General features: G+C 44.5%; 1 protein-coding gene and 1 long non-coding RNA gene across 4 annotated transcripts; one reads left to right on the top strand and one right to left on the bottom strand.

The window, feature by feature from the left end:
* Positions 1-20447: 20447 nt before the first annotated feature.
* LOC146174195 (uncharacterized) lies at positions 20448-40292 on the bottom strand. The gene is made up of 5 exons (XM_084584484.1): positions 40107-40292; positions 39755-39915; positions 32016-32098; positions 24577-24672; positions 20448-20722 (listed from the first exon to the last, which is right to left on the bottom strand). The coding sequence occupies exons 1-5, from the start codon at positions 40236-40238 to the stop codon at positions 20505-20507; spliced, it is 690 nt and encodes a 229-aa protein (XP_084440610.1). The 5' UTR covers positions 40239-40292; the 3' UTR covers positions 20448-20504.
* A 612-nt stretch (positions 40293-40904) lies between these two features.
* Positions 40905-66677, top strand: LOC146174194 (uncharacterized). Of its 3 annotated transcripts, XR_014702096.1 has the most exons (5): positions 55839-55960; positions 57061-57197; positions 57394-57553; positions 59919-60014; positions 66407-66677. It is a non-coding gene; the product is annotated as an uncharacterized LOC146174194 (long non-coding RNA). The 3 variants fall into 3 exon arrangements; XR_014702098.1 differs by lacking the exons at positions 55839-55960; positions 57061-57197 and adding an exon at positions 40905-41015; XR_014702097.1 differs by lacking the exon at positions 57061-57197 and having other exon boundaries at positions 55829-55960.
* The last annotated feature ends 5412 nt before the right edge of the window (positions 66678-72089 follow it).

Here is a 72089-nt window from a genome sequence, read left to right as displayed (position 1 = left end):
TGAGAATTGGGCATTTACGCACGTTGCAACAAGGACGTTTTTGGGGTACTCGAGGGCAAATGCAATACATATTCCTTTTCGATAAGGTGAAAGTAAGGCCCGAGTCAGGGCTGGCCAAGAAATACCGTAGTGGTGCCCAAATTACCATTGGCAGGGCTTAACACTCCTAAACTCCTCCATCCTGTATAATAGGATACCAATTCATATGTAACTAATATTATACGTGCCAGGAATTGCCTCTTCTAGATGTTTCACGTACCAGTTGCCTAGAAAGAGAACCAGCAAATACAGACGCAGGACAAGAGTAAAGAAGGCACACACCACAACGCTGGGCTTACAACTTTGTTGTAAGTCCAGCCTTGCGGTGCGTGCCTTCTTTGTGCTTGTCCTGCGTCTGTATTCGCTGGTACCCTTTCTATGCAATATGAACCACCTAGCCAGCACTTACGCTTCCGAACTACGTAACAGTTTTACGCATATTTATGTCATCACAAAGCACTATATCTTCTTGACCTTGGCACATTTATCAATAATGCAGTACTGCCAACAATTATGCAGCAGTAACGGCTCCTCATTGCGAGTATGGAATGGACTTTCTCAGGATTTTCGCTAGGTTGCCGCTTCGTGCGGCGGGGGCTAGCCTGCCACCGAATTTTTATCTGTTGTAGGCCGTCATTGCACCCACCACCGCTTCGGTGGTGGACGATGGTTGTTGTTGCGGCGCGCGTCTTTCTTTTCCTCTTCCTTTTCTTTCTTCTCTGTTTTCTCTTCTGTCTGCACGAGGCAGCGGGGGTGGCTCAGCTACAGAGCCAGTAGCAGGCCCGTGCATTTTCTTTTCCTTCTTCCTACAACCACAACAACAACAATATTATTCGACACATAGCGCCAAATTAAAATTTTCAGACCAACGATTAGGGGCAAATGTGGGATAGCCCATATTATTATATTGTTGAGAATAAACTCTTATGCTCCTCAGGACAGAATACCAGGTAAAGCAATAGTGGTCAATATTTCGCACTTGAAGGGTTATTGGACTTGGGCATTCTGAAAGTGCAAATTTCCACTCTGGAGGGCAACATGTGGGCCAGCCCAAATCAGGGTGGCCTCCGTAGAGCCTGCGCCGGAATTGAGGTTAACCAATATGAGCATAAAACGTTGTTAAATGACCGGCAGCCGCCAATAGAAAATTAGGGCCCATTAGTGATCTTGGTCTGGTCCCCACATTTGGCTATATGGGACAAATGTTGGCAGCCCCACTTGCGCTCCTCGAATGGGCACGAATTGAGACCAATAAAATCGTATGGAGGCTGCCCAGGCAGAGGCCTGGAACCCGCATGGGCTGCCCACATTGGCCCAGCACGGGCCCATACTTACTTGTCTTCTTTATGCTACTTGGGCACAGAAAAATGTAATAGTTTATCCGAATACGTTGTTCCAGAATCTAACCCGTCAAGTTTATGCAGCTATTAACTGATCATTGAACATACAATTGCTAAGACTCCTTACGCTCCTACCCCACCATCTGATTTGCTCAAGTTGTGCATCACGTTCTGCCTACAGTGTTTCCCCATTTTTTATCCACTTATAATCACTCTGCTCCTTTTTTACATATATGTCCTTTTTATTTGCTGCCGTTTGGGTTCACCATAATTTCGTTTGCACTGTCTAATAACCGCTCATTTACTGCCATGTTTATGTAGTTATTTTCACTTGCGTATGCCTATATATGACTATTAAGCGTTTAAGAGATGAATGTTGATGAAAAGATGATGATTATGGAACGTATAGAGGCTGCATTTCTGTGCTAATAGACAAATGTAGCAATCAATGTGGCCAAAAGAGGGAGAAAGACCTTAAGACTAAAAAAGTGTCGCGAATTCCACGCCAAGTTTATTGCCCGCGCGTGTCAGAAACTATCTGGCTCGGACCACAGTTGAAATTTCAAAGCCTTGTACAAAGCCCGTCATTTTCAGTTTCCCTCTGTGCACTAAGAGCGTCCCTCTGCGCAAGGCACAGCAGCCGCGGCGTAGGCCTGGTGCGAAACCCAAGTGCATATTCCAAAGTGTTCCTCACGCCCAGATAAATCATAACATGCCTCCCGGCGGTAGCACATGAACATGATTGCTTTGTTAAGGTTACGTGTGTGCACAAATCTGTTTCAGCTCACTCTTAAAAACTAACACAGCACTTCCTATAAAAGAAGTTCGCTTAGCTCCGGCAATTAGCTCCAATCACGATTAATACTCGTTAAGTGCTCTTACCAGGCTCCTGGAAGAATCCCGTTGCTCGACTCACCACAGATCGCGATGTAGGGGTTCCAGTCTTAGGGAAGGCGAAGTTTTACTCGGCAGTCGCTGGACTGTCAGAGTACCCATTAAACAATTTCGTGCTTATTTTTTTCAGTCTCGTTGTGGTTTGCACTGTTAGAGCTCTCACTACTAATAAAAGATACCCCATGAGTTATCGCATGTGTGACCTAGAACAAAAATGTCAGTTAAATGACCAGGGAGATTTGATGTAGCTGAAGTCGAGAGCAAAACCATGAATATAGTTCAATAACCATTTTGAGCGAGAGCTCGGATCTCGAAGGCGGTCTTTCCTCTTAGAAACGAGGAAACTTACCCTGGGAAAGATGATATACATGTGGAAGCAAGCGAAATAAAGACTACATTGTTATGAACGCAGTGAATAAAACGGGCGAGAATGAGTCTCCAACCATCACTGAGATCTGCGAGGTCAACGCGCACGCTCAAAGTTAGGTGGGAGAAAAATGAAATCTCCTAAAAAACATCAGAAATAACTCTACAACGTCATGTTTCCCATCTTGCAACCAGCATAAGAAGGACTCTAAACGCCCCCAATTCCTCGGTAACATGTCGATAACATCTCCTGTCACTCTTTAATGGCTACGCCAAACGCTCAGGAGGTGTATATTTATTTTTTACGAGTGGCGCTTTCATTAATAATGGTCTGGGCTTCAGACCATCATAGACCATCAACTAGCACCGGTAATCCCGGTTTGAACTTGTTAAGGCATCTGAGGTCGCACTGTTATTTGTTCTCCAAATATCAATCCGCAAATAACGCATGTGATTTTATGCTTGCTGCACAAACACACTTCATTGTCCAACAAATCGACTTGTAATGACAGCGTTAATTACGCGGGTTCTATTTAATATATAGGAGCTGAAGAAATCGTAGCATGCTTACATAGAAATTAGCAGAAATAATATTTTTTTTTTTGTTGTGGAAACACAGTTTCTTCTTGAAATTGAAAAATAGATGTTAGCAAGTTTCCACCCAATGATTTAGAAGCTGTCGGAAAATTGTGTTTCTTCCTCTACACCTACAAATTGTATGAACTCTTTGTTCAGAGTAAGGGAAGTAAAAATGATGAAGTTCAAAACTTTGATTTTTACTCTAGGTGAACCATCCTGTGGTGTGTAGACACTCAAAAGCAAGTTGTTGGATAGTACTGAAAGCTGCACAATGAAATTCTACACTCTATGCGAACGCACCGACGACGCTGCTATCTATATACCTTCATGGTCAGCGTGTGCCAGAAGATGGGGGTACAATGAATATCCATAAAATATCAATTTTGGCCTGCTTGCTCGCCTCTTCTGATGCAGGTTTGTTGTGCTCAAACAAGCGTTTGTTGCCTAAATAATTCCCAGGACTAAATTACACGAAATTCTCCATAGCTGCTGTAAAATAGCTATAGAAAATGCGAAGCAGACCATTTGTTGTGCACTGCAATGTGTTCAAAGTTTGGTTTGGTTTGTGGGTTTTAACGTCCCAAAGCGACTCAGGCTATGAGAGATGCTGTAGTGGAGGACTTCGGAAATTTCGACCACATGGGGTTCCTTAATGTGGCATTGTGTTCAAAGGCTCTTCTTTGAGTGCTCACTGTTTTTCTTTATACTGAGAAGCCGGTAACAAAACACATCCCGATCGGAAGCATTATCTACTAGGAGCAATTTCACAGCAGGCAACACTGTTGCCATTCGTTATAACTGCATTTCTGTATTTCACTAATAGCATTTTGGCAACGCCATGTATCACACGCCCTTTTTCGCCAGCCAACGGATCTCATTTTTTACATTATAACATCAGCAGTTCCCGCTGCCCACACAGAGGCAGACACTTGTATTTGTTTCACAGCCACAAATGTCTGTGGCACACATATAAAGACGATTTAATGGACTTCAGGGGGTCTATTACTGTGTTAGAAGCTCCACAGTACGGAAAGGAGATTCTCACACTCAGTGGTAGTGGAGAGGTTGTCCCATATCATTCACCACAGCAGCTTATTTTGTCCTACTTCGCTGCTTAAATGTCAATAATAAAAGGTACCGCCTCTGCCAAAATTGTGCAGCCTGGGGGGTCTTTTTCTGAGCCATGTAGTGCCGCTCATTTAGCATTAGTGGAGGTGCTTCTAATTGGAGAGGGTAGGACAAAATGTCTTCTACCATCGAGAGATTTGGAACACTGGAAATGCATTACGAGCTACATGAAGTGGCTCAGGAGCAGATCCCCTAGGCTCTACACTTTTGACAAAGACTACATGACGTCATAACCTGTACCCCCTACTTAGCGTCAACAGCATGAAGCAGTTGATATCGAATTGTTCAATCTTGTCCGAATGCAATGGCCGTGGACATAGGAAACACACACTCCGGCCAACGCCGCAAACAGCTCCAATCACTTCCTCCAGAAGCAAGCACTTCGTGTGATTTTTCGCCCTCGCGGTGAGCTTCAATTAGATCGGATCCCAGGCATCAAACTACGAAATGCTATCCAGGAACAGTTGAAGATTCTGCTTCCCTCAGACGCCTTCCTCGGGGTCCACTCTACCAGCCACACATTCATGGTAGCTACCTCGCAGACTGAACTTGCTCGGTGTCTCTCTCAGATCACTTACCTCAATATTGATGGCAAACAACATCCATGTGCGGCGTACACAGCCCCCCTCCTGGAGCCACCATGGCGTCATCTCACAAACTTACTGCCAAGAAACGCCAGCGGAAGTCTACCACCACATCGTGCAAGGCAACTCCAAATGCAAGATGTTGGCAGCTAGGCGGATGGAGAAGACTAGCTCTATACTCATTACATTTGACGAAGATCCCGTCCCTTATTCCGCCAACTACATGAGCAAAATACACGGCTGCGCGTCTTACAGAGGAAGCCTGGACACCTGCACTAACTCCAGGCAACCTGGACACAGATATGTCTGCCATCAGTCGAAGGTCAACGTATACCCGCGATGGGGAACATATCATCCTGTCCAAGACCCCCTGCATTCCCAAATGCATCTTGTGTGAAGACCCACATTTCACGGTCACCGGCTCATGCAAGGCACGTAAACTTGCTACATCCCGCAAACCAGCTCAAGAAAACAAAGTATGCAACCCATCGACTCTCAGTTCATAGGACTTGCCCACACTACCTCCCCCGCAAGGCCTTCGCTTTCCGTCACAAACCTGGGCCCATGCAGCTGCTGAATCCAACGCGTGCCCTTCGCCACCATCCGCCCACTTTTTTACAGTTCCGCCACGCCAAGACAACCTCAGCGCAGGAAACATCCTGCTACGCCAACAGAGTAAGCAGTTGAAAGCCCAGATAAGTGCCACCTGTGGTGTAACCTCTCCTTTCCAACCCACGATCTCAACACTGCCCACCACATCTAACGCACGAAATTACCCCGCTTCACTCATTAATGCTCTTAGCCCATCTGTTTCTTCTGATTCTGCTTGCATGGAAACCGAAATAGATTCACCACATTGTCACTGTTCGGTTAAAACAGGTCGCCCAAACTCACCCTTAACTGAAGCTGACCTGCAAATTGTTGTTGAAAAATTCGAGGTTACCACAACAGAGAGGATAGAAAGAAAAATAATCGAACGGTTTGAGACCAAGATATTAGAACCTTAGAAGCTGTCTTATTCCAACGCATGGATGGCATGCTAACACATGTAGCCAATGAATTCAGCAGGCGCCTGGACGCCACAGAAGAACAAACAACGCGACGCTTTAAGAATCTAGAAGAGCGTATTACCACCCTTGACAGTGACCAGCAAAAACGTAGAAAGACAAATCTCCAGAGCATCACAACCCACCTCCCACTCTTCTGCACAAGAACACCCGATTCCCACCCAAGACATACTTCATATTCTCACTGTACAGGATAATCACCCCATATTGCAGGTTCTATTATGCCTATAATTCATGATGGCGAAGCCTCCTTCAATTATAACTGTATGAAAATGAAACTTCCGGGGGTTTGGTCAAAAACGCAAAGTACTTCAGCAGCTTCTTCATTGCGCAACAGGTCTTGATGTCCTGGCTCTGCAGAAACCCATCATTCCTAGAATCCTTCCAGGTTATGTCCCATTACTTCCTCATTCAGCCACGCTGTCCAAAGTTGCCTTTCTAATTAGGCGCTCACTCCCTACTCTAACTTATACGTTAGCCATACCAGACCTCGACCATCCTCTCCTGGAATTGGTCCCTCAGCATATACAGCCAAGAGCCTTTTCATTCTAGATGTATTCAGTTCAGTCGTTCAGTCGTGTCCGACTCTTCGTGACCCTATGGACCATGTCACGCCACGCTTTCCGGTCTCTCACTATAATCCTAACATCACATAACTTCATCTGCAGTGCCTCGAGGATGCCATCTAACCATCGCGTTCGCTGCCTACTCCTTCTCCGGTGACCCTCAACCTTTCCCAAAATCAGATCTTTCTCCAGCGACTCCTCTCTTCTCAACAGATGACCAAAGTAGCTGAGCTTTAACTTTAGAATTTGAACCTGCAATGCGGACACAGAGTTTATGGTCGACACTATTCACTGATTTGATCTTCTGGTAGTCCAAGGAACTCTCAAGAGTCTTCGCCAGCACCACAATTCAAACGCGTCAATTCTTCGGCGGTCAGCCTTTTTCACAGTCCAACTCTCGCATCCATACATCACAACTGGAAAGACCATAGCACCAGTTATACGGATCTTGGTTGGTAGACTAATGTCTCTGCTCTTTACTAGGCAGTCTAGATGTATGTAGTCCCCCAAAACATCGACATACGAACTTCCATCATGTCTTCACGCTGGGCAAAAGAACTGCGAACAAGTGTCCTCTCCTGATTGTGGGGTACTTTAACGCACCGCGTACAGCATGGGGATACTCATTTGATTCCCTAAAGGCTGCAGAGTATGGCTAGCAGCGCAGCAAGCAGCGCGCTCTCTCTCTCTCATCACTGACCACACCAGATCTTACCTTCACTTACCGGTTCCCAGCAGCTGCTTGGTGCAATACCAAAAGGTGCTTAGGCAGTGATCACTGCATCCTTGACATCCTTCTTAACACTCACCTACCTCACCGTCCACCTAGGGGATCCACTCTCACCAAATGGGATTCCCTTCGGAAATGCAAATCTACCAGGACAGTTGCTCCAATCACCGACATCACTGCTTGGAGTACATAATTACAGAAGGATGTCCAGACAGTCACACGGAAACATCCTATTGACTGCCCCAGTGACACTGTTGATGCTCGCCTCCTACATCTTTGAGAAGCAAAAGCCAGCCTTGAAAGATGCTGGCAATGACATAATGGATCAGGACCCTCCGCGGCAGACTGGGCCGACTGAACAAAGACATACAAACACACGCAGCCACGCTTTCGAGGCAAAACTTGAAATCCCTATGCGACCATCTTGATGGTAGCATGAGGCAGCCTCAAACATGAAACCTCTTCTGACATCTCATAGACCCATCTCAATCTATGACACCAAAGAGACATAACCTCACAAAACTAATTCAAAATTCCCCCACACCACCACCACAGCTACTTGAGGACCTCAAAGATACATTCTTGAAACCTGGCCAACCAATGTCCCATCCGGAATATTAAAGGCTCCCTAATGACCTTCTAAGTCTGCCTATCCCTGAAGCAGAAGTAATAGCAGAACTTCAGAACCTAAATACCTCCTCAGCTCCCAGGTTAGACGGTATAAGCAATAAAACTCTGTGCTACTTAGATACCCCCTCCATAACCACCTTAACCAATTTCTTTAATGATACTGGCCCCAAGGCACTTTGCCGGCCCAGTAGAAGGAGGCAAAACTGATGTTTATACCAAAACCAGTCAAACCGCTTCTCCCCACCAATCTTCGACCTATTTCTCTCACTTATTGGGCAGGAAAATTAGTGGAGCATGTCATTCATACACGACTAAGCAGCTTTCTGGAGTAACGGGAGCTTCTGCCCAACTTCATGTTTGGTTTCCGTGCAGGTCTGGCCACTCAAGATGTTTTCCTACAGCTAAAGCATCAGAATCGTTGATTCAAAAACTCGCGATACACCATTCTTGGAGTCGACCTCACCAAATCATTTGATAATGTAACACACTCTACCATTCTTAATCTACAAACGCTGCAAGTAGGCAGCCGCCTATATTACTACATAAAAGCCTTCCTCAGCAACCGAACAGCACTCTCAACTGGGCCCTCATACGCTTCCAAACATCAAGCCCAGTGCTTTTCACTAACATTCTTCAAGATTGCTTTTATTCATCTCCCAAAACAACTTTCTGAGATTTCAAACATTCATTTCGCCTTTTATGCGGATGACATTGCTGTCTGGGAATCTCGAGGCAGTGACGCCACCTCCCTCCAAACAAACCCTCAACACTCTGACACCTATGTGAAGGAGAGAGGCTTATCATGCTCACCGTCTAAATCTCAACTCTTCCTTTACCGACCCAAATCAACAAATCTTGATAGCCCACCTATCACTCTGACACTCGGTACACATCCGAGTCCCGTAGTAACTGAAACCAGAGTAATAGGAATGACTCTCTACTCCCATGGAGCACATGGAAATGTAATCAAAGGAGTCCAGACTCATGCTCATCAAAATACTCTGCTTATCCATCGTGTAGCACATCGGAAGACAGGTCTTCAGAAAAGAAATACACTTCGCCTCACACAAGTATACGTTACCAGCAGAGTCGCATACAATCTTCCATACTTACCACTCATTAGCAATTAACGCGATCGAGTGAATGCTTTACTCCACGCTTGCACAAAAACAGCCCTGCACCTTCCTCCCAGCACCTCAACTTTGCGCGTACTCAAACTTGGGGCCCATAGTACACGTAAAGAACTGCGTGAGGCCACGCTGACAGCAAAGACCAGCGTACACCAGCAGGTCGCGCATTGCTCTCTTCTCTACACATATCCCCAATAGTACTGTCATCTAAAGGCACCCCATTACCTCCTGCAATTCGCTCCAAACTTTGGTACCCCTTTTCTAAAAACATAAACCCAAAACGGGACGGGAAAAGGAGAACAGCCAGGGCGCAAGCCTTACAATGACAATATGGAGAAGACCTCAGTGTAGCAAATGTAGATGCGGCCACGTATGCAAACACCCATCTTAAGGTACTAGCAGTTAGTAACCATCATACAAAACTTCTCTCTGCTTGCTCAATTCTCACCGATTCTACAACAGAGGCGGAGGAGGCAGTCATTGCGCCAGCCATGACATCCACACCCGCTGCAAAAAGAATTTCGCATTCTAGAACAGCCATCCTAAGCTTTGTCAATGCTTTAGTGTCCCCCCAAACCCACCGCCGTTTGCGCTTTTGGCAACCCCGACATTCTGTCACCCTTATTTGGACACCCGCGTGCGCGGGCCTTCCTGGTAATGGGGAAACCTTGGGCCCTCCCTGGCCCGAGGTCTCACTTTCGAGGCTGGGGAGGAACAGCCTTTATAAAATGCCGGGGAATGCCTGCTGTCCTCTTGTGACATGCGTACCTACCAGAATCTCACAATAACACAAGCTGCCAATTGGCGCAAGCTACAAACGCGCACAGCCCCATACCACATCCATCTCCCCACCCGCTTTCCTGACCAGTTTTCTTCTTCCTGCGAGCTCTGTAGCAAACCTGGCGCCATTCTACACAAACTACTCACCTAACCCCCATTACCTCATCCTCTTCCACCAGAGGTGGCCCTAGATTACAGGGAGAAGCTACTCATCAGTGTCTCCTGTAAGGACCAGCGCAAGATCATGACATGTGCTCTCGCTCGGATAGCCCTCCAAGGGCTTTCTTTCCCTTTGAAAGAGTGCCCTCCGTACATGGAGGGTATTCAAATGCCACGTAGGGCAACGCCCCCACCCTCTGTAATATTGGCCGTAAATGTTTCTACCACCACCTCGCTATCACTGCCGGAAGCAATGACCGAAACAAGCGCTAGAAGGGCGCCGGCGCCCGATATATATAGTATCTGTGATTGCCGGTACCTCCTTTTGTAGTGTGGATGTGAGTGCGCTGGTGGCACAACCCGAAAAAAACGCGTCTCGGCTCATAGGCAGCCATGGACATCAGTGACGATAATGCTGTCCATAGCGCGTCGTACCAATGCCAGTTAAATCGGGCTACAAAAAAGTTGCACCCAGCAAAGCCGTGCTGTGAAGCTTTCAATGAATACCACATTCGTGCTAAACCTATTCTGTTTCTTAAATCTAATGTTGTTTGCATAAGGAATGTCTGTGAGCACAGCAATCTAGTACGCCAACATTTTAACTTTGAGAAGTACATTGTTTGTCGTTTCTATATACTCATTAAGAAAGAGTGTCCTTGTTGAATTTAAATTGTGGAATTCAGAAGTGCACATGTAACGTTGCAAAAAGTGTAAATGAACCCTGTAAATACATTACTACATTTATGATGCCCGCTATTAACGAGCTCAAGAAAGGTGGCATGCGCAGACCTTGAGTGTTGAGAAATCCTGTTATTGCAAGAACATACTGTTGCAACGACCGATGGGCGCGAATGGCCAATAGAGAGCTCGTATGAACGCGCAAAGCTTTGAGGTACTTTGTACATATAAGGTCAAGAACTAAAAATTACGAGACCGTTTGGCGACTAAATTCGTGAAAGGCGAGAGCCTGACTGTCGCATTCTGCTACGAGTTTCTAGCGAATGTGGCGGTGAATGATGCTTCGAGTAAAGAGGGTGACTGCTGTTTCACATTACTTCCTTCGTTTATGGCATGGTGCATGCGTACGCGAATTGTGACAGGTACAGCGCCTTTTCTATCCTGCAAATCAATTTCAAACGTCGCTGATGCCTGCTCTACTAACGCCTCCTAGACATCTGGGCCTGCTTCTGTTTGCTGTGTGGTTCGTTGTTGTGGCTGTAAGAAGGAAAAGAAAATACACGGGCCTGCTACTGGCTCCTTAGCTGAGCCGCCTGATTTATTTATAGGAAAGGAAAGGCTCGGTAACTGTCTCACTTGTTTTCTGTGGACACCGCAACCGCGCCGTAAGGGAAGGGAGGAAGGTGGGAGTGAAAGTAGGAGGAGAGAAAGTGGAGCCGTAGTGGAGGGCTACGGAGTAATTTCGACCACCTGGGGATCTTTAACGTGCGCTGACATCGCACAGCCCCTCCGCTGCCTCACGCGGACAGAAGAGAGAGAGAGAGTAGAGAATAAAATGAAGAGGGGGAGAAAGGCGCGCACTGCAACAGCCGTCGTTCACCACCTAAGCGGTGGCGGGTGCAATGACGGCCTACAACAGATAAAAAATTATGTGGCTGGCTAGCCCCCACCGCAAGCGGCGTTTACCTATCGTCCAAGCCTCGTAGGACCAGGAACAGCCACCCTTCAGCACCTCGGCGTTCGAGGAGGCGGAAAATGATCGACGCCCAGTAAAATAAATATGGACTTTTTATTTATGTATTTAGGCATACTGTATTCTTTGCTAGGCTCTTAAAGGAGTGGACTAATGGGACCATTATATAAAATTCACATCAGAAACACAAAAAATGCAAAGAATGCGCAGTGCAACACTATAATGAACATTCAATTTGTCGCATATGAAGCACTGAAAAGAACCGTGAAGAGACACAATAAAAGAACAAGTTAGGCAATACGTACCGATAAGATAAAGTCTTAAACTGAGCACTCGCAGTGAGTAAATAACGATATTTTAGGAACTATTTTTTGTTTACATTATTTGCTTTTCAATAAATGACTCGACGTTTTTAGGAAAATTTCAAGGCAGATATCGTCCATAAATTCATGTGGCAGCCTTTTCCATTCTTCAATAGCTGAAAAAAAAATAAAATTTTGTATCCGTAGCATCGAGCTGGGATGGGTCTGATGCCTTCTCATGATTTAACCTCTTCGAACTATGATATGGCGCCTTGGTGTACTGATCTGTATCAATTTTGATTTCACCGTTTTAAAGAAGGTATAGAAATTTTATAGAAGCTACACGTCGCCGGAAAGAAAGGGTAGGAATACCCGCTTTCGTTCGCATGAATGATAGACTGTCTTGGCGTGAGCAGCTGGAGAAAATAAAACGAAGGGCCTAATTTTAATTTTTTTTCCAGTTTTCGGCTGAGGTATGATTGATGAAAGCTACAAATGATGCTACTGTACTCAAGGATGGGTCTTATGAGAGTATTATAAGCTGTTATCTTTACATGAGAAGGAGCTGCTGACAGTTTTTTGCGAAGAAATTGGAGTTGTATGAATTTTTGTTTTCACATGGTGTTATTTATACGACTGTCCCAGCTTAGTTTATGGGTAAATGTGATGCCTAAATATTTTACCGTATCAACCCTCGTTATGTTCACCATCATCATCATCATCAGCCTGATTATACCCACTGCAGAGCGAAGGCCTCTCCCATATTTCTCCACTTAACCCGGTTCTGTGCTAGCTGCATCCACTTGACCCCTGCGAACTTCTTAATCTCATCCGCCCACCTAACTTTCTGCCGCCCCCTGCTACGCTTTCCTTCCCTTGGAATCAAGTTTGTTACCCTCAGCGACATTCGGTTATCCTCTCTTCGCACTACATGTCCTGCCCATGACCATTTTTTCTTCTTAATTTCTACTAGAATGTCGGTAACTTGAGTTATTTTTCTGACCCACTCTGCACGCTTTCTATCTCTTAATGTTACCCCTACCATTTTTCGTTCCATAGCCCTCTGGGTTGTCCTCAACTTAAGTAGAACTCTCTTGGTTAGCCTCCACGTTTCAGCCCCATAGGTCAGTACAGACAAGATGCAACTGTTGTATACTTTCCTCTTGAGCGATACCGGTAAGCTGCTAGTCACAATCTGCGAGTGCTTGCCAAATGCGCTCCATCCCAATCGTATTCTTCTTGTTATTTCCTTTTCGTGGTCCGGATCTGCGGTTACTACCTGTCCTAAGTAGACATATTCGCCTACTACTTCCAGTATTTCGCTACCTAATGTAAACTGCTGTTCCTTCCCGAGGCTGTTGAACATTACCTCAGTCTTCTGCATATTGATTTTCAAGCCTACCTTTCTACTTTTCCTGTCTAGGTCATCAATCATTATTTGCAGTTCATACCCCGAGTTGCTTAGCAAGGCAATGTCATCAGCAAATCGCAGATTACTGAGGTATTCTCCATCTACCCTTATCCCTAACTGCTCCCATTCCAAGTCTCTGAATACTTCCTCTAAACAAGCTGTGAATAGTACTGGGGAGATTGTGTCTCCTTGCCTAACACCTTTCTTTATGGGAATTTTGTTACTTTCTTTATGCAGAACTATGGTTGCTGTGCAGCCCCTATATATATCTTCCAGCACTTTCACGTAAGGCTCGTCTACCCCCTGATTTCGCAATGCCTGCATCACCGCCAAGGTTTCAACTGAGTCAAATGCTTTTTCGTAATGAATGAATGCTATGTATAAGGGCTGGTTATATTCCGAGCATTTTTCTATCACCTGATTGATGATATGGATATGATCGATAGTAGAGTACCGTTTCCGAAACCCTGCTTGATCCCTTGCTTGATTGCAGTCTAAGGTTGTCCTGATTCTATTAGCGATTACCTTAGTAAATACCTTATACGTAACAGACAGTAAGCTAATTGGTCTGTAATTTTTAAGGTCCTTAGAGTCCCCTTTCTTGTGAATGAGGATAATTTTTGCATTCTTCCATGGTTCCGGTACCGTCAAAGACATCAGGCACTGCGTATACAGGGTGGCCAGTTTTTCTAGCACGATATCCCCCCCGTCCTTCAGCAAATCTGTAGTTATCTGATCCTCTCCAGCTGATTTCCCCCTTTTAATAGTTTCTAGTGCTTTCTTGACCTCGTCCTTCGTCACTGGTGGAACGTCTGACTGTTTTTCCCTACCGCCAATCTCATTACGGTCCTGACTACTTTGGCTACTGTAGAGATCTGTATAGAACTCCTCGGCTACTTTGACTATCTTTTCCACATTAGTGATGACGTTGCCCGCCTTGTCCCTTGTCGCATACATCTGGTTTTTGCCTATGCCCAATTTCTTCTTTACCGCTTTAAGGCTTCCCCCGTTCTTTACGGCATGCTCAATTTTCTCCATGTTATACTTCCTTATATCGGCCACCTTGCGCTTATTGATTAGCTTTGATATCTCGGCCAATTCGATCTGGTCTGTTGGATTGGAAGCTTTCATACTCTGGCGTTTCTTAATCAAATCTTTCGTCTCCTTAGACAGCTTGCCGGCATCCTCTCTAATTATCCTACCGCCTACTTCTACCGCGCACTCAGTAATGATATCTCTGAGATTATTGTTCCTTCCCTCTAGGGTAATGTCGCCATCCTCAGTTAGAACTGAAAACCTATTCTGTAGCGATATCCTGAACTCTTCTGCCCTCCCCCTTACCGCTAATTCGTTGATGAGTTTCTTTCTTACTAATCTGTTGCGTTCCTTCTTCAGATTTAGGCTAATTCGGGACCTCACCATCCTGTGGTCACTGCATCGCACTTTCCGGATTACCTCTACATCTTGCGTGTTATGTTACATCCTGATAAACTGTAAGAATATACAAGAGGCGTTCTTTTAAGTGTAATTGTGATGGAAGAAGTTTTGTCGATATTAATTTCCATTCCCCATAGTTTACACCATTTGACAATAATATTTGCAGAAGAATATAAATTTAATTGGTTATCCCTTGTACGTACCGTAGTGTAGAAAACGCTGTCGTCAGCGGAGTGCCTTATCGGTACTCCAGGTTTGGCGCAAGCATAAATATCGTTAATATACATCAGGAATAGGATCGGTCCCAAGACGGGTCCTTGTGGTTGCGAGAGCATTTATTAGCTACAAGAGGTATGTTCGGATCAGCTCATATGGGACCGGTCCTTACAAGCACTAGGTGAAGGGCCCTAGTTTGGGACCTCAGAGGCGGTTGCCGCAACCCGGGCGCGCCAGACTACGGCTTGTTGAGCCTGTAATTCATAGCAGCCGAGCAAGATCGCCTCCCAGTCCTCCGGGATTGGGTTGGGGATTGGGGGAATAGCCGGGTTGGAGGGGCAGGCCAACACCATGTGATAGATATCAGAAGACACCGCTCCACATTGTGGGCAGCTGCCACTAAAGGAGGGGTCAAAATGTTTTAGGGCTGCCGGGCACAGCAATGTATTGGTGAAAAGGCGGAGAAGCAGCCGATCATCCGCCTTTTTGAGGCCTTTACATGGGCTGGGGTAAAGGCGATGGGACTTTTGATAGAACATCATGATATCTTTGCAGCTGTAGGCTGGATTAAAATTGGGTTCCTGATCGGGTGGGGAGGAGAAAACAGCCCGGTGAGAGAGCGCGCGGGCGGCTGCATCTGCTGTCTCGTTTCCTGCCAAACCTATGATGAGCAGAAGCCCAAATAAAGTAACGGCGTGCGGGGTCCGTATTCCGTATGCAATTTGAGTAGATCTGATAGGCTAGGAAGGGAGTCCAGCCTTGTCTGATGTTCCGACAGGCTCCTCCCAAGTCGGTCATTGTGCATTTTATATCTGAGTGTGAGACCGCGAGAGCAATCGCCACCTCTTCTGCGTTTGGGCTCTGAAGGTGAGACCGTTAACCGTTTTACTGTTGTGAACTACAGCGGTCGTGTACCATCCGCCGTAGCGAGGGCCGGCGGCATCCACGTAGTATACATCTGTTTTATTACCATAATGTCGGGCTAGGGCTCGTGCCAGGCAGCGACGAATATGATCTTCGTGAGACACATTGGCTGGAAGAGGTCGCACACGGGGCCCGTCTCCACAGTTCTGGGATGCGAAACCTGTCTTCCATGAGAGTGATGTGTTCGATACGGAGTCGAGTAAGAAGGCGGCGACCGATACAGAAGTGTACTGGTTTGTAAGGTGCGCCTCCCGGAGCTCCCGGAAAGTATTCACCACCACAAAGGCAATAACACGGATGTTTGAAGTAGTGATGGGGAAGTCCAAGACATGCTGAATAATTTTGCGACGGATGACCTCTAGGGCATCCTCCTCTTGTTTCCGTAGGTGGAAATAACATGTCGTATAGAGAATCCGACTGGTCACGAAGGCGTTTACCTGCCGCAAGGCATCCTTACTACGTAATCCCCCTATTTGTTGGAAACCCGCCGGACCATCCGGCCCACCTGGTCCCCCACCTTACGGAGTTTGGCCAATGTAGTGGCTGGCCGTCTTTGTTTGTGGATGCCGAGTGCGAGTACCCGCATCTCGTCAACTTCGTGTATGGAACCGCTGTCTAAAGAAAGAGTGATTTGAGTTGTGCACTTTGGCGAGGTGCGGAGGTGCACAAATTCCGATTTTCGTGGGAAACACTGAAGGCCACAGCGGGGGGTGTAGCTGTCTACTATCGTCGCCGCTGTTTGCAGGCTGGTTTCAATGTCCCCTATGCTGCCATGCGTGGTCCACAGCTTGATGTCATCGGCATACAAGGCGTGCTGCACACCAGTGACACCATCGAGCTGGGCAGGCAGGTGAATCATAGCCAAATAGAAGAGCAGCGGGGAAAGTTACGCGCTTAGGGGGCTCTCCGCGTGCCGAGTAGGTAAGGCCCATGCTCATTATCTTGGATGCGAATGTAGGATTGACGATCCGTGAGAAGTTGTTTTATGTATTGGAATTTGTTGAGGCCACAGTTGCTCTGGGTTTGGTTAGTGAGCATGATCTCGTCTGTTGCGTTATCAAACGCCCCTTTGAGTTCTAAGGCGAGTACTACGCGGTCTTTATGGGGGCATTCAATTGGGTCAAGGACTTCCCAATTGAATGGCGGGAGAACATCTTGAGCGGATCTGTGCGGGCGGAATTCGAACAAGGTGCCCGCGAATACATGTTTTTCTTCAAGATATTCAGGTAGCCGGTCCCGCACCATCGTCTCCATTAGTTTGCCCACACAGGAGGTGAGAGAGATGGGGCGGAGGTTATCTTCGTGAATTGGTTTGCCTGATTTAGGAATAAAAGTTACCCGAGCCGTTTTCCAGTCGCATGGCAGGGGGGTGTCCCCGCACCGAATTGCATTGATGTAGTCGAGGAGGGACTGGTATGCCGATTCGGGCAGGTTCGTCAAAGGCTTGATGGGGACCTTATCCCTTCCCGGGGCAGTGCCCAGTTTCATTTTGGTAAGAGCCGCCGGCAGATCATGGTGCTGGAAAAGTGGATCCAGCTCTGCCTTCTCTCCTCCTGCATGAGAGTATGCTGATCCACAGGGGTCTTAGGCTTTACACAGATACTAGTCCCGGCGTTTCGATGCCAGTTCAGTCGTGTTGCCTGATCAAGCATGCATAGCTCTCTGCAAATGTTTCTGTGTTTCGGTTCGTGTTTGGGTTGGGTCGATGAGGGCTCGAAAGAGGCGCCGTGTGTTGCGGATGGACATTTTTCGCGTGGGCGTGTTGCATATATCCATTATAACATATTAAAAGAAGAAGGTACCGGTTATGAGATAATAGCGTTCCTACAGGAAATATACCCGGATAACACAGTAGAAATTACATGGGAAGGGATAAGAAGTTCGGAAGATGTCAAAGTATGCAAAGGATTAAGACAAGGCTGTCCTCTATCACCGCTGCTATTCATGCTTTATATGATACAACTCGAACGGAGGATATAAGACAGTAACCTAGGTTTTAACCTGTCATATAGATTAGGTGGAAAGACGGTAGAGCAGCGCCTCCCCGGTTTGATGTATGCAGACGATATTGTGCTGCTAGCTGAGAGTCTCGAAGAATTGCAAACTCTAGTTAGGTATTGCGGAGACGACGGCGACGCTCTAGGCTTCAGTTTTAGCGCCGTTAAGTCGGGTCTGATGATTTTCAACGGCTCAACTGTTCAGGGTCTTAAAATACAAGGCCATAAAATACCCAGAGTATCAGAATACAAATATCTGGGGGTATGGGTAAACGGAGGATTGGCATACATTGGAATGCATGAGCAATCACTTAAGGCCAAAGGACGAAGGAATGCCGGGATAATGAAGCATAGGGCATTGTGGGGATACAAGAGGTATGAGGTTTTGAGGGGTATTTGGAAAGGAATTATGGTGCCCGGACTTACTTTCGGATATGTGGTTTTGTGCCTAAAATCAGGGGTACAGTCGACATTAGAAATAAATCAGAGAGCCGTAGGGCAATTAGCACTAGGTTCCCACGGCAAAACCACAAATGAGGCGGTACAGGGAGATATAGGCTGGTCATCTTTCGAAGTACGGGAAGCTCAGAATAAAATATTATATGAGGAACACCTGAGGAAATTGGACAGAAACAGATGGGCAGATAAAGTATTTAAATACCTGCACTTAGAAAGCGTTGACTCACAATGGAGGAAAAGAACTAGGAAACTAACTAGTAAGTATGCTAGTCACAAGGACGGAGAAATGAAGAGCATTAAGTAACAGGTGAAAAACACAGAAGCTAAAAATTGGATAAATTCGATGGAGAGGAAACTGAGTGTGGAATTATACCGAAAGTGAAAAATGCAGATCAGGAAGGAAGCTTTCTGTGATAACTCAAGAGGCGGTGTCCTACTTTTTGAAGCTAGATCAAAGTGCCTTAGAACACGCAGCTACAAAAAGAAATTTAACAATGAAGATGACGCATGTGCTGTATGTGGTAACTCCAGTGAAACAATTGACCATATTATACTTGAATGTAATGGTATCCACCTGGAAGTTGATGCAGGTGGAGTAACTGCTCCTGAAGCTCTGGGGTTTGAGATACCAGTGGCCGGGTGAAAAAACCGGCGGTGGAAAGTAGCAAAAAACGACTGGAAGATTGGTGGCTTAAAAGCAGAGAAGTGACATAATGTTAGTAATGTAGAAACAAAACATTTAAGAAATAGAATGATGGTTTAGTTAACTAATCTAAATCAATAATTAAGATATAGGGAGAAAAATGAGCATGATAGCTACTGTTACCACTCCGTTTCAAAGGGAACGCTCCTATATTCCATCCATCGATACATACACTAGAAAGCGAGTTCATATATACACCAACCGGGTCGAGTAATGATGACCTTGCTTACTCAACGGTGACTCAGCCTGATGCTGTCGAGTCCATGTATACAGGGCTATTGTACTTGTACTTTTAGGTAAACTCTCAGTTCCTCTCAGTTCATGCATTGAACATTAAAGTTGAGATATATTGGTGCTTTTTGCATATTGTGCTGTTTTGTTTTGCAAACAAAACTATTTCTGTGCTTCCTGTTATCGTTCTGTTTAATGTCATATCCAAAGCTTCATTATTACGTTTATCTTGAACTGGCGAATGAAATTCTCATATTTAATGTGCTAGACGCCACATTTGATCCTGAACGTAGCATCTTTGATTCGATGGAGGCGAAACCCTATTCGACGGGGTTCTTTCTACCTGAATGTACGTTAGAAATTCAAACATGGTCGAAGTTCCTTCCAGCCATGTAGCTCTGCGCGACGCCCACAAGGAGTTGGTTTGCGGCTTTGAAACTCATATATTATACCAGAGAGCTGTAGCATCACCAGCCGGAGCATATGACTGGATTAATACAGAAACAAATCGATAAAGGAGCAAAATAAAGAGACATCGCTGAATTATTGGTGTTTTTTGCTTCATGTTTTTTTTTGCAGCTGACAAAGGTAGCCATGCTACGAAAAACGTATCAACGTGTGTGAACTTGTCATGCGTCTTAGCAACAGTGGTACGTCTCTGCAAATAACGCTATAATTGGGGCTCGACAGAGCAAACCTCTGAAGCAATTCAGTGGGCTCTCACTGCAGCGAATCACAAAATGCGGCTGCGGAGTATATTGTGCGGGTACTAGAGTAGAAAGCGCATTGCCGTCATATTGCAGTGGCTACGGCGCTGAACTACTAGGTCCAAAGATGCGCGGATTGAATTCCTATCGCAGAGGACCTTTCTCTGTGGAGGCGAAAACCACGGAAACCAAACACATAAACCAAGCCATTTTATTAGAAAGTAGGGCAGGGTAATTATTAAGGGATGAAACTAAATTGGTTTTTTGCCTTGCGCACAAGTTTTTTAGTGACAAGTTTTATTTCTCTCTTCTGCAGTTGGGGGCATTAGTAGGGTGATATGACGACATTAACTGTAGTGATGAAGACAAATATGTTGAGTTGCCACTTCTATTGAACATTGAAAAAAGAGGCAGATAGAATGCTTCTATTGAACATTTATTTTCGTGTATCATCAGCAGCTGTTGCTTTTTCTTCTATAATGCGCTAGCCAGAGAAAATAGGCCTTGTTCTACAGCATCTGGTGAACCGTTCGCAGCAGCTAATGCCGTTTCAAATGAAAGATATGGAAGGTCCTTGCAATATTCCTGGTATAAAACCACGCTTTCACCGGGGCAGTTTCGTTCATAGATGTCATCGCAGTCGGCTGGTACGAAGCCATCAATTGTGTTTTCAGGCATCAGCAGCTGGCAGGCTGAAACATCAGTGAAAACGAAACAGCAAAAAAATTGACATGGGTGTATATGCTACAAAAACACCAGATTAACTTTTACTATAACATTTAGCTATTCACAAAATATCTTTTCGCCAGCGAATTTTTTTATTTCTTGTATAATTACAAAACTTTCAGAAACTGACGCATTCTGCTATGTATAGCTTTTGTGTCTTGTGCTTCGAACTTTTGAAGCAGTTAAGTTATGTAGAAATTACTTGCCGATCAAACATTTCATTTGTACCTTCTAGAAAGAAAGAATCAATAAAATATTCCTTAATTTCTTCTCTGTGTAGGCCAGTAGTGGTGACATTTGCACTATGTTTGGCGTAACTTATGGGTGTGGCAACGTTGAAGCCACAGGGAAGGGGTTTACTTTGCAATTAAGAGGGCTTGCCGAATGAGAGCAATATGAAATCCGAAATGAACGTGTCGCGTTGACTATTTGGATGGCGGTTACCACCCAAGTTCAACTGAACCTCGCAGTGACAACACACCACCACGTTTCTCAACATTAGCACAACACTGAATTGCTGCAAACCGTTCACGTAATGAACAATGTCCGAGTGAGAGCATTCATGTTTAGCATAGAACCGCAGCGCAACAAATGTTTCAGAGCTCATTTCTAATTTTCAGCTGCATGGTTTATATAAATGTATACGCCTTTGACGTATACAGAAAGACACCTACGACGAAAACATAAGCGATCAACATTGATGGAGAGGCCTACAACAACAAGGACAGAGACACACCATACGCACGCATGGCGTTGGTAGTGTTATTTTTTAAAAATTCCCTAAAGGCTCTGGTGGCAGGAACATAAAATGAGGATAACTTAAAAATCGAACAATACATTGTCTTTAAACATGGTTTTTAACAAATCGCCTTAAAAAGATACGAAGAGATTGAAGTACACTACACTGCACTCACTGAAGGATACAAAGGGTGAATAAAAAGCACATGATACCTAACAGGTCCAAAGTAAAAAAAGTATACTAAGATAAACTCAGACAGCTAAGTTGCGCTGAACTGTGAAATTGAAGTAAAACAGTTTCAGTAGCTCTGTCACTCGGTGAGTAGCTGCAGGCTTCTATAGATAATAGATAAGATGAGGTTTGATATTTTGCAGATAGGATCAGTCCGGGACAAGATATGATGAGCAAAGGTGATGCGATTATATGCATATGAGAAACAAGCGCAATATAAAGTATATCAGAATATAAACCATACTGGAAGACGCTGCTTCGGTAATAATGATTTCTGAGGAATGCTTGTTAAATAAGTCGCCCATTGCCTTTAGAGCTACCAAACGTGCACAAATAAATTTCATTACTAGTATCTTGTACCTCTTGCTAGGCTTGACAACAGAGTTTCACGGAAATGGTTCTTAGCAACTCTGGCAATGTTTGGTAAAAAGTTGATTTTTATCTTTCCAATGGCGATTCCGGTGGTAACAAATAGCTATATGTACGTTTCCTAGATTCTATATGATTTATTTTTTTTTTTTTTTTTGCTCTGTGGCTCACATTTACTTTTGTTAAGACATTTCTTGACACCTTTCGTAAACTAGGGAGCAGGGGTGCTTTCATACCGTCGCAATTTTGTAATCCAGTCGTGCTGTATTTTTTTTTTAAGTTTTCATGAAATTACTGCCAGTTTCTTTCATCGTGAAAGTTTCAAATGTCATTTAGAAACTCTCACAGTCTCAGTATGGGGTTCATCATTTTTAGTCATATTCTGGTAGTTTTGTATGTGCTTGACAACAAGGTATATGAATAGTGAACTGTAAAAGAATGTGGGACCGTTTATTTCTTTCACTACGGAAGTGTCGGGAAGAGGGGGAGATTAGAAAATACCATACCTAAAACATGATCACTTTTGTTTTACTCCTGTACCAGAAGGGTTAGGGGAATAAGCAATTGTATTGAGTAGACGCGACCATTCGATGCAATTTGATTTATATGTGACAGATTGTTTTATTCACTTATTAGGAAGATAATCGGAGTCCCCTTGCATTACGTTAATTATAAGCAAGAAGTAGCGGAGGTGACACGAGCAGTTAGTGTGCCTCAAAATTGAAACGTGCAGCTCAAGCAGAGGACCAGCAGCAGCGGCGGCAAGCTCCAGAGGAGCACCGCTAAGGTCGAAGCGAATGGCGTCGATAAGGCAAAACCGGATGGAATGCAGCCGAAGCAGAATGTCCCCAATTTCGCCAAGCACGAGCTGAACTGCACAGCATCCAACATGAAGACCGAACATTATGCTCACGACAATCAAAAGCCCAGTGAGACAACCGGGAGAATGCAGCTGTACGGGGTGACAGGGCATATATAATAACAGGTATGCCAAAGGGAACGCAGACTTGCCGGCTGCTACAGTGCTATGATGCTGTTGTATTTAAGAATCCTGCAGGGTATTACTGAATCTTCCGGAATCGTGCAACATAGCCGAGTTTATTGCCGCCTTTTGCGACCGTAGCTTGCATGCGATGCCTTCCTTTGAGCCTGTTATCTAGTGCAGTGGAAAAAAAGCACAATGTGCGTTCCGTAGCAGGCCTAGGCCCTCTTAGGTTATGCTTTGTTACCGTCCTGTCCTACCTAGAACCTGTGTTCTAGAATCGGACCGCGAAGTGAGATAAGTGGAGTTGCGGACATGAGCATACTGAAAGACTTGGACGGAGACGAAGAAATATGAAACAAGCACTCACTATCAAAAGTTGATAGTGAGCACTTGGTCTATCTTAGTATCCGTCCTCGTCCTTGAGCTGCTGATAGTGAGCACCTAGTCTGTCTTTCTTAGTCTCCGTCTTCGCACCTGGGGCACTCAAACAACATGGATCCGTATCATTGCGTCTAGTTTTCTACACTTCTACCTGTATTATTCCCTCGATACAGTTCTAACATATTGAAAAATTCTAAAGTACATATGTTGATTTTACGCTATAGGCAAGCTTAGAGGCTAATGTCGAGCTGTTACTGTGTAGAGCTCAATATAGCGGCTGAGTGCAAGCAGCTTGAAGAAGGGGCGAATTTTCAATTTCTGCAAAGGCCTTCCATTTACTACTGCACCGCACTTGCAAACGTGAGCGCTTCTCGATCCATAATCTCATCTTAATCTAAGCAAACACGCGCATTTAGATAGCTCTTAATAATTCCGATTTGATTCGCATAATGAGGGCAACCTCTATAAGGGTGCCTTGATAGCACACATACAATTGATACACAAGCATCGAAATGTTGAAATTGGTCAACAGTAGACTACTTTTTAACAAGCGTAATATAATATGCGGACTGACCTGCGACTAAAAGCCTCCGTACGTGCAAAAATATTTACCATTGCTGAAGTTCGGTTCCGTTGAGATTAGGCTGCACAACATGTGCGTTTAGGTGCACTAAGTCATAATATATTTAGATTTTGGCAAAGAACTGATATTTTAAGGTTAAAGAGTTTCCAAGCTCATGTAAAAAAATTCTATGCGTGAGATATCTCATATTCTGTGAGATTTCGCGAGATTATTTTTTTGTCTAGCGTTCTTGCCTCTACAACCTACATATGAACGCACGGCATGGAACGCCACGAGACAGAGCGATGGTGTACCGTCCAAATTCACTTTGGCCGTAAAAACTGTGAAAGGTACTGCTGCTTTCCTTTCTTGTAGACCAAATATAATTATATGTAGCAGTGCAACGAACGCCGATTAGACCGAAACGATGAAAGGCAAATGATAGGTGAAGAGGGGCAGGCTTTTACCATTGCCCGCGCAACGATATCTGAGAGACACTGTAAATATTTATATTTCGCCACAGCAGCTGATATTTTTGAAACAGTATACTTACCCGCTGGCTGGCTTGATGAGTGACGATTTTCGATCATAATAAAGCATGTTTTATCGGCGTTCACGTGTAGCAGTTTTCGAACCTCAGATTTGAGACCTAAAAAAATTCAAAGCATGTGATACTAAAAGATCATTCCCCACATTCGTCTATATCGTTTAAAATTGATCACATCATATATATTGGATGCCTAACACACAACATGGCAACTTTTACTGAGCCTGCAGCTGTTACGTTTCCGTGAATCTAAAACTTCATGCTTTGTTTCGACCGACATGTTTGTCTATATTCTACAAGCGTTGGTTTGGCCTGCAGTTACTTTGTCTTGGGCGATGATAGATTTGTTGATGTTAAACAAGTGGCAGCTAATATGAGTGAAAGTCCACCATCGTGACAGATTGTGAAGGATAATGCAACAGGAAATTAGGTAGTGAACTTCATGTGGTATCGCGAAGTATTATCAAAGCTGCGGAACTACCTAGCCTCAGCCACGCTCTCTCCGCTCACCCTTGCCACTGTGATAAGGTGGCTTATTAAAGCGCGCTGCGCCAGCCACCGCAGCGCATTTCTTTCGCTTCCGTTATGACGGAATAAAGCCGTTCCTGTCTGAGCTATGCTGCCTCAGTTGTCTTGCCTAAAACACGACATAATGGCGACGAGGATGGCGAATCTGGGCCGGTGTTACGCCCACTGAAGACTTTCGGCACAAGACCAAGAACTGTAGCATCTACAGCAACGGGAACGCATTCGCCATGACTACTTTCGGGCAAGTTGAGCATTTTGATGATTCTACGACTGATTGGCTTTCGTATGAAGAGCGGTTAGAAGCATATTTGCGTGCTAACAAGGTTCCGGAAAACTTAAAAGTAGACGTGTTCCTGAGTTTGATCGGACCGCAAACTTACGCACTTCTCAAGTCACTGACTATTCCGGATAAGCCCTCGTCTAAGCCCCATGCAACGCTCATGACGCTACTTCGCAATCACTTGTCTCCGAAGCCGTCGGTCATCGGCGAAAGAGCAAAATTTCACCGCCGGTCACAGAAAGAAACTGAAACCATATCAGAGTTCATGGCCGAGATAAGACACCTTGCTCAGACATGCGATTTCGGCGAGTTCTTGGATCAGTCACTGCGCGACCGATTTGTCGCCGGGTTGCAGCGCGTCGACATCCAACGGCATTTATTTGCCGAAGATAATGCCCTAACTTTCCAAAAAGCTGTCGAGCGTACCTTGTGTTTCGAAGCAGCAGTGCGAAATGCGACAGAAGCGCACGTAGTGCACGAAAGGAATGCCGATATACACGAAATGCCTAGCTCAAGGCCAACTCCCGAAGCAAAGACGGTAGCATGCTATCGATGCGGTTCGCCCAAGCACGGAGCAGCATCTTGTCCGCATTCGCAAGCAACTTGTTATAAGTGCCAAAAGAAGGGACACATTCAACGAGTTTGCACAAGTCGTCAGCGACGTGTGAGAACGCTCAATGTAAGCTCATTCAACAGGCAAACAAAACTTGCTCTGAATGACGTTACTTTAGACACGTGCAGTGCCTTTTATGGTGACAGTCAAAGTTAACAGTGTACCGTTACAGATGGAGCTGGACACCGGAGCTGCTGTCTCGATAATTTCACGCAACCACTGCAGGAGGCTTTTTCCAGATTTGCACCCGCAACGAACCAGTCTTCGACTACGCACGTACACGGGTGAAGTAATCAAGCCCATTGGAGTGCTTGAAGTCAACGTGGAAACGAACGGCCAAAAGCAGCGCCTACCGCTCTACGTGGTGCCACAAGACGGACACTCACTTCTGGGACGGGCGTGGCTACAAAAGATTCGGTTTGACTGGAGCCGTATCTGGGAGCTGAATGCCGTTAGGAGTTTGCCTTGTGCGACCGAAGAGTCGTCGGAGAAACTTCAGGACTTGCTACGAAAGTACACGCAACTGTTCAGCGAAGACTTGGGCAAGATAAATGGTGAGAAAGCTACTCTTTATTTCAAAGACAATCAAGAGCCTAGATTTTTGAAGGCAAGGACTGTGCCATTCGCATTACGTCCGGCAGTAGAACGGGAACTTGTGAAGCTAGAAAAGCTTGGCGTTATTTCACCAGTGGCTAGCAGCAAGTTTGCTACGCCGGTTGTGCCGGTCATTAAAGCTGATGGCTCGATAAGACTGTGCGGTGACTACAAGGTCACCCTGAATCCGATTCTACACACTGAGCATTATCCGCTTCCAAGAGCAGACGAGCTTTTTGCAATCCTTGCCGGAGGAAAGAAGTTCTCGAAACTTGACCTCAACAGAGCATACCAGCAGGTAGAAATGGACGAACGGTCGAAAGAATACTTGACGCTAAATACACACAAAGGGTTGTACGTCGTCAACCGCCTACCTTTTGGCATAACATCAGCTCCTGCAATCTTTCAAAGGATAATGAATAACATGCTCAAAGGACTCGAAGGTGTTGCATGTTACATTAATGATATCCTCGTAACGGAAAAGACTAATGAAGAGCACCTTCGTAGCCTCGAAGCTGCTCTGAAACGCTTGTCAGAAAGAGGCGTTAAGGTGAAGACGCCTAAATGTCAGTTCTTTAAGGACCAGCTTCAGTACCTCGGTCACATTGTAAGCGCTGATGGCGTGCGTCCAGCCGATGACAAAGTGGCAGCTATTTCAAAGGCACCGAGGCCAAATGACAAGCATCAGCTGCGGTCCCTGCTTGGCCTAGTTAACTACTATGGAAAGTTCATTCCGAACCTATCCAGTGTAATCGCACCGCTCAACAGGCTTTTACTCAGTGATGTGCCCTGGGTGTGGAGCAGGGAATGCGAGGACGCCTTCGTTGAAGTTAAGAAGTTGCTGTCCATGCCACCCGTGCTTACCCACTACGAGCCTGGATTGCCACTACAGCTGTCTTGCGACGCATCAGCGTACGGCATCGGAGCCGTGCTCTCCCACGTCCTACCAAATGGTATGTGCAAGCCAATAGCATACGCATCAAGAACATTGACTAAGGCAGAGGCTAGCTACAGCCAAATTGAGAAAGAGGCACTCGCCCTAATTTTCGGTGTGAAAAAGTTTCACTACTACCTCTATGGCCGTTCATTCATCCTCGTAAGCGATCATAAGCCATTGCACACCATTCTCGGGCCCAAAACAGGCATTCCTACGATAGCTGCAGCGAGATTGCAGCGTTGGGCCGTTTTGTTATCTGCCTACAACTACACTCTCAAGTACAAGTCGTCAGCAGAAAACGCAGACTCGGATTGCCTTTCGCGGCTGCCGTTGCATGGCAATGATGAAGCACCGGAAGATAAATTCTACGTTCTGCGTTTTGACTCGCTTCCAGTAAACTGCCGTGGCATAGCACGCGAGACCAGTCGTGACCCTGTACTCAAAGCAGTCATGCAGTACGGTTTGGGCGGCTGGCCGAATCGCGCTCCGAATGACTTACTGAAGCAGTTTTTCTACAGACGTTTGGAGCTGTCTTTGCAGCAAGGATGCCTGGTCGTCATTCCTGAGCGCTTCCAGTCGTTCATGCTTGAGGAGCTGCACCAGGGGCACCTTGGAATCGTCAGAACGAATGAGTTGGCGAGAAGTTACGTGTGGTGGCCAACAATTGAGAGACATCGAACAGAAAGTGAGTGCATGTCAGTCGTGCTAGTCGCAGCGCAACATGCCGTGCCCTGCTCCGCTTCATCCATGGGCGTGGCCTAGCCGGCCCTGGGAACGGTTTCACGTCGACTTCGCAGGCCCATTCAGAGGTGTGATGCTTTTGATAGTCATAGACGCTCATTCTAAGTGGCCAGAAGTGTTTGAAATGAAAGATACATCCGCAGAGAAAACCATTGACCGTCTTCATGAACTTTTCTGTCGTTTCGGTTTTCCAGAGACGCTTGTATCGGACAACGGTCCGCAATTCACATCGGACGCGTTCTCAAAATACATGCGCAGCATTGGCACCCGTCATGTTCGCACACCGCCGTATCATCCAAGCAGCAATGGACAGGCTGAGCGCTTCGTGCAGTCACTCAAGTCTGCGTTGCGTAAGAATCCGTCCGTACCCCTACGCTCAGCTATTGCTGATTTTCTTTTGGCGTATCGAAACACTCCTCATACAACCACTGGGGATGTTCCTGCACTCCTCCTGCTTGGCAGACGTCTTCGCACAAGGTTGGATCTTGTAAAGCCTTCAATCCAATCAAAAGTATCGGCAAAGCAGTTTGACCAAACCTTAAGGCGTAAGTCGTGCTATCACAAAGAGCGACTTTTTAAGGTTGGTGATAGTGTAAAGGTCAGGAACTTCAGGCGCGGAGAAAAATAGTTTTCAGCGACCATTTTGGCGCAAACTGGTCCAGTCTCGTACCGCTTAAGTGTCGTAACTCCTAGAGGTGTGTTTCAGTGGGTTCGCCACAAGAACCACATCGTCAGAGTGGCTCCAGAAGAAGACACGTCTGCTCTTCTGGCACCATACCCGGAATCTGATGAGCAAGCGGAGTCCTGCCGGTCTCCCCGTCAACAGGCTGGAGTGAAAGATCGCCATTCGGATACAGAACCTGCAGAACGGCGGTACCCACATCGGGCGAGGAGACCACCCGACCGCTATGTGCCGTGAACAGGAATTTGTTTTGAACTGTAAATAAGTGCGGAGGGATGTGGTATCGCGAAGTGTTATCAAAGCTGCGGAACTACCTCGCCTCAGCCACGCTCTCTCCGCTCACCCTTGCCACTGTGATAAGGTGGCTTATTAAAGCGCGCTACACCAGCCACCGCAGCGCATTTCTTTCGCTTCCGTTATGACGGAATAAAGCCGTTCCTGTCTGAGCTATGCTGCCTCAGTTGCCTTGCCTAAAACACGACACTTCATTTCAGTCGAAAATAATGAACAGCTTGCTTGCGAATGTAGTACTTAGTTTTCTAATCCTAAAATTATATGGTAGTTGTACGTAAAGCTAAACTCACTCTGAGAAAACAGTGCCTTAGGTCATCAGAACATAATGAGTGTAAAAAGAATTTTGAAGTAGAACAAAGTCTTGTGCACTCAAGAACGTTAGTACCGGCGCGATTTTGTTACTCTGTATTCAAGGTGAGGCAAACAAATAGCTCAAAAACACTTGTGCTCTGCCCTTTGCAAAATGTTAGAAAATCCGCATCTCCTTCGGTATGTTGTGATTTCGACTGCTTAGGTTTTGTATCGTGTACCCTGTAATGAGTTTTGTATTGCAGTGCCCTTAAAATCGTCTTATCGACATCAGCAGCAACAGCAGCAGCCGGCCTCTGCCCACTACAAGCCAAAGACCTCTCGTTTATTATTCAAAATAATCAAGTAATAATAGCTAACTCTATCTCCTTGCTCCTGCAATATTCTTAACCATATTAAACCTACTAACATTCTTTCGCCCCGAGCTGAGTTTGCCTCCCTTGAAACACCCCTTTTTACCTATAGCAACCAATCGGTTGTCCTGTCCTAACTGCACATGACCTGCCCGTGCTGAATTCATTTCTTTTAAAATGTTATGAACTCCAGTTATTGTATTCACCCACTCAATTTTGTACCGGGTACCCGCTTTTCACAGGCCTCATGCCCTGATTTTAAGGGCAAAAGTGGATGCAAAACCACTTGTCTTCAACTTTTAGACGGGCCTTCGGAGTGGTGTGCGACGTGCTCTTAGAATTAATTTCAGTGTCATGTTGCTGTCCGATTGGCGATGTTTATTTATTTATATATTTGAAACTACTGCAGCCCAATATTTTGACCCACGCAGGAGGGGAAATAAAAGATATACAGATAAAAAAATAAGAGAAAAGGCAGTTCAAGTGTTGCAATCAGCAAGCAAAAACAATAATTACAGCACTTATTTAGACAAGAAAATGCTCCTCTCAAGCTTTACTAAAATTGGAAGGCTGCAAAATGGCCTAAATGACATACGTCATTTTTATGTGAAGTTCATATTAAATCATGTGTTACTGTAACTCCTAACTATTTATAATATTTAACTTCCTGAATGAAATAGCTTAGCCAGCTGTAGGAGGAAGGACTAAGTTGTGTCTTATGTGCGACTCCCAAAAGGATATTTTTATAGGTGACATGTTATATCCTATTTACCACACTACTCCGGAACTGGTAAAACTGAATATTGGAAAATTTAGTTATCATTTTGGTCATTTATGCTCTTAACGAGTATGTAATCGTAAGAAAACAGCTTTAAGGAGACATTCTCGCGAAGGGAGACCGGCAAATGATTGCGTCAGTACAACATGCGCCACTTCCGATACATTACCAGAAAGTAGAGAAGTATGAAAAATGTTGGCTAAGAAGACGGATAACTGGCTACAAAACGTTTCAGGAAGGCATTGGAAAGCCCCTAAGGACTGACGACTTTTATCGGCGAGCTTTTTCACCATTTATAGAACCAGTTGAATCATAACCAAGGTCTTCACAACGGATTCTTGCTGTGATCCCCCTTGCGTCAGAAACACACTTTAAAAGCAGACATTGAAACCTTGTGATATTGTCGTACAGTCAGTTACAACTTTATTATTAATTCGAACTTTGCTCAGCTCATCAGTCTTGCAACGCCGAAAAATTGAATTGGGGATCACTTTTGATGAATTCGGAAAGCGTCGTGTTAAAATATGGGCTTCGCTCATCTTAAATTTGAGACAAGTTTCTGTTTCAGTTTTTGAAACTGTTGTGACGAAGGTATGTATTGTTCCTAAATCGTTTCAGTTTGTTTTTCAGTTGAACAATTTCTCGACTTAACCAAGGATTTCGACGGTTGATGTGAATCTTTCTAAGTTGAAGAAATGATCAGTAGAGTATCCTGTTGCATTCTTAAAGTTATGTCACCAACTACAAACATCATTTCTTCAAGTGCCATCGAACACTTATGGGAAGGCATCGATAATTGCATATCATCCGCATGGGCATGGACACTTATCATTTGAACTGGGTAATACCCGGAAGAAACATGCGAAACAGTACAGAAATAAAAATTATAAAGGTTTCTTCCCAAAGCTGTCCCCCTAGAAAAAGGAGCAGCCATACAATAGATAGAGTTCTGCACTTTAAAAGAAACCTCTCGATATCCCTCCAGCATTTGGACTCCAACTCACCACCTGCCAAAGCAGCAGCAAATGCAGAAGCGATTTATGTACATATTAGAGGCATACTATTCGAAAACGTTCGTGCTCTATCCATTGCTGATAGTAACAATTGGCCTAGCCTATTTGAAGTGCGTGGCATTAAAATTTTTGCCTGTAAAAGCGGAGCGCAATTTTATTATATCAATATCCAAAGCCTATATATTTAACTCTTGGATAAGTAGGCTTCCGCGTGCAGTTAAACCAAACAAGAGTATGAGGCAAAAGGGCATTATTGTGAGCATAAATCACAATTGCGTAATATAACATAAGTATTCAAGATAAACAACCAATCATTTACGTACCGTGCCAATAAATGTAATTCGCCGCATTGTATTCTTGGTGGCTTCCAGTTTTCAGAAGATTTACGGTGCTATTCATGACAATGCTAGAAAGTGAAAAAAAAAGCCTAAAAAATTAGGACGCCTGAATATCACATGTATTTAAAACTCTAGTTCAGCCTTTCTAGCACTGTTCCTAAACATCAATGCTAGCTCCTATGCATGAGTTTACTAGACTATTTTTTATTCTTTAATTGCTATAAAAGCCGTGCATTTCTTGGAAACGATTTTCTGTAACTGGTGCGCGGTTGTGCTTTAGAGACAAAATTTTGTCTCACCCCTAGAAAGGGTGTTCGAGGGACTGTGTAATACTGCGATAAGAGGGCAGGACCGTAATGCAGTTGTCCACTTCGAGAACCGTTCTACTAACCGAAGAAGTTTGTCATTGCTGTGCAGTACACGACCTTTTTATAGACCTTTTGAAAGTCAAATGTCACCCAGAACTTGCTGTCCTGTCGGCTAATGAACCCACCATTCAGCGGAAGTAAGCAGATAGCAGATTCGGCCGTCAAGATGGTATTTTAGTGAAGTCCCCATATACAACTATTTGAGAAACGAACCAGTCAAAGTGCGCCCTTAAAGGGACACTCAAGAGAAAAATGAAGTAGGCTTGCATCGATAGAATGCCAAGTCCTGGTTACAAAAAAGCCACTCTTACTGAAAACAGAGCTGTTATAAAGTAGTAAAGAGGAAGAACAGAAATATAGATATCGCCGCTACAACCGAAACTCGCAACTAAAAATCACGTGACGCGCAAGGGATGTTGTTGTTATGGCTTTAGTTAAATAAGTTAAATTGGTTCACAGGAAGGGAAAGGCGCAGTAACTGTCACACTTGCTCTGTGGACACCCGAACCGCGCCGTAAGGGAAGGGAGGAAGGTGGGAATGAAAGTGGAAAGAGAGAAAGAGGAGCCGTAGTGGAGGGCTACGGAGTAATTTCGACCACCTGGGGATCTTTAACGTGCGCTGACATCGCACAGCACACGGACGCCTCTTCGTTTCGCCTCCATCGGAACGCAGCCGCCGTGAAAGAAAAAATAATGCACGAGCCTGCTACTGGCTCTGTAGCTGAGCCACCTCCTCTGCTTCGTGCGGACAGAAGAGAAAATAGACAAGAATAAAAGAAGAGGGAGATAAAGACGCGCGCCGCAACAACAGTCGTCGTCAGCCACCACCGAAGCAGTGGCGGGTGCAATGACGGCCCACAACAAATAAACATCAGTGGCTGGCTAACCTTCGCCGCAAGCGGCGTTGACCTACCGTCCCAACCCCGTAGGGCCAGGAGCTGACAAATGCAAAATACGTTACCCGTTTGAATGCGGTAGTAGGTATTGCCTCCAATATGATGACATGCTCTTATCACACGTAAACGACGGCGAAAAGATAACCAGCATGTTGCAAGACAAATGCAAATATATATTTGGCAGTGCTACAGGCGTCCACTTCAGTTTACGTCATATTTCGGTTCAGGCACTTCGTGCGTGATAGGATAGTTTTGTTCTGAACCGGCGGCGCCTGCAGTACGAGCTCGGAGTAGCAGATGCGCCTACCCAAGTGCGTATTGAATGAAGTTCATGACTCGGCACCATGCGCGGCTCGCGCCTGCGAAGTATTTTCCGCTCCCCGCAAGCCAGCAATCACGGAGTCTCCTCTTGCGTCATAGTGTGCATCATCCTACCCGACTACGTAGTAGGAGAAAACAATTCAAATTCGACCGGTGGGAAACAAAAAAACTCAACTTCTTATCGCCATATCTATGCAATACGTCGACGTTTTGCTGCCGGATATGCGGCGACGGTGTCACCAAATGTCGTTTGTAAGATTTTGATAGCATATTTGGGTGTCTTTAGTGTCCGTTTAGGAGAAAGATACATTGAGACTACATAGTTTTGTAATTGACTTGTGTGGCTTTCAAAAATAAAGAACTTGGTCATCTCCAATCAGCATACTCTCAGCATCGTCTTCGCAAGTAGAAGATTCCATCTTCCACTTGCTCGCGCCTGGTATTAAAAATACTGAAAAGACATCGTATGCACTATTTGAATCGCGGTACTAGAATACCGCTCTCACGGCCAACATCAAAGCCAAGAGAGAGAAGCAGAAGCGATGTAGAGAGAATTGATATGAATAAGTGAGTGATTCCTTTTAATTAAGCAAGATGATATTGTCATCATGCGCCCTCTGTTTAGTTTGACGCCTAGCTTTCAAAGACTACTTCTAAATTTCTTACTCGGTAGTAAGCCACATAATTTCGGTGGTCCAGGACGCGAAGAATTGCTCACAATTTAAAGAGTCCTAAGGCACAGCCTTGAGAGATAAAGACAAAGCATTTAGGTGCGTCATAGCATTTCTATTTGTGCAGGATTAGCTAATCATACTGCAAAAGTATTTATTATATTTTTAAAAGATACATTTAAGGGGCGTACCCATGAGAATTTCAGAGAGAAATTCAGCTTGTGTCAATGATATAGGGTGTGAAACAAGGAAATACATTTATTCTATACAAAGAGTGAGTATTTAAAGAATCTACTCAGCGAATAGAAATATTACAAGCGGGCAATAAAGTTGCATGGGGAATAAATTCAACATGCCACCGGGAGACAAGGTAGCGGTCTGCGTGCTTTTCCTACTGGGTAGCTCTCCTCACCAACACAAGCTTGATTGTCTTACGCGACAGGGTCTAGTCCGCCGAACCGCCGTCAGCATATTGTGGTCTTAGAAGAACGCTTAAGATTGAGGCGAAAACACACTGTAAAAAATTATCGGGTGGTTTAACGTTGGTTTAAAATTGAACGAAGCGTAAGCTTCATGTAGTACATGGCTACCCTCATTGCCAACCTTTGATTGAAGACAATGTGCGTTACTCCAAATGTAAAGCCCGTTCGCCATCTGCCTCTTCGGCACGCTGCCATTTCAGGCCTCATTCAGACATGCCTTCATCGTGATCCGAAGCACTAGTGTAGCATAGTGTTTGTCTTCCTTCATCTGGCGCAGTTTTTTAACCCAGGCAAGAGCCCGGGGCTCCTATTTATACACGTATCGCACCTCTAGCGCCATCTACTTCCACGTCACATTGAAGTCACCTCGCATGACCTTGATAGGGGTCACGGGTCACTTGGTGATCTGCATGACTATCTCCCAAAGTCGCATGACCACCACCACGTCACGTGAACCTTACCTTGACAGTGGTCACGGGCCACTTGGTGGCCTAGGGGACTATGCCCCAAAGTCAAATGGCGACGAGCAGGCTTAACAAAGAAATTTGATCTTAAAATCTCCCTCAAGCCGAAAACCGTGCATACCCAACCACTCGAACTACCTGGCGTAATGAAACATTCGCTTCAAACAGCCCGTGAATACGCTACCAAATTTCGACGGTATGATTTGTTGTGCAGGGTTTAGGGCACTATCATACGTTTTCCCTTCACATTAGGCTCACGTTGGCTCTCAAGATGAAAGCTAGCATGCGTAGGTTGTCAAACCGATGAATAGTAAGAGACGTAGTCAAACGTTCCTAGAAGACTGGTTCTGCTTCCGGTAGGCATATTCTGGCACTCGAGAACCCAACAAAGCAATCAAGTAGATGCAGATGTTAGAATAATGTTTCTTCTACCCTCTCCAAATATTTTGAGATTTGGGACTGTCGTAGATGCTTAACTATACTGCTCAGAAGGAGATCATGTGGCCTTGGAATTTTTGACCGCAACTACAAATGTATGCCGTCCGCAGCAAATTGAAGACTTTAACTGAAAATTGGGGAGATAAAGAGCCTTGCCCCCGTAAACAACTTACTAACCATAATAAGAATAAATCAATGAAAACGTTAATTTATAATATATATCACTTCTACTATTTAAGGAACCGAAAACTAATTTAACCATCCAAAGTTTTTGGTGCATTGGAAAGCTTCACGTCTCGGGTGGTCGATTCTGTAGCGATTCTGTAGAAACGCCGTGAATTAAATAACTGAGAAATTTTTTTATCATTGCGTGAGCTAGTTTTTATGTAGTCCGATGCTATAAACAAGCAGTCCCCCCCCCCCCCTCTCCCACTCATGTGCACCGACTGTGTAGCAGGAGCAGCGTTCCGATTTCATTTACATGTCACAAGGGCGGTGCATGCGCTATCCGACCTGTACCCCATTGACAACCTGCACTGTCATCGTCGATCGCTACTCTGGGAGAAGGCTAATTTTTACGCTCATAATCGATGGCAGGTAGCACGTTGGTACTAGGGGCTGACAGAAAGGTTTGCGAATTTCGCTCTTGATCACATTTTGTTCTCCGGTGTCTACTAACTTCGGTATGCCTGCGTTCGGCACAAACGCGAAAGGTGGCGCCGGGCGAGGAACTGAAATACTTCATGTCTGACACCTTAGAAATATCTCATGTGTGGTTTATTTGCCCTCAAGTTCCTAAGAGAAACTGATGTGAACGCGAGGCAGGACGAAAGGCTTAAAAAACTGGCATAGCTATGGTTAGTGCGAGTACTCGCATATGCAGCCAGTCAATTTCACTCTGCGGAATAATCGAAGGCTTCTCACTTAAGCCCGAAACAAAGACAACTGCTTCGCGCTATTACTGCATTCTTTTGAAGAGCCTACAATGGTATCGCACGTTTCAATGTCATAAGCTCCGGCAGCGAGGAACCGCAGCTTAACCTACTAGGTTACGGTTTAGGTGAACACAAGCCCTCGGGTGAAGCGATTGTCTTCTCTTACCGAACCAGAAGGCGGCAAGCATATCTTCTTTCCCTGGCCGCCGTCACAGCCTGAAGAAGGCAGGAAAATACTCCAGCGCTAAAGCGCATTCATATTGCGCAGTAACAGATTAACATGCCATCGCCGTGTAATCGCAAGGTGCGGGGAAATGGAAAGCGACGATTGTGCAATAAGTACAAATTATGTACGATTGTCTTTTCAGATGCCGTAAATAGCTATCGACGCCCGCGTTAAAGAATAAGGGAATTTCGTAGAGGAGATTCTTGTTTCAAACTCGGCTTTTCTCTTCCGTGTACAGTACAAAAATAAGTTACGCAGCTATCATCGCAATCCATCACGAGACACCTTAAAAAGTTTCAGATCGCCTATTGAGCACCAAAAGTAGACAAAGGTATTGGTGCTTGCAACATGGTGGTTTCACAAAAGGCCAGATTTCGATGCTTATCTGTACGTATACACAGTGTGAAGGATCGACGGACAAACACGGCGTATGAAAATCTGCGACAATTGTTTAATCCTAAAAGCAGGCAGTGAAGCTTATACACGCGTACCACGTGTTTTTTTCGTGTCTCAATTTTTGCGCATGTGTTTATTGTGTTTATTGCATTATTTTGTTATTTTCTTCATTGAACCAAGCATCGAGAAATATATTACCATTTTTATTGTAGAAATCATACCGAATGTAATGTCACACAATGACAACGCCGACTGTCTTCAGCATAATTCTTCACTAATTTGTCCTCAATAAACTCGCCGATCAACATGCAGTTCAAAAACTTCAGCTCGGGTATAGATATTATATCATTAAATGTAATTAAATATCGTGTATAAATAAAAAAATCCAATAGATGGGATCCGTCAAACGTAAGCAATATATTGTATATATTTAAAGCATTTACTAAACACCCCCAAGGCAATGAGAGCAATACGAGGAGGAAAAATGCAATTAGCTCCCCTATAGCGAATATTCTGATAAACGCTTACCACTACAAGTCAGAAAGGAGGCACAAATTACTCAGCAGATGCACCAAGGATGTTGAGGCCGACATCCGCCACTTGCTATGGGACTGCCCAGTACTCAAACCAACACGAATCCGGCGCCTGCGGAAAGCTGGCCTTTCAGCAAATAATCCTGCCTCATATGTCACTTGGACGCAGGGACCTCATCATCGCTCACTTCTGGACTTCATAAAATCAGCCAACGTTTTTGCATTCATTTAATCACTTATTCATCCTTCATCTCATACCATACTGATGCCCTGAGGCAATAAATATCGATTAAAAAAATGCACCAAGGCTACAGAAAAAACTCTAAGGGACAATTCAAGAGTCAAGAGTCAAACAAGGGGGCTAAGAAGGTTAACGTTGTTATATGAGATCATGGAAGATGGAGATTTGGTTTCGCGCCTCCTGCCTCAACAGGATGAATCAAAACGGGAAGAAAGAAATGGCTTCGACTTAGCTCGGCAATGCGCGGATATACGTAGCAAAAGCTATGGCATAACTTTGTTAGCCTTGGTGAATATTGGTTGCGCGACCAGGTAAGTGTGGTTGCGTGGCTAGGTCTCGTCGGCTCGTTGCATTTGCCTGTTTTCATTCCAACGCATAAGCCTGCCTTGTTCAAGCCTATCTGACTCGCTTTCCATGGCTCCAAACACAGTGGCGCCAACGAACCAATGGCTTTTTATACAGGGCCGCTACACGCGCCAGCTGCTACCTTCTCTCGCACCTCCCCGGCTGCACGCCAAACGGCGGGGCGCATGGCTTCTCCTGTCGAGCGTCTCCGCAGCTTTCTTCGCCCTTCTTACGCCCGTTCTCTCTTTCCTGCTCATGGAGATGCGCTCTGATGTCATGCGCCGCGCACCGCTTGTTCCGCTCCGGTTTCCGCGCTTGCGGAATGCTTACGGCGAAATGCTCTGGTCGTATACACGCTAGATGGCGAAGAGGTGGCTGCTAGGCAGCTGCGGTGAGAGCGGTGCAACCACGGTAAAAATTTGTGCCACGGCGAAATCGCTGCATTGCGGCCAATGTAGCTTTCACTACAATATGCGTCTTTATTAAACGCAATGTAATTAAAGAAGTGGTGCCTAATGTACGAATAACAATTGATGGATCGCTAAAATCACGACGTATTTTAGCAATGTGGTATGATAATATTATTTTAAACAAAACATTAACATAAAATAGCATTTTACTGGAAATCTGGAGTAGGACGAGATAACGAAGATTGCTACGCAGTGTGAAAGAACACTGAAAAATGATCGAGGGGGAGCCTCAATTCACAAATTCACAAGCAGAGTCAACGTTTTGACAAGTGGACTTTTATTCGTCTGAGTGGCGTGATCATCACTGGACTGGGTTTATATAAGCTTTTACTCCCCAAGGAGACAAGCTAGGGAGGAGTGAGGTTGTAGGGTGGAGAGAAAGAAGTATGGCAAGGTGTGAAAAAAAATGTTCCTTCCGTACGTATTTGCCCTTCCCCTCCCCGCCTCCCTACTCCACATTAGCTTTTTTTCTTTGAAGGAAAAGCGTATTTAAACCCCGGTCAGTGATGATCGCGCTGCCCAGACGAAGCCAAGTGCATTTGTTGAAACCTTGGCTCTGCTTGCATATTGACGCTCACCCTCTACTCTTGTTCAGTGCTCTCTCATACTTTTTACTGAAATATCATCTTGTACTATGGAGCAGAACTTACCTTGAGACACGGGGCACCCTACAGGAAAGGATAAGGACGTGTGATTTTAAAACATAATTATGATAAATTTACAGTACATTTTTCCAATTAGAGGTTTTGTTGGTTGTAGATAGGGTGTCAATATATACTACTCTTACTACGAGAAATACCGATGTATTTAGTTAGTGCAAATACGTAAGAGGTAATAGTGCAGCTGTTGTAGCAAATGGTATTACATATATTTTTTCAGGCTCTCTATGTGGTACGCAATTCTAAGTGAACGAATAAAAGAAGTTGTAAATCGCATACATAAAACTTCGTCGTTGCTGTACGGATGGCGCCGCTCCTAATGATACCGTGTACGTGGTGTCGTCTATTTTCTCGGTTACTTTGACGCTGTGGCACCGGTGAGGGGTTTCGGTTCGAAAATTTCGTTTTATAACAAAAGCTCTTCCTTCGAGCTCCAGAACCTGAAATAAAGAATAAACAGCAGTTAATTACAGAACAAAACGAGAGAAAAATAATGCGCACCAATCTGCGTCAGCTTACGCAATGTTTGTTGTCGAATGCAAACTAAAAATGCTTTAAGTTCGTTCCTTAAAACTTTTTCCTCTTGAGCCTGGCTTGGCACAGGGACAGGAAGTGAGAACAGAATTATTACCTCCTGAATCTTTTGTTCACTGAAGTGCAATTCGTCCTCTTCATAAAGTTGCCCGTCCCTAGAAGAAGAGGTAGGCTGACCAGTGGACGCGCTGAACAAGCACGACAGCCCTAAAAAGAAGAAAATGACCATTGTTAACTATTCGAGAAGAAAACAGCTTATGGCGAAGAAAGCAGAAAGCACCTGCTTAAGTACATGTTCAGTTAGTCTGCGAACAGCTGCAGCTTTATAAGGTTTTTCGTTTCTAACCTAAATTATCATTAATCATTATCAACCCAGCCTACAATTTGTTAGTCTGAACAGCTTATTATATTTCACTATCTTGTATAAAATAAAGGTTATGTATATGAAAAAATTCAAATAGAACACATATATATATCAAAAAGCGTAGCCAAACTTAAAGTGAAAAAATAAATCTATAACTTCCTGTGCAAAAACATGGAAATAGGTGAAGGCAATTCATACCCGGAAGCAAGAACACATTCGGTCAAGCAATTGCTGACTTCGCCCCACACAGTTGCTCTTTCCGCTAGTATGGTGGCGCAGCGCTCGCGAAGTTTTCCTGGTTTCATTCAGCTTCGAATCAAATAGCAGCTGATGGCGCGCTGAAGCTAGTTATTGTCTTTTTAAAGGCGTCTCATTTTGTGAGCTATAGTGAATGAATTACATTTGTTCAATATTCGTAATGCCTTCCAGTGATAACGAAGAAACTAATACAAATTCCACTTTTTAAGCTTTATTCAAGATGGGCTATCTGAGTTATATATTCAACATCGGGGCAAATATCAGTGCAAGTCATATAATTTTATTCCAAAGCCCACTGCTACACCTTACATTATCAGAATGTTTTACAGCGCTACTGCTTCGAGATCGATGCAAGCGTTAACTTTCTACGAAGTGCTTCCGAAGGTGGGCAGTTTCAATTTTGCATCACTGCCAAATATATTTTGTAAATATCAATGCAGGTTAGGATTTTGATCGGCTCTATCGCACAATATTGTTACTAGGCGACAAGCCGATGAACATAGGAAAACAGAACAGACAGAAAACGTCCGTTGAGGATGCGAATATTTAATGCATACCGGCGGACTTAGCGCGAGCGCTCGTAGCCACGCCACTGTCTGCTTCCTGTTTATCTGTAACATTACCCGAGGCCAACAAGAGTTTGTTGCAATCTTCAAAAAAGAACGACGAAGATGAACAGATACCGTGAGGATGGTGCATCACTGCACCACCCTGAACCACCACAGTCACTGAACCGTATTTGCTCAAATTTCTTATCATCTAAGTTCTTCAGAGTGGAATATCAAAGGCTGTAATCACCGCCTAGTCGTGGTCAATCCCCCTTCTAGGTAAGCACCACTTTTATGAGGACAAATAAGTACAGATGAATTCATAAGTCCGAAAAGAAGGAGGATAACGGTTGCCATTACGACCCCACATTGACCAATCCCCTATGACAAGGGATTGGTCAAGTTGATGACAACGATGATCCCCGAATGAAGCCTATTCCAGGAAGCTTGCGGCCACATGTCTCCATGATGCGACGGCCGAGCCGCAGGATCGCATCAGCCGTCATGGGCAGGAGCTGTATTCTAAGAAGTATCGGCGTCTCGGTTCTGTGTAGTCTTCTGTCCAACCTCATGGGCCGGTTTGGTCCTGTGGTCTAGTTTCTCGTTTCGTGTGGTCATTTGCATGGCCTCTAGGTTCGGTAATGTCCTCTGGTTCTCTCCTGGCAAGTCGGGTCAAGTCTGGAGCGCTGGGGAACAGCCAGGCGACGCCTCCTCGGGGACATCAGCCGATGTTTAGAACCAGGGACGAGGTGGCAAAGCTCCAAGGCCAGGGATGGGATGACGTTCGCAGCATGTCCACGGACATTTCAGAGACAGCAAGCCGATGAACACAGGGGAGGAGAATAGATAAAAGACGTCTGATAATAGTGAGATGAGTTTAATGAATGCCGTCGGGCCTAGAGCGAGCGCTCCTGCCCGCGCCACGATCCGCTATTACCTTGTCCGTCATTGTGGTTGTGTTATTGGGTGTTTAATGTCCTGAAGCGACTGAGACTGACAGATGCCCCAGGGGAGGGCTCCGGATACTCTGACCACCCGGGGTTCGTAGTGTGCATTGATATCGCACAGTTCAAGGGTGCTTAGCTTTTCGCTTCCATCGAAAAGCGGCTAGCCATGGCCGCTGCGGCCGGATTCTATACCGCATCTTTGAGCACAGTGGTCGAGCGCCCTCACCACTGCCCCGCCACAGCCGGCGTAGCACTATATTGAAAAATTCACATTTAAATTTTATTGAAACGATGCTAATTTGATGTATATCGCAAAATGAATGTTTCGTACCGACAGCCCATCACAACAAAATTGAAGGAATCATCAATGCTCTTGCTTTCTAACCGTTTCTGTTTATAAGCAGGTGCTGATATTCTCAACTTATTACTGCTAAGCCTATCACTTCGTTGTTTCCAGAAAATGTATTTAAATCCCAGAGAAAAACGTTCTCACGAACATGTGGTATTACGAATAAAAAACAAAAAATCGTTTCTTGTTGTCACAATGTGGAAAAAAACAGCTATGCTCTAATATTCATCGCCGCTAATGCTTCTTTAATATTTATTTATTTAAATATACTTCAGGCGCTTTTCGGGCAGATGTCAGAGTGTTTACTATGCGATCATAAGGTGAACAGAAAAAAAAAAACCTGAAAAATACAGATGTTCGGTAATTCCGACAGAAACGAAATAAAAGAGAAGTAAACAGAAACGTACATTTCCTTAATATTATTAATCAATCTTTCCACGGACGTACAAATTACAGCCGCTTCGCGTAATAATTACAAGAGGAAATACTGTTCAGATTGTTTCAGTTGTTGAGATGGGTGGAAACACTTCTTTATTAGGCTTTCCACTTACTTATGACAAGGTGTAATAGCAAGAATTCGTTATAAACCAATTTGTGCAAAAGGTACGGCCTTGCCGATGTTCTATGCGACAATTGCCAACCTAGCTCTAAAAATTTAAGGTGCCCATTTAGTCATCTTAACCCGAAAACAACCAATTGTCGATGGTAAAATTGGTATGCGAATTCTGGATTGTGCTGCTTGATATTACTAGAAAGCGGGCTATGTCTTAATGTAGCAAGTCATAATACGTGATAGCCAATTATCACGATAGCCAATTATCACGACTTTGGTATGTGGATTCTAAATTAGATTCTTGGTTCTGACTGCAATTGTCAGCTATGACTTGCATGAGGATATAACTAATACTGCAAGTCAGTATGTGTTGTAGATAATTAATCATGACTGGATTCGGTATTGGCTTGGTCTGTTGATTCTGTATTAGATAATTGGCTATAGCTTGGATTCGGTATATGACGTGGTGTATAATATTTATGCAATGCAATAAGGGCATACAGCGAAATAATCATAATTGTTTTCGACTTTGGCTTGTTATTTGGATTCTGAATTGGAGTTTTGGATTATTTGCACTAGTGCTATGACTAATACTGGGGTCACTATGCAATGCTATTAACTTGATATTAATTTGGTTGGTATTTAGTCTATATAGCATTTTATATGGATCGTACTGGATCCATTTGTGTTTTTGATCATGCATTCTGAGGACAGTGACTTCCTGGGCACGCCATAACTGATGAGTAGTGGGCAGGTGCTATGTCTATAGATTCATTGTTTGGTGAGCTGTGTTGCATCGAGGACATATTGCATGGCAAGAGCTGCCGTTACGGCTTCTTCATTGTGATAGGTGGGTTAGGTGGTACAAGAACCTTCCATGTTCGCATAGCTAAGAATAGCCACCAGACCAGGCTAAACCTTGAGCCCAATGAAATCCAGTGGGCACCCAGTGGCATAAGGAATCGCACCTGGTACCTGTCGAATGCAAGGCGAATGCTCTACTACAAGGCCACCGCTTCTGTGACCACATATGAGCTTCTGCTGCACGAAGCGGAGCGAAGCACGAGGGCGGAGTGAATCACCGACCCATCAGCACATTTTTTGGTCGATTGCTTATTTCTTAAACGTTTACCCTTGAAGAGCAGAGCACCAAGCCGAGGGAAATCTGGTACCCAATAAAGAACTAGTTGGTACTCGGTGCCAACAGGGATCGAACATCATATCTCCCAAATTCTCCAACAAATGAAGCAAAGCCTTAGAAGGCAAAATGGTTCTGGCAAGAAACCTAGAGGAATGGCGTAGTGCTCCATTTCAGCTCTAGAAAGTCGAAGCCAAGATATCCAACACTGAATGGAGTAGTTAAAGCATTCAACTAAGATATAATGGCGTTAGATCTCGTGACTGCGACTAGCACACGGAATATAACGTTACGAATTCTAATGATTACCAAAATGTTCAAACGACCCTTTAAACGTTACTTTAGTTTATTGTATTCAACACCTTAAAAGAACACGTGTCCGCCACCATTTACCTTTACACTGCCATGCCAGAAAGTTCGTATAATGATTGCTAAATCCTAATGAAAATTTTAGAGAGAGAGCATTTCTGCAAATCGGCTGAAAATTGGTGGATGTTTCCTAAAGAGACAATACATAAAAAGACGTTAAGGTCTTTTCCTTCATCTTTTCGATCTTCTCCTTCAAAAAAATTGTCACCTACTGGGTACTCAAAATCGTTAGGTTTCAATGAATGCATCAATTCGAAATGATATCACTTGAACGATGCCATCTACTTGAGTTCTTATTTGCATAATATTGCTCTTACACGGCATTCTCGCATCTCATTTCATAATATGTGCAATAAATGTTCCTCCCGGTGATCAAACTTTTTCACAAGGCAGAAGTACTTTTACAAAGCGTAGTGACAAATTTGACAAGCGCACATTCACATTGACATCTTTTGTAAAGTTGGAGTGGTGTTGCGTTAGCGCAATGCATTATCTTCTCTCAAAATTTTACAGAAAAACATATATGGCGACGTTTTTATAAAGACGTCACATTTTCAAATCACTGATTGAATGTGCATGTTGAAAAGGCGAATTTTAAAACCTTCTATCGGAATGTTCTCATTTGTATTCATGTTTCGGCCGGTCCCTTCCAAAACTCACCCAAACGTTCCATATTTAAGTGGGCTACGTAGCGTTTGAGAGCGGATGTCATGAGACACACTGAGCAACCAATCAGAGATCATGAAGCCCTCTATCCTCTCCCTTTTCTTTTGGTAGCCATTTCTTAATGCAGCAGATTGCTTCAGCTGTGATATCGCACTCTTGCTGCTTCCCCGCGCTTTATCGAGTGACATTAGGCTTATGGTGCTTCCTGCGTTAGCGTCTACTTCGACGAGAACTTACGAGGGCAGATCAGAAACACGGCTCCTGAAATTTTGCCCTTTTTCTAGCAAGTTGATTGCACAAATTTGAGCTCTTCAATCTGCGCTACACACGAAAATGCAATTGAGGCACATGGAACTGATCACAATGATCCCATAAATCTTTTAATGAAAATAGATTTCTATATAAGGGGGCAGTGCAGAAAAGAACCGGCATTATAAAACAAAATATACTACAGCGCAAATATTCAAATATACTTATGCATGGCAACTGGCTTATCGCCGTGAACCATTATAACCTTCACTTTTTGCTGCAAATATCGCTATCGTCATGCGTTATCAAGTCCACGAGAATGTAGCCGTTTCTCAGCGAAACTAAACGTGAACAACCAAACAGAAAAAGAGCTGTGAAAGAGCTTATGCTGTTTTCTCGTTCACGCAAAGTTTGGCGGAGAAAGAACAATATCACTTTTAATCGCGCAAGACTCGCCGAGTATACCTTGTATGAGTACATCAAATGCAGTCAGCTTCCACAATATTCCATACACCACTCATCTTTGACGCCTTCATCTAACAATTTCTTCCCTGACCAAACAATGAACGCTAGGGAGTGCAAGTGGTGCTCGTAGTTCGACGAAGCATGCTCGCTCTTATACCCAAAGCTGAGTTTCTTATCCTTTCGTGGGCGCAAGTGCGGCCACTAAATACTGTAGTTAAGAGCAACTCAAGTATGTTGGTTTTCTGTCTTTGCTTTGTCACCACTACTAGCCATCATGTTGTGATTCTGAATACCACCCGCCTAAAATCCCCTCTCTAAATATATATCGCAATTGGTTTTTCTCCGGCCACTCGAACCTCCAAACTTCATGGCCGGCCTCCTGAAGATCCAGAAGTCCGGCCTGACCACTTCAGATACTTGGTAACAATAAACACATTTACGAAGGAGGTCATAAATTTATACGAACCTTCCAAGGAAAGAATAAGCTCAAGTTTTCATTCAGTCAAGGTTAAGTCCCATATTTAGCCCGTTCTCACTTCTATCAAAAAAGGACCGGCCCCCGCGGCCACTTGGATACAACCGAAAATGAGGAGGGGAATTTTAATGCGATGCGTCAATAAGTGGCTTTGGGTGGCACAAAATATGAATAAGAACCATCCACTATGAAGGAGACCATGGTTATTCGGCGAGCCAATACAATTCTTCATTTTAAGCATTCTCCTTAAACTGCCACGACAACGCGTCAACAAGCATGGATAATCTCCGAGGCCTTATGCGCTGGTTTATCGGGAAGAACGGTGTGATGGTCGGTCATCGTTTCAAAATTCAGAGGGAGCTACGCCCGCGGTCATTGTCCGTAACGTTGTGCAACAGTAGCTTGGGACCCCGACCATGGCGGGTACTAAGGAAAACCCGGAAGCCACAAAGCTATGCTGACTCTTGAAGTGGCTTGCTACATCGACGTGAGGCACCAAGTATTCGTCGATTCCGGCCTGCCAATTGATCGCTCATTTTCATCCGCTCGTCCATCCTACTGGCCACCTCTATGACGAAGGAAATTCAAGGTCTGGAGCACTTAAAATGACTTCCCGCGAAATTTGGGCGTAATCAAACCGCTTCTGCTCCCTGTCTCCGTTCCGTACACATTTTGCTTAGCCGAGGAGCCATGTGCTCGCGCTTTATAAGGAAGATTCCGTACCCTACCTAAATGAACGGAAGAATGAAATCTTTGTGTTGAGGTAATTCCGCCGCAAGAAAGTGTATTCTGCCCCACTGACGACGACTGACAACTCAAAAAGATCCCTATGAAAACTTTCTCGGCGGTGATTTGACCAGATTTCTAGCCGCGAAGTGAAATGATAACGGCGAGTCGCAGCCGCACGTTTAGTGCACGACACATGTGAATAGCTGGACGGGAACAAGTGAATTGGCTGCCGACGGCGACAGGATAACTTCCTTAGTAAACACAAGATCTGACTACTCTGTAATAGGCGGACAGTTTGGCACCGAGTTCAAGAAAGTAACCGCTAATTCCGATGGCACGTTGAGTCTTACGGGTCGCGGTAACAATATTAGACCATGGCCATACACGCTTACAGAAAGAGCGTCCTAAAAGCATTTAAAGTTCAAATTTTAATATGTGCCCTTAACATTCTGTTTATTAAGGTGAAAGCATTTTTAGGCTCATAGTGACACTGGTGTATTTTCGCAGGAGAGTCCAGCACATGAAATTATCCAACGGTAATCCCTCCGATTCCCAGCCGAGCACACTAAATACATTAGGTCGAGCTAATGAGAAGCGTTAGTAATTCTCCTTGTCTAGCGTGAGGATGATGGAAGCGATAAGAATGACGGTCCATTTACTTTATAGTGATGATCGAAACGCTACTAATGATGAAGTTGTGATGATAGTAGAGATAAAAATAACGGTTCGGCTAGGGAAAGAAGTCCCGTACTGTAACTTTTGCCATTTCTTCCCTTTAGCAGACTTAAGCACAGCCTCGGAAGTTTTTTCGAAGCATCGAAACTTTCCTTCTTAACCGGGAATGATGCGGCGAATAATTTGAATCATTGACGCTGCTAGCTTCCCCTAGCGGCTTACCCTGTCACATTGCAAGTAGCGCCATGACCAGTCTCGACAGAGGGGGCGCTTCTTTTATGAAAGAGCACGCGCTTTGCCTCGAGACCAGCCGTGGTATCGCCTGGAAGGATCTTGTGCTGCTTGCTTGTGTACGCTCAGTTTTGCATGACTCACATTTATCACTTCCTTTGTAACGCAAGATGCGCCAAGACGTATTTCGAAATGTTGCATCACATTGCATCTGCTTAGGCATTATTGCAGGTTGGCATACTCACTGTCTGTCTTCTCAATGCTTCCTCGTCGACTTCAATTTCAGCGGTGATGAGTGCAAAAGGCGTCTGTTCGACTACCGCAGAGAACGCTTGAAGCTGTCGCTGCCAACGAGTGGCATACTTCTCAGGAAGCAAGCCCGACCGATTAAGTATATAGTTAAAGTAAGCACGACTAGTCGTTTTAATCACCCGGCCGGGGTGGCGCAGTGGTTACGGCGCTCGACTACTGCTCCCAAGGGAGCGGGATCGAATCCCGGCCTCGGCGGCAGCTTTTCTTTCGATAGAGGCGAAAAGCAAGGCGCCCGTGTGCTGTGCGAACCCCAGGTGGTCGAAATTTCCGCAGTCCTCCACTACGGCGTCTCTCATAGCCTAACTTGCTCTGGGACGTTAAACCACACAATCCAAGCCATCTTCTTTTTAATCTTTTGTAATGTCACCTACACAATAAATTTTCGTTGCTGGATCCGTTCAACGAAGCACTAAAATAACAACACAGATAAAGTCACATACATGCGAGTTTAAAATACAAGTTCGTGTTTGAAATCAACAGAGAGAGAGCGTCTATCTTTCTGAACGGAACCACACATCGTGCACTTTTTATTCTGTTTCCAGTTTCCAAAACTGAATACCGGAAATGGGCATATTTTTGTGTAGCTACCTGTGTGCGTGAGAAGAAAAAAAGCATTGCATCTTACCTGCTATAAAGATTGTGCTGCCATAATGCTCGATTGCTTGTCTGATGTCATTTAGAAACTGATGTCCTTAGCAAACATTCAACTATGTCCATGAATGCCTTGCTCGGTTAACCATATCGTGCTATAAGTTTGCACGAGAGAAGTAAGAAAGCAACAGGCTCAAATTTCATGGCTACCTTCGATCATATGCTCGCATTCTAAATTATTGTATGCCATAGACAACCGCACATGGTGCATTGATCTCACCATAAGGGTGGAAGAAGCAGTTTGTGTTCCGAAGATGCTCGCTAATGTCATCTAAGCAAAAGAACTGCCTAATGTGGTTCATGTAATTGAGTGAAGGTGAAATAGAAGAACACTCGTATGCTGTCTGATGCAAGAAGCCATAGCTAGTTAATTTTATGCTTGTCATAAAGCATGGCTGCTGACATAAAATAATATTCCACGTTTACTGTGCCATTTGTTAGCCTACTTTATATAACAATCATAGTTAAAACTAAGTAAATTTTGGATAAAAGCCAATTCGATCGGAATGAAAACGATCAGGGATAATAGCGGGAATAACTGAGAGGACAACAATATTAGACAAGAATATATACATATAAAGCGCAGCGCATTTCGAATCCTTTTTGTACCTGTAATACACGTCTCGGGTACTACTGCGCCGTGGACTGCCATTGCGGCCTTTGGGTACCAGATTTACGTGAGCGCTTGCGCAAAATATCTTTAATAAATATCGGCCATGTCCTCTTCATTTAGTTTCCCCCTCATAATTTTGAGCCTTCTGCTTTAGCTGTTCAAAATGTACAATTCCCCATTGTTTTTTATATTTCGTGGCTGTGTAATTGTTTAACATTCTGAAAAGACACAAAGTTCAAGGGTGGAAATTGTAAATGACGGCGATCTTCATTTAAGTTTGAAATAAATTCTCCTGGCTAATAAAGCACATGAAATTAAAGGCTGCAAAGCTGCAATCAATTACCGCCCTGAGTGGTCATCTCCCTCTGTGTCTGCTTTTAAATTCCCAATCTCTCCCCAGCTGGTCTACCTATCTACCATCCAAAAGTCCTGCCCAGTAAAGAGGCATCTGAGTGAAATTTGCAGGAATACCGAAGGATCACAATTTAGTGGAAAACTTCATGGCAACAGTCTTTATTCTTGCAGCAAATGTAAATGATGAATAAATATGCAACGATGTCTTCTACGCTTGGGTAAACAGGGATATTAGATGGCAGTTATAAAAAAAATGCATCGGCGTGTTGGCCGCAGAAATGCTGGTAGCATTAAATATTGATATTAAACTTGCAATCAAGAATGGTTGTTCACAGAAATAGAAAGATTATTTTAAGAATTATCTTGGGGTGTTTGTTGTGCAGCAAGAAATACGATAAAAGCGATGGCCAAAATTAATATCTTAATAATATCTTATCCGTCGTCGTTTCTGTTGCCCTGCTAGCATAGCCTATGACGATGTGAACCAACTCGACACCAGAAACCTCTGATCATCTTCAAGAAGTCAGGTTGAGATTGTATTTTTCTCAGTGGCCGAGACGTCTACAGGCTCGCGCTACATAAAATATAACCGTCACGCACACTGGACTCTAAGTAAACCCACCAAATGGATTACAAACTTGAGACGTTACTAGTGCCCGTCAGAGGTATCCACGACACGCAACATTTCTTCATAGCGGGGGGCTCGCATTGTCTACTCAAAACAAACATTGCATGGTTGCGCCAATATTGCTAGACGATCGTATTCAGTACAAAGGGAAGACTGAGACAAGAAGGCACGTTCTGTCTAATTTAAAGGCACAAAAATGGCATTTTCAAGCTCTGCGCAAAAAAAGGAGCATAATTTGCCACAAAATCCGTTTCCAACATCTATCAATATGTTTCACTAGTGATTTAGTCACAGGAAACAAACAAACAAAATGTCGAATTTCGGGCTGAGTCTCAAAACAATAACGTGGGACATAAACGTCCACTACACTGAGATCAGCATCTAAGCTATATATCAACACACCCTGTAAAGACAGTACCCAAGACAGCTTTACACAGACTCTTGCGCCTTGAAATAAAAACCCCGTAGAGCTACGACCTCGACGTCGACATTGTATACGACGTCAACATGTGGCCTCAAAACCACATGTATTTTGGGATTTTTATCGTCCCTTTAATTAACAATCACCTATTTTTTATTTCGGCCCCAAAATTTGCCTTGGGAAGCAGAGAAGGACTCGAAAGCAGTCACTGGAATTTTTCTTTCCCCTTTATATCTTAAATAAGAGAACAGGGGACTTAAGTCCAAAGTAGTGTTTGGGGTGCTATTCAATCGCCTTGCAATTAAGAAGTAGCTAAAGCCACTTCTTACCGTTATTCTAGCTTCATGTATTGTGACACTTCCGATCCAATCTCTTTTTCAACTGAAATGCAACTCACCGTTTTGCAACAAAAGCAATAATACACGTGTCCAATTCTTCGTCTTGCCACGATAGACAATACTGCAGTCCAGATGTCGTACTATGAATAAAGTTTATTATATGCTTAGACCCGATATTATCTACATAGCGGGCGAAAGATTCATGGTTACGTCAAGGCCTTTCTTACGGATAGGACCGCGACTATAGGGATCGGCGACTTGCTTCATGGTTACGTCAAGGCCTTTCTTACGGATAGGACCGCGACTATAGGGATCGGCGACTTGCGATCGGACAAGATCAGGATGCCTAACAAGGGTACGCCTCAAGGATCTGTAATTGAGCCCCTTCTCCTCAACATCGCTATGGTTGGTTTGGCGGAGAAGTTGAACGCCGAAGACGGCATTCAGCACGCAATATACGGCGATGACTTAACGATTTTAACGACGGAGGGCTCGCTAGGTCTCAAGGAGGAGAGGCTACAAGCAGCCGCGGACTGTGTCGACAGCTACTCAAGGGCTAGGGGACCTTCGTGTTCGCCCGAAAAATCTAAAATTCTCAGAGTATATAGGCCCCGATATGACAGTAAAGTTGACCCCACCGTTATGCTAGCCGGGGCTCGCATACTAGAAGTTCACGTGCTTAGAGTGTTGGGAATATGGATTCAATCCAATCAGAGGTCGGACCACACGATCAGATTGCTATCTGGATCTTTGGCCCAGATAACGAGAATGATTAGGCGAGTGACCTATAGAAGAAAGGGGATGAAGGAGGAAGACACGCTCTAGTTAGTGCGGGCGCTTGTGGCAAGCAGAGCCACGTACAATTTTCCCTATCAACACCTGAGCCAGACGGAGAAAGAGCAAGTGGAATCGATCCTCAGGAAGGCGTACAAGACAGCGCTGGGGCTGCCAATAAGAACGGCAAACGCGAATTTAATGGCCCTTGGCTTAACAAACACATACGAAGAGCACAGGGAAGCGCAGCTTGTCTCTCAGAAGATGAGGCTACAACGCCCTACGGCTGGACGAGCTCTCCTCCGAAGACTAGGCTATCATGATCACATGCTAGAGATTGAACGGACGATAGACATACCGGACGCGATCCGGTCTACGTTTGTAGTAGCGCCAATTCCGAAGAACATGCATCCTGTCGTTCATCAGGGTAGGCGTAGGGCCAGGACGGAAGCCTTAGCCAAGGCCTATCAGAACAAGAACACCGTCTATGTAGACGCGGCGATGTATTCTAAAGAAAGATATGCGGTGGTGACGGTTGTAGATTTCCAGCTAAAGGAGAAAATGAGCGCCTCGCTACGGAACTGCACCGTGTCTGACGCCGAGGAGGCCGCTATTGCTCTAGCGGTCGCAGAGGGCAATAGGTCCGGGCGTTCGCTGGTAGTAATGACCGATTCGCAAGCCGCTTGCCGAGGATTCACCAACGGCAGAATTGGCAAAAAGGCGGCCGCCATCTTGAAGGCCGGCGGGATAAGCGACACAAAACAATTCGTACTTTGGGCTCCGGGGCACGGCAACATTCCCGGGAACATCCAGGCCGATATCATAGCTTGAGGTTATGCAAACCGAGGGAGGTCAGAGGCCGAAGAGACCAGGGCAGTGACTCGTACCTACGTAGACATTTTGGTGCACTACCGGGGGACCAGAAGACGGTATCCTCCGCCCCACAAGTTGTTAAACAGGGAGCAGTCAGTGTCTTGGCGGCAGCTACAAACAAATTCTTATCCATGCCTGTCTTTATACAGCAAGATACATCCGACCGTATACAGGGACACGTGTCCCTGGTGTGGACAGAAACCGACAATTTATCACATCTCATGGGCCTGCCAGAAAATAGACGCAGTGCCGATAATTCACAACGCCACGCCGGAGCAGTGGGAGGCTGCGCTGTCCAGTTCGGAGTCGAAAGAATAGCTTTGGCTGATTGAACGGGCCAGCAGGGCAGAAAAGGCCTTCTGTTATTTTGCGCAAAAAACACGACACAAAAGAAACGAGGTAGACAGGACAAGCGCTTACTAACAACTCCTATCATGTTGTTGTGTCGTGTTTTTTGCGCAAAATAACAGAATGCTTAGGCACCAACTAGCCTGCGAAAGCGTACTCGCAGAAAAGGCCGCGGGAGTCCTGGACTGAGGAACCAACCGCAGGAGCTCTAGATTATTTTTCTTTTTTGCATTATATAAAGTTTTCTCTCTCTCTCTTATTATATGCTTAAATTTCTCCTCATTAGACGAGTCTCTTATTATATGCTTAAATTTCTCCTCATTAGACGAACAATGTAACATGTCTGTTTGGTGCCCCAAATGCTTGTGCACAATCAGAAAACCTAATATGCATTTTTGTGCACAGGTATTCAATTTCAATGTAGTGCGCTTATCGTGTCCCCAAATATTTGGGGTTAGTTATGTGATGGTGGCCACTGGAAGACCATTGCACGCACAGTTTATACCTTTTCGTCCATCCGCTGAGGTATAGACCCGTTGCAAACTCTCGGATTCGCTTTCCTCGCACAGTAAATACTCCTTTGTCATGGCGGATAAACCTGTTTTGGAGGCAGAAGTTGGGTACGGCGCTAAAACGTCTAATGTCAAGCCTGATGTCATGTGAAAACCGCGCAAGCAGAATTTCTTCGCTATTGAAAACCAGGAGGTAGGGGCGGAGGAGGCGGCATGAATGGCGCTTGCGAGTCTCTGGCTTCGCGGAGGGGCTACTATCCAACAATAGCCACCGCAACTCAAGGCAGAGGCGAACAGGAAATGGACGTGGGTATTGTCACAGTGGACGTCTCATGCACTGTCCCCAACTTCCTGCCCCAAACATTTTTAACCTCCATGAAAGAGAGATCTGTCATATGCATAGAAGGTGCCTTCTCGAGCTTTTAGAAGGGTCCATTGTGCGTGCTCCTTCAAATGAGCGCTGTCTTGTTTCGAATAACAGGTGTGTCTAGCTGACAGTTACAGTTTACGGATTTGACTTCTCAGACGGCATAGTTGACGCAGGGGGGCTTGGGTAAGCACCCGCCTTCCCGCATTAGAAAAAATGTGATAATTGCAAAAGCAGATATTCGTGATATTTCGTCAACTATTTTGACAAGGTTTCCACACGAGTAGGACAACTTTACACTGGATGGCAAGCAGATATGCAAGACATATTTAGAATAATAGTTTGCTGGCTGTTTTGTTCTTTTTAAAACATAAGTCATGGATTGGTTTATGAGTTTGACATCTCAAATCACCTCAGACCTTCATCGAGGCATTAAAATTTGGCCACCTGGAGTGCTTGAACGGGAACTGACGCCACGCACCAGGCGGGTGCCTCGTTTCTTGCCTCCATCAAAAAGGAACCGTAGCGGCAGTGATATAACTGAGCCCGCATCCTAGGACACAGTAGTCGAGTGCCCTAATCATTGCATCATCGCGGCGCTGCTTTTTATTGCGGAATGTAATTTATTATACAGCGTATTATATTCGCAGTTTATTAAAATTTCTGGAGCCATTTGAATCATCATGTCTCCTGAAAACTTAATGCGCAACGTGCACAGCGCTGGTAATTAGGTTCTATTGGCTATGCAAACGGGATGTAGGGTGACTATAAGCATTGAGCTGCGAGATAATAATGCTGGTCCTGTATCCCATTAGGCCTTATACGACTTCGTTAATCGCAGAACTTTTTTTCCTTTTTAAAATTCACTGGGTTTATGATAACACGCGATTAAACGTCTATTGCACAAAGCCTGATGTATACTAATTGCATGCAGTGGACCGGTTGTCAGCACAGCTGTGGGCCATTAGGCGATATACCTTTTGTACGATAGAAGCCTTCTTCAGATTTCACGGAATGTAGTGAACATGGCAGCCACTGAATAAATACAGGCAATTTGTTTATGGACCGCAAATGCAAAAAATATTGCGCAATATTTTGGACAATAGTAATCTTTCTGGAATCGGGAAGAAATGATTGTGCTATTATAATTTGTTTCTGCACATGATCATATTGTGGGTAGAACCCATAAACCACTGCAAAAGTGCAGTTTTGAAAAATTGTTCCAAAAGCGCAAATCGAAGATTATAACTGAGGTGTGCTTATTACCACAGTAGTTGGCACAATCCTGGGCTAATAGCGCTTATATATTATATTTGCAATTATATTTAGCACTTGTACTATCATGAAATTCAGCTCAACAAACACACCTGAATAGCCTAATTTTGGACGTTTAAAAAAAAAGGGGTAATTTTCAATGTATAATACAAAACAGGTGCGTGAATGAGAAAACTTCAATATGTACAACCAGTGGCTTTGATCATGATACGCTCTGCCCACGAGTTCTTTGATAATTCCTAAATGTAGGCGCTGTTCACGGCTCAGCTCCGTGACGTTCTGCTAAGAGCAAAACGATAATAAGGAAAAGGGGGAGGGGTGACATATATCACATTAACCGATGTGTATTTACCATTTATGCTGAGAGTCACCGTGCGGTTTACGATACTTCGCACTATATGATACTTTCACATCAATTCAGACCGCAGTGGTAAAGGCGCTCTGAACAGTGCCCAAAATCTGTAAAAATGTGAGTAAGCTTTGTTGCTGCTGCGGTTGCGACACTAGACATGCAAGTTATTATTGTTACATTTTCTCGTAAATTTTTTACTATTTTTATTTTCGTTTTATTTGTTCTTTATTTTTTATTACCTTTATTATGTTTTCATTCCTGCCCTTAATTCCCCATCACTGTGCTTACACCAGGTAACTTCAATTAGGACCCGTTCGCAATATGTCGGCGTAGCATGGCGTTTAGCTCTGTCTTCTCGGGCATGGCAGGGTGATGGTTCGATGCCTGGCGTGGACAAAATTTTTTCTGTATTGTCAATTCATAAGCACACCCTTTGAAAACACACAGCTATGGCACGCTCCGATGACTTCACTCATGTGGCAAGAATGCCTTGGCATTAAAAGAAATTTCGTTCCTTCTTGTGATGACGTGTAGCTTGTGACATTACTAGAATGAGAATTATATATACTGCAGCAATTGTGCACCTGAGATGCTCCACTCGATCGACAGCAGGGTCATTATAGCTTCCACGAGAGTGCTCCAAAATTCTGTCAAAGAAAATAATTTAATGCAATAATACAGATTTGCTATTTCACCTGTTAAGTATTAATGGTAAAATTTATCTAGTACAAGCTGAAACTATCTTCTGATTTTTATCTTACTATCATCGTAGAAGGCATCAATTTATGCAAGGTTTTCTGTTTTGAATGTTAGGAATTTAGCAACATTCTGTGTTGCATTTCAAAATCAATGATTACCTGAAACTGTATAAAATCAGACTTCGGCGAATTACTCAAAAAGAGCTGCCAAATGATTTATAACATTGTTCACGTTATTTTGTGAGAAAAAATGTGCTTTCTCTATGTTGTCAAGTAAATTTATGCCTAAAATTCACTGACCCACACATACTTATTAGTCGATTTACAAAACATTTTGTGCCCAAGTCCATAAATTATACTTTTCGTCGTTTTATTGTTGTCGTATTCTTCAGAGATGACAGCTTCTCAACCTAGCGAAACAATTATCTCTCGTTGGGCAAGTCTTTTCAAGCCAACGGATCCAGTATATAAGCTCCACAAACGCTGTTCTCCTCATGAACACCTGCGATTTTTTCCCAGAGTGAAGCATGGGTCTGTTCCTTTTGGGGTTGTCATGTTTGTTCAGCATGCTTGCTGTGCGAAGAGTAATGACAAATGAAGCTGACAAGCCGTACGAAGAGGACGAATCTCATTTCAGCGAGCAAACAATGCAGCAGGTAACAATAAAATTTATGATTTCGGTCGTGCAATCATCGCTAGCTTTGGACTGGGAAAAACTCACCAAGCAGAATTAAGATAACTGAGCCCTTTATTAACCTCTAAAGGTTTACATAGCAACGAGCTAGTTGGGCACAGGTAAAAATAATTTAGCGATTACTGATTAAAATAATTCTATTTTAATTCTTTTTACAGGCCTTTGAACTAAGTGGAAGAGCGTTTCTTATAAAACGCAATTAGCGCACGGAAACCCACACCGGTGCCACAGCGTCCAGGTAGCAGCAAAAATTGACGACACCACGTACACTGTTCCACTGGGAGCAGCACCTTCTATACAGCAAACAAGAAGCTTTATGTATGTGCTCGGTACAATTTTCCTCATTATTTTTCTTTAACTTTCTAGCTTACATTTACGTGCATCAAAGAGTCAAGATTGAATCTGGCACATGGTACGGTAATTGAAGAGATAACAATTATCAGTTTCTACAGGAAAGTAAAAGAAAGTTGTGTCTCCTTGTAAGGCGAAAAAGTGTCATTGGAAGAAAATTCTAATACAAGGTATTGTGATGTTCGAGCTCATCAGTTCCCGTAAAGAAGGTGTGCGGCATGTTCAGGTAACAGAAATTAAAGACTCAGACATGATATAAGCTTAGTGAAGCTCGTAGTGCTGCTCTAATATTGAAAACAATGTGTAGCGCATCCATCCAGAAAATGTTGGCCTTGGACTAATACGGAGCTCGATGAACAATACTGGAAATCTTCGGAATTGTGAAAGCGTTATTTATTTTTTAGCAATTTTTTCATTTTTCTTATTATCTTATTTATTTTTTCTTCGATCCGTAGTCTTCTCATCAACAGCACTGTAAACCTACTAAAAACTGGAAGTCACTAAGAATACAACGCTGCCAACTACATATTTTGGCATGGTCTGTGAATCTTGATTTTTTGTGCATTTTGTTATTTTTGTCTCAAAACCTTTGTAAATAATTTGTTTATAACCTTGCATCGATCAAGGTAAGCTTATACAGACCATTTCCTGCCAACAGTGAGTTTAAAGGAGAAGAAAAAAAATTGTGTCAACGATATTAATTTGCAGACCAAAACTTCACTAAATATTTTAACAGTATTGTAAGGAAGAAGATGATACAGCACCGACACTAACGACGATGAAGACGCCGATCAGATGGCGCGCGCACTAAGAGCTCGGACTGTCTTGTTCGGACGAGATTGTGCTTCGCTCTACGATCGTCTTCTCTCACCTGTCGCCGTCTCCAGTCCTTCGAAACACCCCCAATAAACCCCTCTTCAGTATAAATAAAAAATAACATCAAAACTCTATAAAAGGAATTAAATAGTCGTGCGCGAAAATATACGGATACAAATTTTCTTCAATATTTGTCACATCGTGTTTTGCCGTGTGTAATATGTTTCTTGCGATCTTGAAACAGTGCTGTTAGGCTTTCAAAGCACACCAGCTGATAATTATTTTTCTATCCGGATTATGGGATACTAAGTATCCAAATTAATTGTTTTCTCAAGAAACTTCCCCCTCTTCGCGTCTCCATAGGTGCAACACGATGCAGCTGCAAATTTTATTTGCAATTCCGAGGTCGCGCGCACCTGATTTTCATCAGTCACTATGAAACGTCAGCACTCACCCTCTAGGACAGGAAGCAAAGATGTCCATATACTTTAGCAAATATTCCAATTTTATCTTAACGTGTTTGATCCGCGCTTTATATTTCGCTGAAGCACAAAGACGCAAGAGCCTAACAACAGCAGCCTGCAACAGGTGAGCCTGCAAAAGTCACTCGTGATAGGTCTACACAGGAGTGTTCATTCGTCTAAGAAAGAAAGCACGAAGGAAAATTTTCAGAGAGCACTTTGATGCGATGAGGGGAAAACTGCAATCAGGCGAAAGCCATTATAGCACGATGGATCGTAGCCCTTCACTGCGGCACCTTTATTTCCCTCTCTTCTTTCACTGCCACCTTGTTCCCTTCCTTTACAGCGTGGTACATGTGTCTGCGGAGACTTGTGACAGGTACTGCGCAATTTCTATCCTCCAAAGCAATTTGAAATGTAGCTGATGCCTACTCTAATAGCGCCTCGTAGACATGTAGGTCTGCCTCTGTTTACTGTGTGGGCGCGTTCGAGGAAGTGCCAAATGAAAGGCGCTGCATCGACGCCTGGATCGGACGCCCGGAGGGGTCAGCTTTGAGTATGCGTGAATCGCCTGGCGACGTCAGGACCAGTCGTGACGGTACATGGCGCGCCCCTTGTCGAACACAACCAGCATTCCCATCAACGTTCACAGGCGTTCTGATTCCTTTACAGGAAAGTAAAGGCGCAGTATCGGTCACTCGTAGAATCCCGCTATCCTCACGGTAGACAAGGGGAATTATAATCAACGTTTCATGATCATGGGCATGGAGCAGTTGGTAAAGCTCTCGGCTGGAGATCCAAGAGAAGGATGTTGAATACCTGGTGGAGACAAGGTTTTTTTTTACTTATTTTTAACTATCTCCCTCGCAAGCGTTACACTTTGTGTCGACAGCGTCTGCTGACAGCAATAAGGCATTAAAGGCTTTGGCCTTAAAACAAGCTATCACAAACGAAACAGTGCAAAAAATAGTAGTAGCCAGCTGAGGGTCCCGGAGACTGATTTCTCAGTGATCTGCCTTAAAAAAATGTCAAGAAATATTTCTAATTTTTTACAGGTGAGAACCCCCATGTTCGCAATCTGATGTACATGAACTCCGAGAAAACATGTTTTATTATGGTCGAAGGCCGCAAATCATCGACAGAACCTGTACGTAAGTAATTGAAGATTTTTTGGGCGCACTGTGTAAGCCTGAATAAACGCGCAAGTACATTCTAAAGAATCTGACTTCACTGCCTTAAATATAAACTCTCGGTTTTTAGTTTATGGTCTTTGACATCCAAAAGGGACTAAGGCTGTGTGAGGCACTGTAGTTGAAGGCTCTGGTAATTTTGATCAACTGCGGTTTTTAGGTCAACATGGTAGCCGACAGACGTCGACCAGCGCACGGGTGGCTATCTTTTTGGCCTCCCCCGAAATGCGGCTGCGCACGGATTTTGGTCACTGCGGTCGAGCGCCGTAAACATTGCGTCACCGCCGCGGGACTAACCTTAATCGGCTAGTGTGCTCGACGTGCATAGTTAGCTTCAGCACGCTGCACGTTACTTCATCGGAAAACTCACCGTCAGCTTGTAAACGCCCCGAGGGGGATGAAAAAAATTGTACGGGTGGTGGTAGTGAAAATACTTCAATGAAAATGTTTAGAAGGCCGTAGCGGCGGTTGGAGTCCCAGTCCGAAACCCCATTAGCGTAGGCTGCTGTCCGCGCTCTTTCGAAGAGGTCTTTTTGACTCCTTGCGTCCGAACTGGTGCGAGCTACCAGTTCGGACGCAAGGATTCTGATTTCGTTGCAAACCCACACCATATGGTACAGGTCCGCATTCGCTCCGCAGAGTTTCCATTGTGAGTGAAATGACTCTGGATCTATTGCGTGTAGTCTTCGTGGGTTGGTAAAAATGTTGGTCTGTAATTTACGGAGGTGTGCAGCTCCTCTTCTTTTTCTGGTGTTTTAGCCGGCGGAGGGTACACGCGGAGAGATATTCTTACTTGATGATGTATTTCACTGTAATTTAGCAAAGGGCTAGGAAATTCCACGAGATCCGTATTGGGTGCCCGGGGCCACCGTGCCCGGTGCAGAAAGGCTCGGGCTGCGGCGTGTGCACTCTCATTCCGTGGGATGTCCTGGTGACATGGTACATATGCTAAGTGTTTGTGTTAATATTGGGGCGCTTTGGTGATACAGTTAAGGGCCGAAAGTAAATGCCTACCACTAGATATTACTTTTTAGGCAAAGTTAATGGTTTTCCTCGAGTGCTATTTTACAACGTTTCTTCCTGTCTTTACGGTTAAACACTGCAGAGACTAAGTTGGCACGAAATACCGCACAGGTGTTGTGCTCAAGGCTAGCTTCGAGACAGGCAAATATTATAGCTTTAAGCGGTTTGGAGGAGGGAATTTAATGCAAGGGAATCAGGCAGTGTTACCCAAACTTCGAATATCGTCAATACGCGACAGTCTAGCCATTTTGTTCTAGCGTATTCTCAAATGTGGACTGATGTTCGTGATATAATACAAGAAGTTGCTACTAAGGTAGTTCCAAAGCAAAAGAAATGCAAAAAAGCAAACTGGTTATCTGAAGAGGCTTTGCAAATAGCTGAGGAAAGGAGGATGGCAAAAGGTAAGGGGGAAAGAGAAAGATACAAGGTTCTCAATGCGGATTTTCAGAAAATAGCAAGGAGAGATAAGAATGCCTTCTTGAACATACAGTGTCAAGCAGTTGAGGACAACAGCGAATTAAGGAACACAAGAGCTCTGTATAAGACAATCAAAGATATCAAAGGAAGCTTCTGTGCTAAGCTGGGCGTGATAAAGGACAAACGAGGCAAGGACCTCACTGAAGCCTCAGAGATAAAGAAGAGGTGGCAGGAATACACAGAAGAACTGTACAAGAAGGACCCGGATGTGCAAACCCAACATAGGACGGTTGTGATTACTGATCTCGAGCCGGGCATCCTGAAGAGTGAAGTTGAATGGGCCTTAGCCAGCCTTGCTAAGAACAAAGCTAGCGGAATTGATGGTATTTCAGCTGAGTTGCTTCAAAACCTCAACCACGACGCTGTTAACACACTGCATACATTATGTCAAAAGATTTGGACAACCCTGCAGTGGCCACAGGATTGGAGGAGGTCAGTTTACATCCCCATTCCAAAGAAAGGCAGTGCCAAAGATTGTTCCAACTACCGCACGATCGCGCTTATTTCGCATGCTAGCAAGGTGATGTTAAAAATCCTGCAAGGTAGGCTGCAGCAGTATGTGGATCGGGAGCTTCCGGACGTGCAAGCTGGGTTTCGCAAAAGCAGAGGAACTAGAGACCAAATTGCCAACCTTCGCTGGATCATGGAAAAAGCAAGAGAGTTCCAGAAACCCATTTACCTCTGCTTTATTGATTATGCGAAAGCGTTTGACTGCGTAGATCACAGCAGATTGTGGCAAGCTCTCCAAGAGATGGGAGTTCCAATTCACCTCATCTGTCTCCTCAGGAACCTTTATGAAGGGCAAGAGGCCACAGTCAGAACTGGGCATGGTCTTACTGATTGGTTTCCGATTGAGAAAGGGGTGAGGCAAGGCTGCATACTGTCGCCCTGCCTATTTAACCTATATGCAGTGTGCATCATGAGGAAGGCCGGTCTGGACGAGTCTTCAGCTGGAGTGAAGATCGCTGGAAAACGCATCAACAACCTTAGATATGCGGATGATACCACTTTAATGGCAGAAAGTGAAGTGGATCTCAAGAGACTTCTGATGCGCGTACAAGAAGAGAGTGAGAAGGTTGGGCTTAAACTGAACATTAAAAAGACGAAGATCATGGCGTCTTGCCCTATCAAGTCCTGGAGCATCAATGGACAAGAAGTGGAAGCTGTGACAGATTTTCTGTTCTTGGGCGCCAAGATTACCTCGGAAGGAGACTGCAGCCATGAAATTAGGAGACGCCTGCTTCTGGGAAAGAGAGCAATGGTTAGCCTTGACCGCCTAGTAAAGAGCAGAGACATTAGTCTGCCAACCAAGATCCGTATAACCCGTGCTATGGTCTTTCCAGTTGTAATGTATGGATGCGAGAGTTGGACTGTGAAAAAGGCTGACCGCCGAAGAATCGACGCGTTTGAATTGTGGTGCTGGCGAAGACTCTTAAGAGTTCCTTGGACTGCCAGACGATCAAATCAGTCGATATTGTCGACCATAAACCCTGACTGCTCATTGGAGGGTCAAATTCTAAAGTTAAAGCTCAGCTACTTTGGTCATCCGATGAGAAGAGAGGAGTCGCTGGAGAAAGATTTGATGTTGGGAAAGGTTGAGGGTCGCCGGAGAAGGGGTAGGCAGCGAACGCGATGGTTAGATGGCATTCTCGAGGCATTGCAGATGAAGCTATGTGATGTTAAGAAGATAGTGAGAGACCGGAAAGCGTGGCGTGACATGGTCCATAGGGTCACGAAGAGTCGGACACGACTGAACGCCTGAACTGAACTGAACTGATTCTCAAATACCTCCGATAACATATATAAGCTCGAGAATGAGATCAAGGCGGCAAATTTACCACGCGAAAGAATGAGGTGTCAAAGAGCTCATCGAAAACTACGAATAACAAAACAATGTCGCTTACATTTTCTTATCCTAAAAGACAAATGTTTGATTTGATATCATTCTGTCAGTGTTGTATCGATTCTTGTTCTGGCATTTACTGTGGGTGTTTTTACATATTATAAATTTATACCTAAGAAAAAAATTGAGATCGCAACCCATTTCGCAAAGCCAAGTGTTGCGCCACAAAGTTTTGCTGTCTTTGCAAATTAGAAATTAACTTACCTATCAACGTTCAATTAATGCAGTAATCGTATTTGATAAGATATATCCTTCGCGTAAATGAACAAAAGCCACACTTTGTGTCTCACGGGGTGAAATAAATTCAATAATAATAATATTAATAATTGGTTCACAGGAAGGTAAAGGCGCAGTATCTGTCACAATTTTTTCTGTGGACACCTGAACAGCGCCGTAAGGGAAGGGTGGAAAGTGGGAGTGAATGTGGATAGAGAGAAATAGGAGCCGTAGTGGAGGGCTATGGAATAATTTCGACCACCTGGGGATCTTTACGTGCGCTGACATCGTGGCTTTCCCCTGATGGGGCTGGGACAGGTGGGTTACCGCTGGCCCCGCCGGGGTGGTGCAGTGGTAAGACGCCCGACTACTGTGCCGGAGTACCCGGGTTCGAACCCGACCTCGGCAGCTGCGTTTCGATGGAGGCGAAACGAAGAGGCGTCGTGTGCTGTCCGATGTCAGCGCACGTTAAAGATCCCCAGGTGGTCGAAATTACTCCGTAGCCCTCCACTACGGCTCCTCTTTCTCTCTTTCCACTTTCACTCCCACCTTCCTCCCTTCCCTTAGCGGCGCGGTTGCGGTGTCCACAGAAAACAAGTGAGACAGTTACAGTGCCTTTCCCTTCCTACAAATAAATCAGTTTTTTTTTTACCGCTGCTTGCAGCGGGGCAGGCCTGCCACGGAATTTTTATCTGTTGTGGGCCGCCATTGCACCCGCCACCACTTCGGTGGTGGACGACGGCTGTTGAGGCACGCGACTTTCTCTCTCTCTTCCTTTTCTTTCTCTATTTCCTCTTATGTCTGCACGAGGTAGCGAGGTGGCTCAGCTACAGAGCCAGTAGCAGGCCCGTGCATTTTCTTTTCCTTCTTCCTCCAGCCACAACAACAACGCTGACATCGCACAGCACACGGACGCCTCCTCGTTTCGCCTCCATCGAAACGCAGCCGCCGAGGTCGTGTTCGAACCCGGCTACTGCGGCACAGTAGTCGGGCACCTTACCACTGCACCACAGCGGCGGGGCCGAAATAAATTTTCAGAATCAGGTTGAGGGCCACATGTTCTTTCCATCAGATATTCCGGATTTTGCTGGCTTAGTAACTACGCTATTCACCGCAGCTCTAGAGGAGCTAGGATATTAGAAACAGATGTTAGTTTGCGACAGGATATGGTTCCATTGGCAAGCACTCGCAGATTATGACTAGCAGCTTACCGGTATCGCTCAAGAGGAAAGTATACAACAGTTGCATCTTACCTGTGCTTACCTATGGGGCTGAAACGTGGAGGATAACCAAGAGGGTTCTACTTAAGTTGAGGACAACCCAGAGGGCTATGGAACAAAAAATGGTAGGGGTAGCATTAAGAGATAGGAAGCGTGTAGAGTGGGTGGGGGAAATAACAAGTTACCGACATTCTAGTAGAAATTAAGAAGAAGAAATGGACATGGGCAGGACATGTAGTGCGAAGAGAGGATAACCGATGGTCGCTGAGGGTAACAAACTGGATTCCAAGGGAAGGAAAGCGTAGCAGGGGGCGGCAGAAAGTTAGGTGTGCGGATGAGGTTAAGTTCGCAGGGGTCAAGCGGATGCAGCTAGCTCAGAACCGGTTCAATTGGAGACATGAGAGGCCTTCGCCCTGCAGTGGGTATAGTCAGGTTGATAATGATGATGATTATGATGATATTTCCATTAAGATTTAGTGTCGTACTGCAGGAGCACACTGTGTCCCCTTGTTCTCTCCTGAATTTGGGGCACATTATTGAGAGCGTTTGATTGTTGGTACACAGCGTCTCGCAGAACTTGTTACCAATAAAACTCAACACGCATCAGCGGATTCGACTTCATCGACTCTGACACACTATAGGTATCGTCTAGCTGCTTGCGGCCACATTCGTCGTTTTTATCGCGTGTTCTGGAATCGCAACGTATGAGCAATTTGGTTCTGGCTACTGAGGTATTTCCAAAAGTGTATGAATGGGAAACCCTCTACATTTGCAAGTTGCTTGATCCTCTAGGTAAATAAAAAAAAATGTCCGCTGGCGTAACGTCACGCACAACTTTACAATAGAGTGATGCCATCACCAGGGGCTCCCAGAACAATCTTTAGTGTCTCCTATAACTCTGTGCAAACTGAGCTGCTGCTTAATACTGAACATCTTTTAAGCCCAGAACTATATACGGTTATCGCTCACACAGATGACGCTATTCTTAGGTTGCATTTAGGGGCCCTGTCCACACCCTAAGAGGCGATATTATCTAAAATGCAAAACCGCATCTTCGATTACGTTTTTTTTTTGCGTCTTGCTCTGTTATTAATACGATCTGCATCTCAGCAATAAGAACGACTGGAAGAATAATTGTACGAACCTGTAAGAAGTAGTTCATTGTTTTGCCGGAACCGAATACGCTATATGTCACTCGCCACAAATGTGCACCGAATCTACACTGCAGAGAAGGTTTAAAGAGACATTAGCATTAAAGGGGTAAAGTGCAGATAGTACTCGGATTTGAAATAAATTTACTTATTGCATTCATTATTCGCCTCAACAATTACGACGCTGTGTTGCTGTCATGCGACTAGATAAATATTACAGGCATATGAATTCTCGTATGCTTGTTAAATTCCTGTTGCGAAACAAAAACTCGAAAAATTGGAATATATTATTATTATTATTCAGTTCAGAGTTGTCCTGTTGCGCAAGATTGCGTCGTAGTTATTATATTTACTTCCTTTCAGAGTGTCAGCTACTCATGCCTGAGAGCTCAATTGATGGTTTCGTGCCATCTGATTGCGATGCTGTTTATGCGGCAAACTGCCCAGGTGAGAGCGCCGTCCTTTACAACGAATATTGTAAGAATCTTCCCAACCTTCCATTTGAAGTGGCCATGGCTGCTACCCAAGGTTCTGCAGATGCTGCAGAGAAGGGCTTGTTTTCGTTGGCTAGTGCCTTCTGGAAGGTGCTGCTCAACCAGCTCACTCGAGAAGAATAATAAATATATCAAGGAATCGTCTCGGCTTCTTCATTACTTAAGACATGAGCACCCGTATGCGCAATACGCTAATTATTTTAGAAATCCGGCTAACAATTAGTCGTCATGCTTTAGCCCAGCAACATTAGCGCGAGGATAGAGATCTCTTTCTGAGTCTCAAAATAAACATGTCTCGCCCCAGTGGCAGTAATGCTGTGTCCAAAAACTGGAATTTTGTGCTCCTGACAAACTTCTTGTCATCACATTGTACACTTTCTTTTCTTGGTATATAAGCCGTTTACGGTAAGCGAATCGCATTATTCCAGTATGCTCATAACAGGACACGCCGATAACCATTCTATATACTTATTCTCGCACTTCTCACCTAATTTGATTCCCTCACGGGAATGCTAGAATCGACCTCCGTTCACTTCACATCCTTATTAACCTTAGGATAATGGTAAGCATTTTGTTGCTCACGCATTTTCTCACAGCTATATGTAGGCAGTATAAAGCTACTAAATCCTACGAGAAAGAGGTGTGACGGTAGAGATCATGTTATGCCATTACCTTCAAAAAGCATCGCTCCTTCGTAAAAATAAGGCCTTTCACGACCATGGTTCCAGTCTACGCGCTCTACTGAACGTTGGTAGATGTATGCTATGCGCGTAATAATTAGGAGACTAGCTGCAATATAGGAAGCAGGCAGGAGATCTAGAACTATTACTGAGAAAGTTGGAAGCAGCAAACTGCATTGAAAAAGAGATGTCACGAAAAAATAAGGAAGGAGCAGACTATAATGGAGGCGCGTCTCACCGATTAATATCCAGTGTCACTAAAGTTGTTTTTCACCTGCTTGCCCCTTCCCGTGATCAATGAAAATTAGATACCACTATAATTGACGATATAGGGAGTGTAGCTGCGCTGCGCGAAGCACTTCGCGATTTGTGTAGTCTTCTAGCAGCACCGCGTAGCTGGGATACTCTCAAAGCCAACTTGCGAGTGAAATTAAGGCAGACCGCGAAAGCTGCGTGCGTCTAACATTTAAAATATTAGAGCTTCTCTTCGACATCTCTCAAGAGGAGATTGGTGAAAGCCTACCCTTCTTCTGCTCTCATTTGCCTCTCCCCGTTTGCCTCTCGTCGGCGCTCGTTGCAGTGCTACATATAATTAGAGTTGGTTTAAAGGAGAGGAGAGACATAGTATCTGTCACACTTTCTCCGGCAAGTGTGAGTTTACACGATACACCAACTGTCATGTCGCATGGCGTTTATTGTTGCGCGTTCAGTAGGGGGATTGCAGACGGCAGCAAGGCTAGGCAAAAGTACATCTCGCAGAATCTCGCGGAATATGACAGATTTCGAGCACAAATCTAGCGCACAGCGGTCGTGCGCTCGACCACACTTGTACTGTACTTTGCTACTATTCAATTTCGGTGCTGACTAAATAGCACTAACTAATTGGTAATAATTAGTACAGGTCTTGTGTAAATAGATATTGTAACCGGTACGCAATTAGTAAACAAATTAGTGTTGATTAGTACTCATTTAGCGCTAAATAATACAAACAGTTATTGTTTAACACCCAATTGTTGGTCAATAATTAGTGCTAATCGTTAAAACGTGTTGTGATTAGTCTAGTAACTAGCAACTGATAGCTAGTAAATGATTATGGCGTTTTGAATTGCTGCCAAATGTGTGACACCCTCTGCAAACGTACGAAGTATAAGCCATTAAAGGCTTTCACCCTAATACACGAATCCTTAGAAGGATGCTCATTGTGCTACGCTGTGAAGCTCTAATTCGATACACAGGACGAACTAAGTCACTTCAAGGTGCTTCACGACCGTTTGCTCTGTCCTAGCTCCCGCGCAGCAGCGCAGACTTACATTTGCGGCAGGCCGGTTGCTCACCCCGCTCAACTTCTAGCGCTCTTTATCACTCAGAGGAACGATGCACCACAATTCTTTTCGTGCAGATGCCCAGCGCAGCGCCGTCTAATAGCGCTGAGAATGTCGCGACTGTCTTCAGAGACCCCTGCACCGACTGCTTTGAAAGTGAAGGCGCAGACACTGAGAACCTAATAGTAGCCGCCTGCGTGTTTTGCTCAAGCATTCCCCGTTTACCTGAAGAGGGCCTTTGCGATTTAGTTAGTTGGAAAGAGCTCCCCTTGCAGATATGGTAGGAATGCCTCTGCCGCATCACGCCCCCATAGGCTGCTGCTAATAGTTTACGCCTTCTTTACCGAATTGCACATCAATGTCTGACAATGCTCACCGAGCTTCTTGCTAACAGGTTTTGACTACAGTTGCTCCTTTAGAGTCGAGCAATACTCCTCTTCAAAAGTGCCTCGCAGGGTGGCGCAGTGGTTACGGCGCTCCACTACTGTTGCCAAGTATGCGGGATCGAATCGCGGTCTCGGTGGCCGCTTTTCGATGAAGGTAAAAAGCAAGGCGCCCGTGAGCTGTGCGGTGTCAGTACCCTTTAAAGAACCCCAGGCGGTCGAAATTTTCGGAGTACATTCTTCACTACGGCGTCTCTCATAGCCTGAGCCGCTTTGGCTTTCGGACGTTAAGCCCCACAAACCAAACCAAACTTATTCGTCCCACCATTGCCGTGAAACATGCACCTGGTGCATAAAAAAGAACGGTGAAAACACAGAGCAAAACCCATTGCAAAAAAATGAGAAAGAAGATAACCCAAGAAGTAGCCTATGTTCATGCATCATGCGGGAAACATGGAGATCCAGCCTCGGCAGTGGTCGATGGAAAAGGAATGCCCAAGATCACGGCCTTGTCCAGAAGTGGAGTACCACCATAACAGAGACGTCGTCACCAGCCCCAGGCTCTTTAACAAAACATATAAACGAACGAAATAATCCAGGGTATAAAAAGTGACACACATCGTCAGTACGTGTGAAATGCCAATCCTAGCGCTTAACGGCGGCACTGAAGTGTCCACTTAATTTGAGATATAAACTGGTTTAGACATGCTATGTCGTAACATATTGCGTTATGCCTCGATCCAATACGTCCGGATTCCTTCATGCCAATGTTACCAAAGAAATTGTAACGCCGACAGTTTTTGCGCTGCCAAAGCGCTTCGCGGGACAATAGCGTGGAAACCAGATACTTTCATGACTGGGAATTTCTACCTCTATCGTCTCCGGTACCCGGTATGCTCTTAGGCATCACAGAAAATCTCAACTTGGAAGCAAAGGCCGAATCCCAAGATTTGGTTTTGGAGCGTGTTCGCTTTCTCTCTCGCCGCGCCGCTCCACAGGCCGCTTGTCAATACCGCTGCACGGGACGTCAAATATTGGAGGCGGGGCCACGGATTTTGTAGACGTCACAAGACATGTCAATAAAGTGAAAGCGAAATCATTCAGTCGCTGTGTGCGGAACTGTGGAAGTGGCGTTCGCTTCAGCGAGTGTAGCATGCCGCTCGCTCTTGTCTCCCATTTTCTGTGGTTCGCTGCGCTCAATGAATATGACCGGTGCTTCGGTGGTCACGCGTGCATCATATTCCTTTCGGCATGCCTGACGATACTACCCGGAGGCATTTCAGTATGCTCTCCAAGAGCTAAAAGCGCCCCAAGGCAGAAAAAAGACGAACACACACACACAATGGAGTGGAAACAACTCTGCTTATTGCGAAGAAGTCTGAAACCTTTCTGAAAAAAATTGTGTTTATTTCATAACCTCTAATTTATTCATTTACAGTACTGTAACTAAAGGGATTCATTTCGAACTTAAAACGGTAGTTGTGGTTTAGCTCTGATTAACCCAAGTTTAATCGGGAAAACAACGGCGAAAGCTTCTTTTGCCTGCTACATTATTTCCCTATCACGCCCTATCAGTGTAAGGTGCTATATTATGAGGGACACTTAGGCGCGTCCTTTAAGGGTATGACGTGGGAGCCCGCATATAAAGTCACGCTTCAACCGATTTGTATGGACGTGGCTGCGTGTCGCCGGTGTAACGAGAATGCAAACGGTTCTGGTAGGATGATTCTTTTATATGAAAGGAGCGACCCAAGTTGGCAGTTCCTGCCTGTGGCATAGGAGTAATGTGAAATCAAATCTCATGGCAGGCTGATTTTCTTATGAGGAGACCCTAGCTACGCCTCTTTGCGGCGTAGCTGCGGCCACCCGAGATCTCGATTTGGCTATCGTAGTATTGCTTTCGCAATAAAACGAGTGGCAGGTATCATATCTCATAAAAAAAATTAGAGGGCATTTGGACCACTAAAGTGCGAAGAGGCGAAAGCCAATATAGCCTTCCACTATGAGAATATCTTCATCTCTTGTTTACCTCCAAACTAACTCCCTTCTCTCTTCCTTTATGGGGTAGTACATTTGTCTCTGTCTTTCCCGCCGGGGTGGTGCAGTGGTAAGACGCCCGATTACTGTGCCGGAGTACCCGGGTTGCGTATTTGGGTTTGCTTGGTACGGTGGCTCCGCAAGGGACAAAACGACAGAAGAGACGAAGAAAGCGGGCTGTTCCGACTAGCATCTACCGCCCCCAGGAGCCGAGCAGCCTAGCGATTAGCGGCGCATACTTTTTCAATGCGCGTCATGTTAGATGCGGCACTAGCTTGAGAGAGCCTATAATACTATTACTATTACTACTACTACTACTACTACTACTACTACTACTACTACTACTACTACTACTAAATAATGATAATAATACACAAAGTAATATTTCTATGGTAATGAATATTATTATTATTATTATTATTATTATTATTATTATTATTATTATTATTATTATTATTTAGTAGTAGTAGCAATAGTAGTAGTAGTAGTAGACGGCCGAATTAACTGGCTAAATATTCACAGTTTTAATTATTAGTAATAATAATAATTGCTTCACAGGAAGGGAAAGGCGCAGTATCTGTCACACTTGCGTCTGTGGACCCCTGAACTACTCCGAAGCCCTCCACTACGGCTCCTCTTTCTCTTTCCACGTTAACTCCCACCTTCATCCCTTCTCTTACGGCGCGGTTCAGGTGTCCACAGACACAAGTGTGACAGATACTGCGCCTTTCCTTTCCTGTGAATCAATTACTATTATTTTTAATAATTAAAACTGTGAAGAAAATATTTAGCCAGTTAATTCGCCCGTTACATAAAGACAATTCAGTGCCAACTTCGTGAAACGAGTCTTCCTCTATACTACTACTACTACTACTACTACTACTACTACTACTACTACTACTACTACTAATAATAATAATAATAATAATAATAATAATAATAATAATAATAATAATAATAATAATAATAATAATAATGATGTTGATGATGATGATGATCATGATGATCAATCAATCAATCAATCTTTATTTAATGTGCGCAGGAACAACCATGTGGTCTTTGTGCTGCAGCACAAATAAAAAAAAAAGAAACAAAAATGAAAAAGCACAAACATGTTTACACACACAGAG

This window comes from Amblyomma maculatum, chromosome 11 (genome assembly GCF_055883805.1).
Source record: "Amblyomma maculatum isolate TAMU_Amacu chromosome 11, ASM5588380v1, whole genome shotgun sequence".
Classification (NCBI taxonomy): Eukaryota; Metazoa; Arthropoda; class Arachnida; order Ixodida; family Ixodidae; genus Amblyomma; species Amblyomma maculatum.
This window is presented reverse-complemented; position numbering and strand designations above follow the sequence as displayed.

Coding starts and splice junctions, on each gene's coding strand:
- LOC146174195 (XM_084584484.1), bottom strand. CDS start 40,238: ATGGTCATTTTCTTCTTTTTAGGGCTGTCGTGCTTGTTCAGCGCGTCC. Junction 39,916..40,106: donor GTGAACAAAAGATTCAGGAG/GTAATAATTCTG, acceptor TCTTTATTTCAG/GTTCTGGAGCTCGAAGGAAG. Junction 24,673..32,015: donor GAATTACATTTATTGGCACG/GTACGTAAATGA, acceptor GAATTTTTTTAG/GTCTCAAATCTGAGGTTCGA.